Source organism: Lolium rigidum, chromosome 4 (genome assembly GCF_022539505.1).
Source record: "Lolium rigidum isolate FL_2022 chromosome 4, APGP_CSIRO_Lrig_0.1, whole genome shotgun sequence".
Classification (NCBI taxonomy): domain Eukaryota; kingdom Viridiplantae; phylum Streptophyta; class Magnoliopsida; order Poales; family Poaceae; genus Lolium; species Lolium rigidum.
Genome location: NC_061511.1, coordinates 28,608,616 through 28,680,704, shown reverse-complemented (window position 1 = coordinate 28,680,704; position 72,089 = coordinate 28,608,616). Strand labels below are relative to the sequence as shown.

The 72,089-nt window shown below is 43.7% G+C and overlaps 1 protein-coding gene across 1 annotated transcript; it reads right to left on the bottom strand.

Moving 5' to 3' along the window:
- Positions 1 to 41,007: 41,007 nt before the first annotated feature.
- Positions 41,008 to 49,831, bottom strand: LOC124646814 (probable alpha,alpha-trehalose-phosphate synthase [UDP-forming] 2). Its single transcript, XM_047186869.1, has 17 exons — positions 49,297 to 49,831; positions 48,667 to 48,767; positions 48,197 to 48,585; positions 46,303 to 46,417; positions 45,977 to 46,078; positions 45,604 to 45,754; positions 44,707 to 44,795; positions 44,457 to 44,505; positions 44,197 to 44,297; positions 43,868 to 44,055; positions 43,621 to 43,738; positions 42,784 to 42,963; positions 42,569 to 42,691; positions 42,404 to 42,491; positions 42,187 to 42,317; positions 41,880 to 41,987; positions 41,008 to 41,259 (listed from the first exon to the last, which is right to left on the bottom strand). The coding sequence occupies exons 1-17, from the start codon at positions 49,829 to 49,831 to the stop codon at positions 41,008 to 41,010; spliced, it is 2,820 nt and encodes a 939-aa protein (XP_047042825.1).
- Positions 49,832 to 72,089: the final 22,258 nt, after the last annotated feature.

The following is a 72,089-nucleotide window of genomic DNA, read 5'->3' as shown; positions in this document are numbered from 1 at the left end:
ATGGCACTCGGGTGCTAGTGACAAGCATTAAGCATAACAAGTTGCAACAATATCATAAAAGTAACATCTACGGATACTAGGCACCATGCCCTAACAATCTTGTGACTATTACATGATCAATCTGATCCAATCCCTACCATCCCCTTCAGCCTACAGCGGTGGAATTACTCACACATGGATGGGGGAAACATGGCTGGTCGATGGAGAGTCGTCGGTGGTGATGGCGGTGAAGATCCCCTCCAATTCCCCGTCCCGGCGGAGTGCCAGAACGGAGTTTCTGGTCTCGAGGCGGAGTTTCGCGATGGCGGTGGCGTACTGGATGGTCTCTGGAAATATCGACGTACCCCCTGGCGTTTTTAGGTCGAAAGACGTATATAGTCCGAAGGAGAGCGTCGGGGGGCCGCCGAGGCGCCCACACAACAAGGCGGCGCGCCCCTCTCCTGGGCCGCGCCGGCCTAGAGTGTGGGGGCCTCGGGCCCCCACCTATCTTGCCCTTCTGGCTCCGTCAGTATTCTGGGAAAATAGGGCCTTTCGCATAAATTCCGAGGATTTTCCTGAAAGTTGGATTTCTGCACAAAAACGAGACACCAGAGCAATTCTGCTGAAAACAGCGTTAGTCCGCGTTAGTTGCATCCAAAATACACAAATTAGAGGAAAAACAATAGCAAAAGTGTTCGGGAAAGTAGATACATTTTGGACGTATCAGTCTCCTGCTGCCATTTTATGAAATGATCATGCTCATGCTTCCTGGTTGCAAGATAAGAATGCATAGATGGTTTTAGTTCACCTTTGGCCACTGATTAAATAGATGGTTTTAGTTCACATATGACCACTGATTAAATACATGATTAAATGCATAGATGGTTGCATTATATATACAGTATATATATAGTATATATGAACTGTGTTAGTTGAGAAAATGCAGTAGAGCTAATAAAATTCTTGAAGATCTCTCTGAAAAAGAATGAAGTTTGTTTAAATGAAAATTAAAATGAAGCTGCTATACTCTGTTGATGTACATGGTTCAATAACATGAACAATGCAGTAGGTTTTTTAATACAATGCAATAGGTTTTTTAATACAAATGAAAAAATGAACAAGCTAATGATGAAATGATACTGCCTAGTTGATTTTGAATGAAATGCTATCGCCTACTATTGAAGTCATTTTTTTAAGTCATTAGCTACTGCCTTGGCTGCACTAAATATGCTAACAGTTGGTTAAAAAGATGCTCCAGGTTTGTTGTAGTGCTCCAGGTGATTGCTCCAGGTTTTGTTTGATGTATTGTAGATTCTCCAGGTTAATTTGTTGTAGATGCTCCAGGTTAATAATATCTGTTGTATTGATGCTCTAGGTTAATAATGCCTGCTGTATTGATGCTCCAGGTTTTGTTTGATGTATTGTAGATGCTTCAGGTTAATTTGTTGTAGTGCTCCAGGTTAAAAAAAAATAGGAACTATATATGTCCAGCAATATATGTCCAGGTTTTCTGGTTTGTAGTACTAACTGATATGGTGGATATATGGTGGATATGGTGCAATTTTGTATGGTGGATATATGGTGTATATGGTGGATCTTTTTGCAGGGATTTCATTGAGTTGCCCATTTCTCCCGAAGCATTGATTAACTTCCGTTTCGGTTGAGAAATGGGCACTCCTACGTAGAAAAAATAGCAAAGGTCATGCCGAATTTTTTGGTTGACTTTTGTACTAACTTTTTGCCTCTTTTTAATGAAGTGCAAATAAACATGTCGGGCAGCACTTCTAAGCCCAGGAGCCAGAACGAAGAAGCGAGAGAGGCCAACAAGGACTTCTGGGAGGGCTACGAGCGGCCCCGGAAGGCCGCCGCCGAGTCGCCCGGCGATGAGGAAGAGGGCCGGGACGCCGCCTCCGAGGGAGAGGGCCGGGGGGCCGCCGACGACACCGACGAGGGCCGGGACGCCGCCTCCGAGGGAGAGGGCCGGGGGGCGCCGCCAACACCGGCGACGATGACGATACCTGGGACGACGCCGCCGAGCCTGGTGAAGAGACGACCGGTGAAGAGAACGCGGCCAACCGCACGGAAGGTGATAGCGGCGGCAACCCTCAGGAGGGTAAGAAGAAGAGGACGTCGAGGAGGCCAAGGAGGGATCGGAGGCCGCAAGTGCTCGCCAACGTCACCGATGTTGTCACGGTAGTCTCCGAAAGTGGCCTACCGATGGAGCCTTCGTGGGTTGCCAAAGGGTACGGCATGCAACTAGGGTGCATCGTCCGTGAAACCGTGCCGATCCTAACTCAGGACCTCAGAAGCAAGGAGAACGAGGCTATCGCCCAATCCCTCCTCCAGAAGCTTCACCAACGATACACGTTCCCGGAGCCGTTCAATAAGAAGGTGGACTCTTTAGCTCTCATGAAGATGAGCACCGCCTTGAGCAGCTGGAAGAACCGGCTGAAGAGAAAGATCGAGGCCGGTGAAAGCTGGGAGAGGATAAGTAGCAAAGACCCGTCGATCTCCTTAGAAGACTTTAATGCATTCAAGTCTTACTTACAGAGTGACGGTGTTAAAAAATGGACCGCCTGGGGGAAGAAAATGCGGGAGTTGAACTTAGGGACCCACCATTGCAGAAGCGGCGGTTACCGAGGAAAACAGCCCACTTGGGACAAGGAGGATGCCGAGATGGTACGTCTGGGGAAAGAAAACCCCTGGCACAAAATCCAGGATGTACAGGCTAGGAACTTTGTCCGGTCCCGCTACTACTTAGACTGGAAGACGGGGGAATTTATTACGGATCACAAAGACGTGAGGGATTTCGAGAAGTACCTGGTAAGGATAGTTCTATATTATTTCGCTCATCTTATTAGGCAATGAAGCCAAATGGGCTAACCTTAAGTTCCTTTGTCTGAAGGATGAAGAGTTGATGAAGGATACGGCTGGCCCGTCGTCCCAGGGGTCGACGGAACCGTGGGACACGCCTTTCAACAGGGCGACGAACAAATACAAGGAGAGGGAGCTGGACAAGCCACCGACGTCGGGTGGCCGTGTGTCCGGCTTTGGCACACGTATGAAGCTATCCGAGTACTACGGATCGGATGCCAAGACGAGAAAGCTGGAGAGGAGGTCGTTGGCTAAGGATAAATCCGAGGTTCGGGAGCTGAAGAAGAAGGTGGAGTCACTAGAGAAGCTGGTGGCCAAAAAGCCTGTGGAGAACACGGAGATGATGAACAAGTTATTGGACGAGAAGATCCGGCAGATCATCCCCCTGGGTTGATGGAGGGGTTAACTGCTTGGAATGCGGGAGGTCAAGTGGGGCCGATACATGTGCCCAGCATCAGCGGCAGCAACTCAAGCTTCCACGTGTCGCCGACGGTGCCGCTCCACCCGACGTCGGCGTCGGGGCTCCACCAGACGCCGCCGCTCCACCCGACGCCGCAGCTCCAACCGCCGCCACAGCTCCAACTGGTCGCATCGACGCCCCCAACCGCCACCCTTGTATCGACAGTAGCCGAGATCGACGCCATCAAGGAGGTAAACTCATTAGTTACTCCTTCGCGTCATCTTCTTTAACTATATATGCCTTTCGTGACTTCCATCTCACGATGCCCAACATGGCGCCCCTGACTCAGGATGAACAATGCATACTTCTGCAAACGGTGGAGCCCGGCGGCAAGTTGGTGGAAGTTGCTAGCGGCCTTGTCATGGCTTCCCGCGTTATGCACGGCGCTAGATTGGCGGAAGACGTGGCGAAGGTCAAGTTGGTAATTGTAGTGCCGGAGTACCGCTACGCCATCCCCCCTTTCAACCTCCGGGCACAGACGAAGGCGACGTTTTGACCCTTGGGGATTGCACCTCATGGCTTATGAAATGGCCGAAGAACCGGATTCGTGCGGGGGGGGGGTCTTCCGAGTGCTAAGAAAAGCACCGGCGCCACCTCCCCTATCATCCGGCCCAAGATCGCCAGCGCCGACGACACCCTTAAGGAAACGGCGGTCGCCGCCCCCACTACCCTGAAGGAACCGGCGGACGTCGCCGCCACCCGGAAGGAACCGACGATCGCCGCCACCACCACACGCCACAAACAGTTGTTGGGAGCGCTACCGCAACGACCGTCAACTAGACGCATGGTACGCCAAGCGGCGGCATCGCAACCGCCACCACCTAAGGTCCAGGACATGGCGCCACTTGATGGCAACGATGTAGATGATGATGATGACATCGATGCCTACATCAACACTGGCGCCCGCAGCCAAGATATGTACATGCCTCCTATGGATGAACAAGCCTTCCGCACACACGGCGATCAACTTGGTTGTCCCCCTACAGTGACGAAGCAGCGCCTGGTCTTCACGGGTCTTTCTCAAGACACTCCTCCGGAGGCTGGCAATCCAGCTCAAGTCAAGCCTCGCTACCGTTTTCAGCCCTAACACGCTGCGTAAGACGATCATCGGGGAGCCACCCAAATCAACCCCAGCAGCAACCCAAGCAACCCCGGAAGCACCACCAAGCACCGACCCCAAGCAACACCCGAAGAAGCACCACCGTCAGCACCACCAGCACCCCTAGTAGGTCAGGTGAAGAAGGCAAGGAAGAGAGGAGCCAAGAAGGGCGCATCTTCGAGCCAGCCTGCTCCTAAGAGGATCCGGGCCGACGACATGGTACCACCGACACCGGATGGCTTGCCCCGGTGTCATGAAGCTGGTAAACCGATACTATCTAAGGACATGGAACACCTCGCAAGTGGACTAATGCTCCCTTTGCAGCACACTATTCATTATCTAGAGAGCACCCTTCTTAAAGAGAAGGATCCAAATTACCCGGTGTTCTCGGTCAAGGTGCCACAAGACCCGAACTTCGTCCATGAATATCCCGCGGATATCTTCTTCATAGCGTTCGAGGACGTCTTCAATCTGTTTCACTGGAAACGGCTCGACTATAACTTGGTCCGCCTATACGCGATCAATCTTCAGATGAAGATCAACAGAGAGAGACCCCCCACATCGCGGTAGCGGATCCCTACTACATGCGCGATAGCCAGCTCCAGGACGGCTCAAGCACACGGACCAAGGCGGTGCGGTACCTCGAGAGCTTCATGCTCATGAACAAAGAGAAGAACACCATTCTTCCGCTCGTCTTTCCCGAGTAAGTACACATCCGCTCACGGCCGTCGTAACTTATGCTTTCTTATATATTTCTTCCATTGCCGATCCTTTTCCAACATTCCATTTCAATTGCATGTGTTGAGCAGGGACAAATACTGCACACTCATCATCCTTTGCCGAAGTGGTCACTAGCCCAGTATTTCGACTCGTCGAATACGACGACGAAGAAAGACTACAGGAGAATAAGGGGTGTTCTCGATGAGGCTATCCTTGGCTACTCCAAAAATGGAGGCACCTTCGACAAGAAAGGGAAATTTGTCAGGCCGGACACTAAAAAGCTTGGGTTCAAGCACGGGATCGACTTCCCTTGCATCAAGCAGCCAACTGGCAGCATTAAGGAGGCCCTCTATGTCCTCCATCACCTTAAAGGGTTTGTCGAGGATGCAGAGATGATGTCTCTGCCACCTAGCAAGCGAGACCCCATTAAAATGTCGGGGGAGATCAACGATGATGATCTTAGAGAAGACTTCCATCGCCTCCAAGTAAAGCTCTCGGAAATTATGGTACACGATGTATCCAACGCATCGGGGCTCTTACACCAACTCAGAGGGTTGTGTAAGAGGGATATCGAAGAACGCCTACATAGGCAGGGTGATGGAAGGACGTGGACGACGAAGGGCTTGTACAAGCCGTTCCCGGAGCCGCTCAAGAAGAAGTCTCGTTGACCGAGACCGGTGTGCTTAGCATTACTGTGAATCGATGGACAATTTGTACTGTGTTGTAAACTAAACTTGCTTAATTTGCTCGAAACGGTGGTCGTTGTTGTTGGACTTCAATTACTATTGTAGTCGTTGTCGTTGAACTTGATTACTTATGTGATACCGATGCTATATGTCTAGGTTTATTATTATTTCTTTGCTTTAATTCTTGTGAATATGTATGCATGTGAACCCTCTAACTCTTTCCATTGTTATATACTAATATGCCTTGTGTCCATAGAGATGACGTACTACGTCGTGTTCGAGGGGCGGGTTCCAGGAGTGTACGAGGAGTGGGAGGACTGCAAGAAACAGGTGCACAAGTTCAGCGGCAACTACTACAAAGGGTACCCGACTAGACACGAGGCGGTTGCCAAGTGGAGGGCGCACCAAGCGAACAAGAGCAAGATGAAGACCTTCCTTGTGCTCTCGCTCTTGCTCACCATCGTCGCGGCGGTACTCTATTTCATCCTAGTGTAGGCGGCGGCCGGTGTCACTTCGTTTGTATCTAGAGATGATGAGAACTTAATTAATTTGCATGGATTATGAGTTGTATGGAGCTATATGTATAACTCGATCGAGCTCTAAGTAATGTGATGATGATGTGATGATTATATATGTCCATATTATATCTGTCTATATTATATCAGTATATAACCTGTATACGGTGCATAAAACCTGTATAAAACCTGTATAAAACCTGCATAATACACCAGGGAGCACAAAATCGAGTATACATGTAGATTTTTCTGTGGCGCACCAAAACAAAATTCTGTGGCGCACCTATTTCTGTGGCGCAGCTCTACCACATGCGCCACAGAACTACTTATTTCTGTGGCGCACCGGACCTAGTGCGCCACAGAAACCTTAATTCTGTGGCGCACGGCCAGGTGCGCCACAGAAACCTTATTTTTGTGGCGACGTTTCTGTGGCGCACCTCCCGTGCGCCACAGAATCCCATTTTCGTGCGCCACTGATGAGGCTTTTCCTACTAGTGTCTCTTCCTAGTTGGGCCAGCTCACGCCAAGTTGATTCGAGGGACAACGACTAAGAAGCCAAGGAGACTTGTCATAAAAGAAAAGTAGCATAGGTTAACTCGTATTAGGACTCCAAGGCTTGTACCAACTCAGATTACCATGTAACCCTCTACGACCTCCTTTATAAGGTGGCACAGGACATCCCTTAGGGGAGAGACACTAAGAAATACGAACCAACAGATAGCACAAATTGCCTTAGCTTATATGATTAGCCTATGTCAGCGAGTGATCTTGTAATCGATATACAATCAATGATATAATAGAAGCAGGAGTAGGTATTTACGTCCAGAGCAAGGGGTCGAACCTAGGTACATCATGTATTGATCATGTCCCTGGTAGCTAATGCATACATGTTATTTGTAGTTTATTGTGTGGTATTTCATGTCTTGGATCCGCAATGTTTGTGTTGTATCCCTCTGAGGGGTGTAATACTAGTGGAATGGTGTTTCATTGGTGTTATGTTAACGACTTGCATACTACAATATGCAATGGTATACTGGATAACCGCAGTTGGTATCAGAGCAAATGTTTTGATCTCGTGATTAAAACCCTTTAAAGGAGATCTATAATTTGGTAATTTCTAACTTTATATAGGAAGTTTTTAGCTAAATCAAATATTCGTATGACTTGAGATAGGTATTAACTTGAGAATAATTCTGCGACACTTGAGTCAATCTTTCTTACCTATCTTTGACAAGTAAAGTTAGTTATCTTGCTTCATTCCTAAATTACTAGATCACCATTGAAGCTTCAAGATAGTAGGTGATAGTAGATCGCAGTTGTTATACGATACATGATAGTCCACAAAGAGGATACAACCATAACGAAGATATCCTATTGAAAGATGTATACCAAAACAAGTAGAGGTTAAGAGTCATACAAAGTTGTAATATGAGTGATGTTAAATAATAATGATAAGTATATGAGGTAGTATAATCCTATGATGAGTCAGTCATATAAGGTAAGGATGGGCGCTAAGAACATGCACTACGCCAAAAAGGCTTACCAGTGACGGGCATGTTTTTCGCACTGCTGACGGTAGAGCCGAACACCAGTAGTATATTGTCACTGGTAACCTCTTCACATGACGTTTGCCCGTCACTGATACATTGTATCCGTGACGATGATCGCCACATGAAGGCGTCACGGGTATGCGTAAATCTGGCGAGCCCATTCTCACTAGTCAAGTAATCGGTGACGTCAATATAAATTTTTTCCGTTAATAGAAGTTTTACAGTTGACGAGAATTGGTAAAATATGTCCGTCATCGGTTTGTAATCAATGTCGTGTGTTTCTCATTTTTCTTGGTATGTGTACATTTTTAGTGACATGCCGATTATTCAAATATCTGTCATTAGTAAAATTCCAGTGGCATCTCCTCTTAGGCACGGACCGTCACTGGTGAGCATCAAATGACGTTCCAAATTTTTTCCCCGTCACAGGAAAGTTTCCAGTAGTGATTGTTCGTCAATATATGCACGCTTCATTTAGCATGGAAAAACAATAGTATTTGTCGTTTTCATAGAATTTAGCTGGTATACAAACGAATATAGTAGTTCATGCTTACAATTGCAGATCAACTAGTCTATAAATTAGTAAGATAGTTACTACATCAAGCACAATGTATTTTGTCGTGTACAAGACACATGAAGCTCAACAAAAGTACTATAACTTTCTACAAGTTTGCAGATGATCAAGTTAAATGGAATATGCATATAATATATAGTATCATCGTAAAAGGATCCTCATCTTCGCGTGGCTGATATCCCCACATGTGCACCTTCCCGTGTCGTCATTGTTGCAAGGGAAACATGACAAGATCATGCAAAAGATAATTAAGCCTCTGCTTGGAAGATGTAGACAATGTGGAGAAAGAGTAGTTAACTGAACATGGTAAGGATGCATAGGAAAAAATCGTACATGTGTCTTGCAATACATAACATTCAGCACAATAGAACTAAGTAAGGAAGAATATGCATTTTAGGAACTAGAAAATTGTTCAGAATATGAAATGGATAGAAGATAAAAGAAAACATACCTACGAAACAGATCATTAGTGTTGTAATCTCTGAAATAAATGAATTAAATTAGATCATTGTGCACACATGTATTGGCAATACATAAACCACACAAATAGTTAATCTTAAAAAGACAAATATATGAAACCAAATTATTGTATGATATCAGATTGTTGGTGCATAGGTGCATTATTAGTTTATCTAAACAACATCAGTTTGTACTGGTCCTATGTAATATTCCATCATGACTTATGTATATGTTTTCTTTCAAAAAAGCAATCACTGACAAGAGTAAAATTAACTGATTGGGGTAAGATGCATAGCAACAGATACACATGTCTTGTAATAGATAATACTAGCATGGAAGGGCGCGGCGGCACGCCGCGCCGACTATGTAATATGATGGTACTAATAATTTTAAGACCACATTTGAATTGATAAATATTTTATTTTTTAAATAATGTGTTTTAAGATGGTTGGTAATGAAATATGATACGTCATACATTAAAATTATGTGCATAAAACATGAACCTTGAAGATCAAGTAATGGGATACACTGATAGCGGGAGGGCATAGAGAAGAACGGTGAACACGGACAGTACAACACTAGACTTGCTAGTTTTGACAATGCACGGTACATAATGTTCTAACTCCATGCTTTTAGCCACTCCCGTTTTCTCCGTCTGATAATATGTCGAAAATCTTGGTGTTGCATGTGTAAAGAAAATAGGTTTTCTTTGTTGTCCACGCCATAGCCGAGGAAGATGCGATGTCGGTGATCCTCGCAGGCTTGTCTCGGGCAAGAACCATGTCGAGGAGTGATTTGTTGGCAGCATGGACTTGCCGATGAAGCTCTTCTAGGGCTTGATCTAGGCGACGCTGTCAAGCGAGAAGTGGGTCGAGGAGTGATATCTCGTTGGCGTCCAATGTACAGGTGGTACAAAAAGGCACGTCCTCAACATTTAACATTTACTGAACATTTAATATTTCACAGGCACAAAGAGCTTCTAGACAACTTGCAAAGTATGGGTCTGTTTGAATTTGAGCCAAAGCTGGCCATACAAAAAAAAAAAATTTGGCACGGCCATGAAATCTAATTATTCTTTTGGTTGAACGCCGCAGTTTTGACTGACCCAGCTCTCCCTTAGTTAAAGTGTATTTTTTACCCAATTCGTAAGCAAGTCCAGGACAGCCAATTCTGTCGCCAAATAATTGGTAGTGCCAACAGCTGGCAGGGCGACTAACTTTGAAGATGTACACGTAAACATAATGATGAACTGTCCAGTAAAAAAAATAAGCTTACGACTGTTGAACCAACCTCCCTCTAGTTTTTAAACTGGAGAAGTGCTTGAGATCAAATTAGATCAATGCGAAACATGACTATTGATGAAATAAACTTAAACTATATTCTCTGTCTCTACACAAAATGTATAGTCAGAAACACTAAGTAAGATGATGTATGCACTCTATTTTCATTGACATATAACATTTTAAGTGACACAAGTCGGAAGTAATCAGAAGGATATATTAGAGTGAGATGTAACATTTTTATAGACATAAACACAAATAAGAATTGTGGTGCTAACATGTATCCTTTTAGATTCTCCTCAAATGTCTACGACGGCACTGAAAAGATCCTAGAGATTTAGACCCACATGAGTATCTTGTTCTCATAGTATCTAGAGCACTGCAGTTTTGTTGCTCACAATCTATAAGCTTATATATGCCTAGGCAACCGTACACGCTACAGGCAATGTAGAGTTTACAATAGTGAAAAGAAATTTTATTAGTTGAGCCCTAGCGTGACACTCTTACTAAAAATGGAAAGTAGCGTTAAAACAGGAAATAGAGAAACTTTTTACACATTGGTTCAGTGCAGATACACACAATACACGACAGTTGGTAATACACCTTGGAAACTTTTTTATCAATATGTGGTCAAACAATACACATGACAGTGCACATCTTCCACGTATTTGGAGTAATAACAATAAGATCGGGAGCACCATGTGAAAAAAATCTGATTTTGTATTGCTTTATCACATATTGATGTTTATGTATTCTGTTCTTTGCATTTTGTAAAATAAATAAGTTCAAGGATTGGTGATCTTCTTGGCGGAAGATAATAATTTCAAGGGGAAAAGAAATACATATAACATTCTTTATTTGCACTATTTGGCCCAGGGGAACACTAATACAAACTCATACATTAAGTAGTTCATTATCCTTTTACCAATCTTCAATGTCTGAAACTCTGGCCTCAACTATTTAACATGGTAGATAAACCATAAAGACACTTTGTTTGATGAAATACAGCAATACTGTTTTCTAATTTCATCAAGAGCAGTAAACAAAATACAAGATTGAGATGATTACAATTGTCTTCACAGAGAGCATAAACAAAAAACCGAAAGCTAGTCCGCAACAGCAGAAGAAGCACAAGAAGAACAGAGGAGGTACATAGACATGAAATAAGATTTGGGTATCCGAGATCCCATTGAACAATTCAAAATCAAGTTCTTAATCTTCCATCTTCATATAATTAACCAAGCCAAATACGCGACTGTACCTTGACGCCTTAGCCTGAAATTGTATGTCTAACAGAAAAAATTCACTGGTATATAAACAAAGTTCGTCAGATTGATAGTTACAATACCGAGCTACTGAGCCGATTGAACGACTATAACATGACACCTTAGCTTGAAAGACTATGTCTAATATAAAAAAATCAACTGGTTTAGGAACATAAAGTTGGTCCCGTTGCCAGTCACAATACTGAGCTTCTAACAGGGTAAAAATAGCTAAACTAAATCTAACACTGCAGATAGTTAAACAACATAGTTCAGCCAAAATGCAATACCGTGAATGCTTTGATATCACATCTCAGCTAACAAATATTATTTTCTGCAGAAAGGGAAGGTGGAAAATAATGTATATTAACTTATTGTACCATGCCATTTGCCTATCTTGTCAGACATATATGTGCTAATCACAAATACGGAAGGAGCACTTTATGTAAGAATCACTCTATACCTTGGGTTGGACAGCCTGTCCGCGACGCCGTAAGGGACAACAGAAGTCGACGATGATGAGCTTGTTGCCGGTGTTGGGCAGGAAACTGGTGAGGTTATGCTCGGACTTGGATTCCCCTCATGTTTGGCTGCATCCACTTGTCCTCCCAATACTGTCTTGATTTCCCCCTTTCGAGAGGATCAAATCACCATTGATAGCCTACAATAGAACCTAGAACCCCAAATAATCTTTTCTAGGCTTCATAGTTATATGATCAAACGACTTTATGTGCGCAAATTTCTCCACATCAGAGAGAGAGTGTGTGTGGATCAGCAACACCAACCGCGTGTGAGAGAGAGGAGTGAGAAGCAATGCATTTGCTGTAGGGAAGGAGCACATCTGCTTCTGTATGCTGCAGCACTCATATACATCTACATTTTCTACACTCGGCAATTTCATCCATGCCAATCAGGTACAGTTGCAAATATGTCAACCATGGTAATTAAAGGGACATACTTGGCTCCCTTGACAGTGTTTGTTGCACAGCTGCTAGCGACAGACAGTATCGTCCCGAAAAAGGGAATGTTTTCAGTACTTGCAATTTGGACACGGACCCTAGATGATAAGAAAGCTCATCAGTTTACTCTCGACCTGAAGATATACATTAAATTCTGATACATGAGGTAAATAAAACTAAAATACCATCACGATTAAAACGTCCTTGATGATGGCCTATGTTACCAACTGTGCCGTGACCAATATCAGTGGCAAAGCAGCAAACTATCTTCAAGTAGTAACAAAAAAAGAAAATGTGGATGGACTCACAGTCCTATAGCAACGGCTGGAACATCTTCAGGTAGTCAATGTTCAGGTCGTTGTAAACATGTGTTTGTTCCATATATGGTCAGGGACTGCAACAAACAGACACTTACTCCGGATTTTACTACAGAATATGAACTTATTAAAAAAATGCAGTATCATTGTTGCTGGTTTCCAGAGCTTGTCACAAGGAAGGAGGCTTTGTTCATTAATTTGTAAGAAAGGTTACCAGCAATACACAAGAATTTAGTACATAAGAGAGAGAGCAAGGCATAACCGTGCAAAATCTGGAAACAACAAAGAAGTTGCCTTCTTGGCCTGTTGCGTGTGATGCTATTTTTGAAGTATGAGCCCATGGATATTTTGCATTGATACCACCAGCCTCAGCCTCTATATTATCAACAACAACGATGTTGCTTGCGTCTCACTCCCTGGACAGCGTATCAGGAAAAGACAGACGATGCCAGGCGGCAGCAAAGCAAGCAACTGTAGAAAAGCACGCAGCGGCAGCACAGCTAGGTAGGAGGATAGGAAGTAAGCACAGGACCGGATCGAAATTACCTTGTTGCTCGCGACGGGCGACGGCGAAGGCGGCTCTAGACGATGGGGAAGGGCGAATCCAGGCCAAGGTGGCCCGATTTCGGGCGGCAGCGGCTGGATTCCGGGCAGCGGTGGCTAGATTGTGGTCGGCGGCGGCTGGATTCCGGCCGGCGATGTGCGTCACTGCAGCTGGTGGCGTCTCTGCCTCGAACCTCTTGCCTGCGAATAGAAGGAACAGAGATTGGGCGCTCGGGGTTAGGGGAGGAGGGAGCAAACCAGGCCTCATACGTACTCCTCGGTGTCTCCTGCAAGCCTGTGCACGGACGCCACTGGGATCTCGGCTTGCTCCGGCGACCTCCTCCTTGTTCCATCGGGGAAGAGCACCGGGGCGGCCTCCTCCATGTCCCGGCGGCATCACGCCATGAGGTGCAGTAGCCGCACGATGCCGTGCCGAAACAATGGTTCTCGGAGTTGGGAGAGCCGAGTCTTGACGAACCATACCGCCGGCGAGCGGGAGCAGACGGAGGCGGGCTAGCGGCCGAGGAACGCCGGCAGGAGAGGCGGCGCTAGGGTTCCGGCCTTCCAGCACAGCATCGCGACTGGGGAGGTGGCGATTGAAATTATTGGGAAGAGAGGAGAAGTTTCGGGAGAGAGATACGTGTAGGGTCGTGGCCGAGCAAATCAGCACCGCTTTGACCATCCTCGACTGAAGACTCATCAGGGAACGGTGACCCACCACCATCTCAACTACATCGTAGCTACAGCCACACCAGGGAAATACCAAGAAAACACACCACTGAGGATCCATTAACACTTTCAAATTGCTGCAGAACCCCAAAACGTACACAGGAAAGAGGCTGTAAAATCAAAACATCAAACATCACACGTGTTTAGCATTAAGTTAGTCCAAAAGAAAATCAAAAATCTGAGAAAAATCGAAGTGGTTAAGGTTTAATATAGTAGTTATTCAACGTGATATAATTGGATACAGAAGAACATGCTTCTTAGAAACTAAGAGATTGATCAGAATAGAAACTGGAGAGCTGATAAAAGAGAACATACCTACAAAGTGTTGGAGATATGCCCAAGAGGCAATAATAAAGTGGTTATTATAATATCTTTGTGTTTATGATAAATGTTTGCATACCATGCTATAATTGTATTAACCGAAACATTGATACATGTGTGTTATGTAAACAACAAGGAGTCCCTAGTAAGCCTCTTGTATAACTAGCTTGTTGATTAATGGATGATCATGGTTTCGTGATCATGAACATTGGATGTTATTAATAACAAGGTTATGTCATTAATTGAATGATATAATGGACACACACCCAAATAAGCGTATCATAAGATCAAGTCATTAAGTTCAATTTGCTATAAGCTTTCGATACATAGTTGTCTAAGTCCTTCGAGCATGAGATCATGTAAATCACTTACACCGGAAGGGTACTTTGATTACATCAAACGCCATTGCGTAAATGGGTGGTTATAAAGATGGGATTAAGTATTCGGAAAGTGTGAGTTGAGGCATATGGATCAATAGTGGGATTTGTCCATCCTGATGACGGATAGATATACTCTGGGACCTCTCGGTGGAATGTCATCTGATTGGCTTGCAAGCATGTGATTGGATCACAAGAGATGACATACCACGGTACGAGTAAAGAGTACTTGTCGGTAACGAGGTTGAACAAGGTATGGAGATACCGATGATCGAACCTCGGACAAATAAAATATCGCGTGACAAAGGGAATTGACATCGTATGTAAATGGTTCAATCGATCACTAAATTATCGTTGAATATGTGTGAGCCATTATGGATATCCAGATCCCGCTATTGGTTATTGCTCGGAGAGGAGTCTCGACCATGTCTGCATAGTTCACGAACCGTAGGGTGACGCGCTTATGGTTCGATGTCGCATAAGTAGATTCGGAATATGAGATGGATTCCGAAGTTTTTGTTCGGAGTCTCGGATGGGATCCAGGACATCACGAGGAGGTCCGGAATGGTCCGGAGAATAAGATTCATATATGGGAAGTCATTTCCGGGGTTCGGAAAAAGTCCGGTGTTTTGACCGGAGCTTCTAGAAGATTCTAGAGGGTCACCAGTGGGCCCACCACCCCGGGAGAGGCCACATAGGCACCACATGGCATGGTGGGGCCTTCCCACTATGACATGTGGGCCCATGCCGGCCTACCACTAGAGATAAGATCTATCTCTAATTTAAATGGTTTAAAATCTAGAGATAAGATCTATCTCCAAAAATAAAGCGTTTAAACGAAGAGATAAGGGGAAGGCTTGAGGGGGAAGAAAACTCCCCCCCATGCGCCAGCCAAGGAAGAGGTGGGGCCCAGGGGGAACCCTAGGTCGACCCCTCCCCCTATATAAAGAGGGGAGGGGGTGGTCGGCCAAACAACCCTTCCACCAAACCCTGGCCGCCCCCCTCTCTTCCTCCTCCATACGCTGCGCAGGCTTAGGCGAAGCCCTACAGTAATTCTTCTTCACCACCACCACCACCACGCCGTCGTGCTGCTGGGATTCCGTGGATATCTACCACACCTCCGCTGCCCGCAGGAACGGGGAGAGGACGGGTTTCATCGACACCGTACGCGCGACCGAGTACGGAAGTGCTACCGGATTGCAGCACCGGGACGGTCGTCTACACCAACAATGAGATTAATCTCGTAGGCTTTGGAATCTTCGAGGGTTAGTCTCATCTCAATCTCATTGCTCCGATCTTGTAGATTAGATCTTGGCTTTTCCATAGATTAGATCTTGGATTTATTCGTCTTTGCGGTAGGAAATTTTTTGTTTTCTATGCAACGAACCCATCAGTGGTATCAGAGCCGTGTCTATGCATAGATCTGTTGCACGAGTAGAACACAATGGTTTTGTGGGCGTTGATGGTTTTGTTGCTTTAGTTTGTATACTTTGCATCTTGCGGGATGGTGGGATGAAGCGGCCCGGGCTAACTTTACATGACCGCGTCTCATGAGACTTGCTCCACGCTTGACATGCAACTTGTATTGCATAAGTGGCTTTGTGGGTGTCTGTCTCTCCCACCATAGTGAAGATTCCAATTTGCACTTCGTATTGACAACACTAGTATCACCGTTGTGGTTCATGTTCGTAGGTAGATTGGATCTTACTCGAAAAACCCTAAACCACGTAAAATATGCAAACCAAATTAGAGGCGTCTAACTTGTTTTTGCAGGGTTTGGTGATGTGATATGTCCATAATGTGATGATGATTATATTTGATGTATGAGATGTTCATTGTTGTATTATGGCAACCGACAGAGCCTAATGGTTGTCTTTAATTTTTGTTAAAGACCTGCGTGTCTATTCATCATGTAATAGCTTTATTTCAAGTAGTTGTTATAGTAGCTATAAGTGATGGACAACCATGAAGCGGCGCCACTGACCTTGACGCCATGCTGGTGATGATGGAGATCATGTCCGTGCTATGGAGATGGAGATCAAAAGCACAAGAAGAAAGGCCATATCATATCACACATTATGAATTGCATGTGATGTTAATCCTTTATGCATCTTATTTTGCTTAGATCGCAACGGTAGCATTATAAGATGATCACTCTCACTAAATATCAAGATAATAAAGTGTTCATCCTTAGTATGCACCGTTGCTAAGACTTGTCGTTTTGAAGCATCTCGTGATGATCGGGTGTGATAGACTCTACATGTGCATACAACGGGTGCAAGCCAGATGTGCACACGCGGATACTAAGGTTGCCTTGACGAGCCTAGCATGTACAGACATGGTCTCGGAACACGGGATACCGAAAGGTAGAGCATGAGTCATATGAATGATATGATGAACACTTTGAGTGTTCGCCTTTGAAGCTACATCTTTTCTCGTGAAGATCGGACTTGGTGTAGTGGATTTGGTTCGTGTAATCACTAAGACAATGCGAGGGATGTTGTTTTGAGTGGGAGTTCACCTAGTTAATTTAAGAATTAAAATTGAACTCATTTTATCATAAACTTAGTCTAAACTCTTTGCAAATATGTTGTAGATCATGGCACCCCCTCCATCAATTTTAACCAGTTCCTAGAAAAAGAAAAGCTTAAGAGCAATGGTAGCAACTTCACTGACTGGTTCCGTCATGTGAGGATTTTCCTCACTGGTGGAAGCCTGCAATATGTGCTCGATGCACCGCTAGGTCCCCCACCTGCTCCTGTAGTATCCGAGGACGTAAAGAATGTTTACGATACTCGGTACTCCGAAGGTCAGTGTGCCATCCTGTGCAGCCTAGAGGCAGAGCTCCAAAAGCGTTTTGAGCACCACGACCCTTGTGATATGTTGCGTGAGCTCAAAGTTATCTTTGAAACTCATGCAGCCGTGGAGAGCTATGAGGCCTCGAAACAATTCTTTGGCTGTATGATGAAAGAGGGCAGCTCCGTTAGTGAGCACGTGTTCGCTATGTCCGGACACACGAAGAAGCTCAGTGACTTGGGGATTGTGATCCCTAACCAGCTGGGTATTCATCGTGTCCTCCAATCACTGCCACCAAGTTACAAGAACTTCGTGATGTACTACAACATGCAGAACATGAACAAAGAGTTACCTAAACTCTTCTCCATGCTGAAATCTGCTGAAGTAGAGATACGGAAGGAGAACCAAGTGTTGATGGTCAACAAGACCACCAGTTTCAAGAAGCAGGGCAAGCCTAACAAGGGCAACTTCAAGAAGGGCGGCAAGAAAGTTGCTGCGCCTCCTAAGTAGCCTAGGGCTGGCCCTAAGCCTGATACTGTGGGCTATTACTGCAAGGAGAAGGGGTACTGGAAGCGTAATTGCTCCACATCAAGAAGAAAGGTATATTTGATATACATGTTATTGATGTCTATCTTACTGGTTCTCGTAGTAGTACATGGGTATTTGATAATGGTTCGGTTGCTCACATTTGTAACTCGAAACAGGAACTGCAGAATAAGCGAAGCCTGGCGAGGGACGAGGTGACGATGCGCGTTGGAAATGGATCCAAGGCCGATGTGATCGCCGTCGGCACGCTCCCTCTACATCTACCTTCGGGATTAGTTTTAAACCCCAATAATTGTTATTTGGTACCTGCGTTGAGCATGAACATTATATCTGGATCTTGTTTAATGCAAGACGGTTATTCATTTAAGTCAGAGAATAATGGTTGTTCTATTTATATGAATAATGTCTTTTATGGCCATGCACCTGAGATGAATGGTTTATTCTTGTTAAATCTCGATAGTACTGATACACATGTTCATAACATTGATGCTAAGCGAATTAAATTGAATGATAATTCTACTTATATGTGGCACTGTCGTCTTGGTCATATTGGAGTGAAGCGCATGAAGAAACTCCATTCGATGGACTTCTTGAGTCACTTGATAGATGCGAAGCATGTCTAATGGGAAAAATGACTAAGACTCCATTTTCTGGTACAATGGAGCGAGCTACAGACTTATTGGAAATCATACATACCGATGTGTGCGGACCAATGAGTGTAGCATCACGCGATGGTTATCGTTATGTTCTAACCTTCACGGATGATCTGAGTAGATATGGGTATATTTACTTTATGAAACATAAGTCCGAGACTTTCGAGAAGTATTACAAACACAACTTCAGGGCGAAGTTTTCTTTAAGGGGGAAAGGCTATAATATCCTAGGATTCGAGAAGAAACGAGGGGTAGATTTTAGAAAGGGATGTGCATTGCATCGTAAAATCAGGGAAAATTTCACGCTTTATTGAAAAACTGCATCTTTGAGGGGACAAGTTTCTCTCTCGACACCAGATAGGGTTAGGGTTTCGAGAGTGCGATAAACTTGGACCTAACTTAACTTAATGTAGGTTTTTGAGAAGAGAGGGGAACAATCCACCTTTCAACTTAAGTTGCATGATTGAATTCAAACAAGTTAGGTTTGAATTTCAAATTCAAACATCAATTAGGAATATTATAATTCAAATAATGAATAATTCATTAAACAATTATATAACTTGGAAAATAATGAATAGAAAAGAATAGAACATATATTAAAAGTTCATTAGGGAAAACTTGAGCTTTATTGATTAACACACAAGATACATTGTCATTTACAATGTCCATATGAATTATAAATATTACAACACATTACAGAAATTGAATAAATAAAAAAGAAAATAAAAATTACAAATAATGTAGATGGATAAACTACATAAGCAAATTTTCAAGAATTTCTTGATCAACACTTGATTGAAATCCTCTTGAGCATCCATTGATCCCTGCATATTAACACAACAGATAGAAATGCAAATTATGCAAAGTGGCAATGCCACTTGGCAGGTTAGTCAATGAAATAAGAATTATGGGTGGATAATACCAAACTAGCCGAGCTGAACAATGCCAAAGCCCAAGTTCCAACCAGGGAACAACCAAGCAGCTCACAAGGCATGTTGCATGCCCAACAGCACACACAAGCCAGGGGAGTCACCAAAGTGACCAGGTGGTGCTATCGACCATTGAAGCAAGGAGAAGGGGGTATAAAATCTTTTCAGAAGCAAACCCTAGTTGTTCATCGACAGCAACTCCAAAGGGTAAGAACACAAGAACAGCAAGAACACATAGCCAGCAAAACTATCCAGGACAGTTCCACCAAGGACTGTTTGATGTAGAGCAAGCACAAGATGAAGTAAATCATCACAAGTTAGCCAGGAGGAGCAGGGCAAGCTTAAGCCATCCACCAGAAGCAAAACCACTACATCAACACATATTCTAGGAGCTAGAGTGAGGTATACCCAAGAATCATGAGCAAGCACTGTTTTGCTCATAAAAATCAAGCATATGCATAAGCCACACAAGCCATAGGGTGAGCTGCCCTGTTTGTATCATCATTTGGCATCCAGCCATATGGTGCAAGCAAAATAAGGGATAAGCCAGTAGGAATTCATCCAAGGGAACACTGATTAAGTCAACATAATTATAACTGACATAACCAAAGAAATCCAGCATGGATTTGAACCCTATCTAGCCAACCAGACTCACCTAGCACCCTATAGCTAGCTAAACCATCAGATTATGGACATTTAAATGTCCATTTTCATTTCAACATCAAATATACTGGAAGCACTTGAATAACTACCAGTAATATTGCACAGAAGCATAAAGAAATGGTAGGACCAACCATAACTAGAAGGCCAAGCTCTGCTAGGGTCACAACAACTACCTAGCCACACACAAAAGCCAACTAGAGAAGCATATCATCACTCCAAGGAGTTCAAGCATCACAGGAGGTGCCAACACATGTTGGTTTCCATCCAGTTATTGGACATGATGCACATGATCACTACTGCATCAAGTAGATCATGTCTGTTTGTCAGAAATAGGAAGCAAAGCTTCACTGACAAGCACAGGTAATTGAAATAGCTCACACAGATGCAACCAAGTGCATCAAATCAATCAAACAGCCAACAATATTGCTTTCACAAGCAACAGCAACCACCAGTACTTGGTGAGGAGCTAGATATACAAGCAACAACAGCATATAAGATGAATGCATACAAGTGTATAAGCCAACAGGAAGCCCTGATGATCACAGGATCATCCAAAGCCACAAAGATAAGCAGTAATCACTGCAAGCCATACCAGATAAATACACATATATAAATTCACCATTTATAATTGTATCCAGAAGAACACCATCAAGGAATGGAGACAGCTAGCCAACAACCTAGCTCAGTAGAGCTTTACCATGAATCAGAGCTCAAGGAGCAACACATCAGTGGCACTGGCTCTTGCATAAAGCAAGGATTACTTGCAGTAATCAAGCCAGGGGCGGAAAATATGAATACACATGACATACTAGTAGCAGCAGCAGTGGCTGGAGCAGCATGGCAAGCCATGAGCATCACAACATGCTCATGAGCTATTGCACAAGAGCCACATCATCAGTAATAGCATGAACACAAGCATAGGCTAGAGCAGGATATCAACTAGAACAACATGGCATTGCTAGGAGCACCACAGCAGCAGCAGTAACACAGATATGAGCATGACTATAGCAGTAGCAGTAGAACAGCATGGCACAGAGAGGAGCACAGGTACAACAGTAGCAGCTACAACAAAATAGCATGTAGGAGCATGCCAACATTGCAGCAGCAGCCATAGCAAGAGCCTAGACTAGCCAGGAGCATAGCACAACAGTAGAGGAGCTAGTGTTGGTGTACTGCAAAGCTAGCACACCAAGGAGATGGATGCAAGGGCATACAGAGAAAGGGAGGAGGAAGAACATGAAAGGAAGAGAAGGAGGCAAACATACCTGGGAGCAGGAGCTTGTCGACGCAGCCATGGCGGACGCGGCGGCACAGACCAGGCCACGACAGCGCCAAGCCGCAGCCAGGCCAGGCCACGTCGAGCGCCACCGCACCCAGCACAACACCATCAGGCCGCCGAGCAGCCCCAGGGAGGACTGGAGCGTCTGCCGACGCGCATCGCCGACGATGACCGTAACCCTAGAAGCAGAGAGGGTCGAGGACGAGCGAGCAGGGACGCGGGCATCGGATTGACGCGGACATATCGACGCACCGCCACGTGCCGCGTCGATTGCGCCCCATGGTGAGGGCCAGCACCACCGTAGTCAGCCGGAATCGGCTGGCGACGGCGTGGGCGACGCGAGCGTCGCGGGAGTTGTTAGGGTTAGGTTTCAGTCGAGCGAGAGAGGAGGAGAAGAGTGAGGCCGACCGAGCCGGACCAGGTGGGTCTGTTCGACCTAACCCACTGGGTTGCACCGACAGGTGGGCCCAGGGGGCAAAAAGGTCTTTTCACAATTCTTTTAAAAAAACCAGTAACTTTGCTATAATTTAATAAATCATAAATAACTCTAAAAAAATAAAGAAAATATGAAAACCACTTAAAATTTAATTCTCTATCATAATAAAATATAGTTGGAATTTTTGAGATAAATAAAGTTGAGCCATAATTTAATGCAAAGATTAAAGATTTAATAATAATCATAAAAAATAAACTCCATATTTTTAATGATAAAATAAGTCTGTAAATTATCTTGGGCTTAAAAACATCTTGGCAATATTCCAAGATAGTATTTTACTCTTTAGGAGTATTCCTAAATTGTTCTTATTAGCCACGTCCGACATAAAATAATAAAGCACCGGGAAGGGGGGACCAAACCCTAAAAGCTGAAAGCATGCATATTTGAATCTTTAACCATTGCCCTTATCGGACAATGATGCTATCTTTCAGAAACAGAGGACCAGGGTCAGTCCAAACAATCCAACTGCACTACATTGCAGTCGCCAGGCAAGTTCATCGCTTGCTCATGTTACTTTGAGTATTTTTACCAAATTACTTGCAAAGTATTATACTTATCACTCTTGCATAAAAATTAAAGATGCTAATTTCATAACTATCAATATGGCTATGTGGTGGGCAATGGAACCATGGCATGAGTATGGTGGAGGTTCCATTGCAAGGGTTTGTATCCATCTAGGATTAAACAACAAATGTCGTCCAGTGATTCTTGTGTCGTAAGACCCGTGTTAACCATAAGATCTGGAGTGGGACGGAGTAGTCAAGTATGTTTCCTCCTCTCGTACATCAACAGATGCGCTTACCATAGCACTTGTATCTTGCGAGAACAACCGGAGGGGTGGGGAACCTTTAAGTCCCCACGGTAATGCGGTCTATGATGGGTTGCAACGACCGGCGAAGGAATCGGGTCGAGAACCTGATTGTTGTCGAGGTTAGAAGGTATCCAAAGGGGTACGCTGACCAGCGAGGACCCAAGGTCGGAATTGCAACAAAGGGTGGGTGTGCGAGGTCGCGGGGGAATGTAATATTGACTAGGACCTTATACCGGACCTCACACCACGGAAGTGTGAACGGGAAAGCTGTCTGGTTGGCACCAAGGTTAAGATCTCTTATGGGTAAAGCAAAACACCTCTGCAGAGTGTAATGAATCATGACCTGTCACTCCCTGTTCCGGGTTATGGAACTGCGAAGGCTGCCGGAAAGGAACTCCATGAAGTTCTATTAAACCGGTGAAGGCTGACGGACATAGTTCTTCTGAATAAAAGCAACCTTTTGAAGAAATGGTTATAAAAACATGCATTGGTATTAGACTTTTTGGTCTAATGTCGTAGCTAGTGCATTAAACACCTATTTCCTAATATGAACTTGTTGAGTACGCTCGTACTCATACCTCTTATAATCCCCTGCTTAGATTGTCTGAATCACCTTGAGGAAGCCAATGACGGACAAGACGGAGCAGAAGGGATCTGCTACGAGGAACGAGACCTCTCTGGAGGAGTAGAGGGGGTCGACTACCTTATTGTCTACGGAACCGGGGAGGTTCCCGAAGGATAACAAGCTTAGATCACATGAGTAGTAGTAGTAATCGGGCAGTGTGAACGCTATAGTACTTAGCTGCTCGAGTTGAATAATGTTAAGCTTGCTAATACATCTATATTGTAAGTTAAGTTGGGTTCATCTCGAACCCAGGAGTAAACCTCTATGGATCCAGGAGGAGCTTCGAGATGATGTATATATTTGGTTTGTAATAATATGTGAATGAGTTGTGGACCTGCTATGTTCTGGTGTACTACTCTGAGAGATGTAATATTTGCGGATTGATACTTCACACATGTTATGTCAATGACTGGCATACTACAACATGCAGTGGTATGCAGGGTCACCACACCAAACTTTATATTTCGTTCAAAACCACTTGACCAAAGATAAATGATAATGCTCTAAGACCTTTCGATGCTATGAGAAAATCGATACCTACTAGATAAAAACAAAACCAATCTAAAGAGCATGACTAAGAGCAGTATGATAAATTAAAAAGTATAAAAGACTTGATAAACTCCCCCAAGCCTAGGTTGTTGATGTGGATTATTCTTTCTTGGCATCTTTTTCCTCATAATAGGTGCTCCACTGCTTCAGTTTCTAAGGATAGAGCCTCCCATTGTAAAAGGACGTTGGTGGATCGTTGAACTTGGTGGAGGCAGCCTTGACGATCTTCTTGAAGCAATCGTCATACTCACTATTTTGGTTTTCCACATCCCACATGAGGGCTTGGAACCTGTCCAACTGTGTGATGATGTGCACATAGTTTTCCTCCATATCTTTGATCCTTGCCTCATAGGCTTGAACACTCTTCTCCATCTCAATATTCATCAAGTAATGAGCATCAAGGCTGCGCTCAACCACAGTGCCATACCTGAAGATGGTGCCCTCTAGAACGATACATCTCCTATACAACTAATGGTCCTTTCCACTTCGATGCTAATTTTCCTGCAGAGAAATTGAAACGAGATTTGAACAATAATACTTGGTCTCCTACATTAAATTCCTTTCTCTTTATTTTTTATCATACCAAATTTTAAGTTCCTCTTTAACTAGTCTAGCACTTTCATACACTGCATTCTCCATTCATCTAACAAATATAACAAGTTTAATTCTAGGATTCTTTTCTCTCCCACAGTTTTGAAATCAACGTTGAGTTGTTCAACAACCCATCTAGCATTATGTTCTAGTTCTACTAGGAGATGACATGATTTACCATAAACATTTTATAAAGAGACATACCCATAGGATTTTTATAAGCAGTTCTATAAGCCCATAAAGAATCATTGATTTTAGTTGGCCAATCAGACCTAGCTCTATTAACTGTCTTTTCTAAGATGAGTTTGATTTCCCTGTTACTTAGTTCAACTTGACTGCTAGTTTATGGGTGATATGGGGATGCCACCCTAGGATTAACACCATACTTAGCTAAAGTTTTCCCAAAGACCCCATCCATAAAATAGGAATCGCCATTAGGAATTAAAAATCTAGGTACTCCAAACCTGGGAAAGATGGCGTCCTTAAGCATTTTCATTGGTGTAGTATGGTCTGCACTCTTTGTGAGAATTGCTTCCATCCACTTTGTGACATAGTCCACAGCAACCAAAATGTGAGTGTGCTTTGTTGTTGAGGACGGGAATGTTTCCATAAAGTCAAATCCTCATACATCAAATGGTTCAAGAGGCAGTGAATAGTTCATAGGCATTTCATTTCTCTTACCAATGTTTCCCAGTCGTTGACATTTATCACAAGTTTTGACATAGTTAGCACAATCCTTAAATAAAGTAGGTCAATAAAAACCAGATTGCAATACTTTTGCGGCTGTACGGTCTCCTGCGTGGTGTCCTCCATAGGGACTATCATGAAAATCCTTTATAATATTCTGCTACTCAAAATCATGCACACAACGTCTAATAATACCATCTACACTTTTCTTATAAAGAAATAGATCATCCCAGAAATTGTGTCTAAGATCATAGAAGAATTTCTTTCTTTGTTGATAAGTGAAGTAAGATGGTATAATATTTCCAACAATGAAATTAGCATAATCAGCGAACCATGGGAAGCTATTCTAGCACTAGATATATTAATGTTTGCAAGTTGTTCATTAGCAAAGCTATCATTAATAGGAGTGAGATCTACCGGAATGTTTTCATTCTAGATAAATGATTAGCTACCGGATTGTCCTCACCTTTTTTTGTCAACAATGTGTAAGTCAAATTCTTGAAATAAGAGAACCCATCTAATAAGTCTAGGCTGACCATATTTCTTGTTCATAAGGGTATCTAATAGCAAAATGATCAGAGTTTACTATGACTTTAGAGTCTACAATGTAAGGTCTAAACTTATCACATGCAAAGATAACAACTATGAATTTATTTTTAGTAGTAGCATAATTTTTTTGAGCGACATCAAGAGTTTTAGTAGCATAGTATATGACATTTAGTTTCTTATCAACCCTTTGGCCTAAAACATCACATACTCACTAGCATCACACATGATTTCAAATGGCAAATTCTAATTAGGAGGTTGAATTATAGGAGAAATTATCAAAGCATTCTTTAATACATTAAAATATGCTACACAATAATCATTCAAAGAGAATGGAACATCCTTTTGAAACATATTAGTTAGAGCCTTTGATATTTTTGGTAAGTCTTTGATAAATCTTCTATAAAAACCAGCATGTCTAAGGAAACTTCTTATAACTTTAATATCCCACGGGTACGGATGGGCATAAAAAACCGAAACCGAAATAGAAACCGAATACACCGAAACTAAATTAACCGAGACTAATTCCGGTTAATAAATGTGATAAACCAAATTTTAATAGATAAATTCGGTTTTGATCCTCAATTAACCAAAATACCTAGAAAACCAAGATATATACACGGCAGAAAACAGAAGGTATATACACCAGACTACCAGAGAGCATAACCTAATTTCACGTACGAGGCGTTCGGTGTCGTAAGGGCTTGCTAGCTTATGCGATTGCAAGCATGCATGCAAAAGCCCAACAGGCCAGTCGCACGTCTAGCCTTCATGTATGTACTCATCCATGATCCATCTAGTTTACACAAATACTTTCACGTTGGTTTAAGATGGGCATTTACTTGATTAATTGGCACATGGATGTATCACGTACATGGTTGTTTCTAGGAGTAGTAGTGTGTGCATGGTCGTAACTCATATTTCCTGGTCAGCGTTCTGGTCTAGCTTACTGCATGCCACCACACAGAGGCATATCAGCGCTGTTATTTCCTATCAAGCTATAAGTTCAGTCAATTCGGTTAAAACCGAACACCGAACTGAACTATTGGTTAACCGAACTATCGGTGAACTAGAAAACCGATATAATTTTGGTTATCATTTCCTATTACCCGAATTACTAAAAAAACGAAAAACCAAACCGAATTTTTGATTAAAACCGAATGCCCGGGCCTACCTGCGGGTATGGTAGCTCCTCTATGGCTTCTATCTTTGTGCAGTCCACTTCAATGCCTCTTTTCTGAACCCGGTGTCCAAGGACTACATCTTCTGTTACCATAAAATGACACTTTTTCCAATTTAGGACTAAGTATTGGTCCTCACCCTGCTGCAAAACTTTGTTAAAATTGAACATGCAATTATTGAAAGAAGTATCATACACAGAAAAATCATCCATGAACACTTCCATAATTTTCTCAATATGATCAACAAATATAGCATTCATGCATCTTTAAAAAGTAGTAGGAGAATTGAAAAAACAAAATGGCATTCTTCTATAAGCAAAAGTACCAAAGGGACAAGTAAAGTTAGTCTTTTCTTGATCATCTTTGTGCACTGGAATTTGAGAGAAACAAGAATAACCATCTAGATAGCAAAAATGTGAGTGTTTAGATAATCTTTCTAGCATTTGATCAATAAATGGCAAATGATTGTGATCTTTACGAGTAGCTTTCTTTAGCTTTGTAAAATCAATGCACATTCTATAGCCAGTAACAGTACGTTGGACTACAAGTTTATTTTCATTATTTGGAACCACAGTGATTCCACCCTTTTTAGGCACACAATGAACAAGACTTACCCATTTACTATTATCTATGGGATAAATAATACCTACCTCAGTGAGTTTGATTACCTCTTTCCTTACTACTTATTTCATTTTTGCATGAAGACGGCATTGATAATCAACAAAGGGCTTTGCATCTTCTTCCAAGTTAATTGTATGCATGCATAAAGTGGGACTTATACCTTTCAAATCATCGAGTGAACAACCAATAGCTGGCCTATGAGTATGTAGCACTTCAAGTAATTTTGTTTCTTCTTCTTCTGAAAGGTTAGCACTAATAATAATAGGATATATTTTCTTCTCATCAAGGAATGCATATTTCATATCTTCAGGCAAAGGTTTAGTTCAAAATTAGGATCCTCTTTTGGTGGGGTTAATTCTCCTAGATTGTTAGGTGGAATATACAATTGTAGCTGTGGTGGTTGTTGAGCTAATATTTGTTATAATTCTTCTCTTTCTTCATTACTAAATGGATTCTCCTGATTAAGTACATATCGTTCCACCGCGTCTGATGAAGCGACCGCCACAGAAGCAAGAATTTCCACTATATCTTTTGGCAATTTTTCTTTTTATAAATACTTATCAGTAAACTTTGACAAGTTAAATTATAATATTTCACTAGCACATTTAATGAATACTTTCTCTTTTGGTAAACTAATTTCAGCACCCACAATATGTAAGAATGGTCTACCAAATATGATAGGACAAAATGAATCTTGGGAGCAACCAAGTACAATAAATTATGCGGGGTATTTAATCTTTCCTACTAATACTTCAACATCTCTAACCATACTAGAGGAAAAATATAATCTTTATTAGCAAGTTGAATATGTATACATGTCTCTTCCATGTGTATGGGATCAATGTTAAGCTTGATTTCAAGATATAGAGAGTATGATATCACACTTATACTTGCTCCAATATCACAAAGACAATGATAGCATGAAGTTCCAATAGCACATGATATAATTGGTTTACCAACTTTAGTGGTATTACCTTGAATTACCTTTGTGGAATCTTCACATAAATATACATCGGGAGTTTCTTCATTTAGTTCCTTTATGGCCACAATTTGATGCTTAACATCAAATTTTTCATATGGTTCATGACATCTTCTAGCACTCTTGTTTACAATAGTAGTGAGTAAATTTTCCTTCACTCTGCTTGGATATGGAGGAGTTTCAACATATTCTTCCTATTTTGATAGATGATACTTGATTAACATGTTTCACAACTTTAGGAACAACAGAGAATAAATAACAGGCTCAACATATACATCAAATTCTTTTTTAGGAACATTCAAATGGTAAGCAAAAGATTCATCCAAAACACGAGGATTAAGGTCAAACCTGTTGCTTAGCTCTTTAAACAATATAGTAGTAGAGAAGTTATCTACACATGAATATTCATATTCAACATGGGGTTTGTTACCTTTATCAAGATCCCAATCATGAGTATTATTAGCAATACTGTCCAATAAGTCCCTTCCTTCCTTTTGAGTTATGTTAGTAAAACTTCTTTCAGAAGAATTATCCAGTCCTAATGATGTTAGGGTAGCCTCACATAGAAATTGATTAATATAATACTCTCAGGAATACCATGACAAGGATTCTTACGGATGTGTTCATTAAGCCTCTCCAAGCTTGAGCAATACTTTCTTCAACATGAGGCCAAAAACTATAAATATGACAACGATCAACATAAGCTTCTTTAGGAGTATATTATTTGAGATAGAAAGCCTTCCTCATTCCCAATCAAGACGGTATTTATCATCCAGAGATCTAAACCATATGTGAGCATTACCAGAAAAAGATAGATATAACAATTCCTTTTCACTTCATCATAATGAATACCAGATCTTCAATAGTGTTTAAATAAAGAACATAGATCTTCAATAGTGTGTAAATGTCCCATAGCAGTTTGGCTTTTATCCCCTGAAAAAGTTAGTTTCATAGCCCTTTTGGCAATACCAATAGAGATTAACAGACGGCGGAACCGGCACGCGCAGCGAACTACCGGAGAGAAATAGGGGAAGAAGCTAGAGACGTACACCGGCCACAGACGGCGAGAGCTCTTCTCGTCTCCACGATCCGTCGCTATGCTCACCATGTGTGATCCTCCCTCCCTCATCTCACTCACTCGCTCTCTCTCTTCCCGTGACAACGTCTTAGACAGTGGAAGTAACATTGGTAGTAAAATCACACATTTCAAGATATTTTGTGATATTGCATGACAATAAGTGAAGAAAGAGAGAGTAATGTGGTAACTAGCTATGTTATCATAGCATCACACAATCCAAGACAAGGTGAGTCTACAACGTAATAAATGACACAATGTATGAAACCACATACAAGTTACTACCACTATGAAATTTGTAAAATAGAGTAGTAATTTGTACATGTTACTACCCATATTATTTCCCACTATGACTAGTCTCATAGACGAAAAAATGGGGAGGAAAATCAATTGAAAACCCGGCTCCGACGGGAAAAAAAGGCGAACGGGGCACTGACCAAACCGGTCGATCAAATACTCAGCCCGTGCCAAGATTGCGCTGGATTGCCGGATCGGACGGCGCAAAATGTAACCGACGACCAAATGAGAAATCAGCTAGCTGAAATTTAGAAAAGGTGATCATTATGCAGTAATGGAAAGAGGTAGCCCGTTTTGAGAAAAAACTTAATCGCCAACATTTGCGTCCGCAATTTTGGTTGTGTACCGCGTAAGTCGGTAGTTTCGTGCGCAAACGTAAGCCCTGGAGTCATTTATCCCTTGGTTTCTTGCATTTCAAATAAGGATAGGAGGAGAAAAAACCGGAATTTCGGATCCGTGCGAGACGTGCTAAGATAAATCTGCTGCGCATATCATGGATGCAACTTGCGCATTACCGTCGGAGGATCATCAGGTCAGATTTTCCGTGATGGCGGCTTCGAAAAGTGAGGGCCAGTCTGCATGGCCGGACCTGCCGCCGGAACTGCTGGGTGCCGTCCTTCGCCTCCTCCCATCTCTCGCCGACCGCGTCCGCCTCCGCGCCGTATGCCGCCCGTGGCGCTCGGGCGCAACCGGGCTCCCGCCGTCGCACCTCCACCTCCCCTGGCTCGTCTTCGGCGACGGCACCCTCCTAGACGTTGCAAACAACGCCGCGCACCGCGGGAACATCCCCGACGACGCCGTCTGCTACAGCGCCGGCGATAACATGCTCTTCCTCGCGCACGACGACGGCCGGTGCTCACTGGTGGACGCCTTCTCCGGCGCCGCGGCGGCAACCCCTCTCCCAGAGCTAGCCGCACTCCTCCGCGCTCGCAAGGTGAACCCCCGCGATCTGCTTCAGCCAATCACCAAGGTCGCGGTGTCCACGTCCTCGGCAGAGCTGGAAGAACGCTGCCGCCTCATCGCCGTCGTGATCGACAGCGAAAAGGTTATCATCTCGACGTGCCGGCCGGCCGGCGAGACCAACGCGTGCCTGGCGCTGGACGACTACTTCGACTTCTGCATCGCCGACATCAAGTTTTTCCAAGGGCGGATCTACGCTCTGTCCAAGCGCAACGAGACACTCTGCGCCCTCGACCTCAACAAAGGCCGCATCAACGAGCTGCCGGAATCGCCACCCGGCTTCGAGGTCATACGCGGAGGGTCATCCGACAAGATCAAGATGGCTCAGGAGCCTCATCTGCAGCAAGATCCATGGCCGTTTGGCCACATGGTTGCCGGGCGGTATCTAGTCGTGTCCAACGGCAAGCTGCTCATGCTGAGGCGGTGGACTCGCAAACCTCTGTTGAGCTCTAGCTCCCCGTACTCGATATTTCAATTCAGTGATCCCGATGGATACGAAGATAAGCGGACTCGCCGGTTCGAGGTCTTTGAGATGGACCGCAGCTACCGCCCGTGGCACAATGGCCGATGGAGCAAGGTGCAGGACCTTGGCGGCCAGGCGCTCTTCGTGTCCCCGCCATGCTCCAAGAGTGCACCTCCGGCAGGCCATGGAGCGAGGGAAGACTGCATCTACTTCGTGCATCAGATGGGTCCGTGGAAACCAGAAGATCCACTCGGCGACTCCGGCGTGTTCAGCATGCGAGACGGGACGATCTCGCGGCCGTTGCTGCCGGAGCCTGTGGCGCTGTCGGCTTCACTGCCGTGGAGCTACCGGTTTCCTGCGTGGGTTTTCCCGGTTGATTGAACTTTATAATTCAAGTTTGAGCTACATGGCTTCTCATCTCATCTTCAGCTCTACCACAATTTTTTAGTTAACTCTTTGCTAAAACATACTAGTACTGGTCTTGGTCAGTTAAACTTTGTAAAGTTTTTATTAGATTCATTATGAATATACTTTCATATTATATGTACTAGTTGAATGCCCGTGCGTTGCTACGGCTCTAATTTTTCTCTCAATATCTCTACTACTTATAAAGGCACGAAGTGCCGTAGGAAAATTAAATCTAGACCATCCATCTATGTACATCACACGGTTGAGGTTCGTTTGTTCTCCCCCTCCTCCCTCCCAAACTCCCTCACGGTGGGGCTTCATCCTTATGGGGAAAGAAAATAAATGCCTTGAATCATCAGATCACGGCTGCCCCTTATTTCCTAGGCGAATCCCTATAATGCCGCCTCCTCTGTATGCCATGCCACCAAAGATGATCGTCGTCGTCGTGCCCGGATCAAATACTGCCTCCCAGTGCGGCAGTGCCCACAACACAACTCTCCGATGCGCCGCCCAACATAGTTCCTCCAGCGCCTACCACTTGGATCAAATTGCTGTCGAGATACTACCTTACATGTGAGATTTGAGGAGGTCGCATGGAGGAGGTCGGACGACCTCGCGCTACGCTAGATCTAATTAAGGAGGTCTCCTGGAGGTCGTCACACGGAAACAACGGTATCGACTACCGGCTCCATTGTTTTTCTTTGCGCGGGGGGGGGGGGGGGGGCTCCATTGTCATTTATCGTCGCCTGACTCCAGATTGAAATGTTGGTCACATTGGCTTGTTTTGGCGGTCAGACCATCTCTCATTATCTCCCTTTCACCTCTCTCCAAATCTGATGTTTCTGCTTTTGTTTCACGTCAGATTTACTATGGAATCATATAGATATAGAAAATAATTAGGGAATCTCCAATTTTGTTGAATATGCTGATGATGATTTGAATGATTACTCTGTATTCCCCCCAACGCCCCAGGCTCTCTCCGACTGATTACTATGATTACTTTTTCGATCTTTCCAGATTTCTCATACATTTTCAAGGGAAGTAGCAGGCCGTGATGCATTTTCACTTAATTGTAGCATTTTCTTGTCAACAGAATTGATGCAGACAGCCAGTTTGAATGAATCAGCAGAAATTTTATTTTGAATTTTAGAATGCGAGAAGAAGGGCATCGGCAAGCTCATCATATCCTGGAGGGACGCCATAGACGTAGTTGATCTGAGGATTTACAGCATGCTCTACACGTATGTCATTACCCCCCACGGTAAATTGATTTGCCTGCCTGAGCTAATGCGTGCATGCCCCTGTTTTGTGTGTGCGGCTGCTGTTGGTTCTCTGGTCCAGTAAATTAAGGCAAATCTGATTGTGTTAGTTTTGCTCGGTTGAGATAAGTTGTTTGCCCATGCAGGGGATACAATCAGAAAGTTACCATGGGACGAGTGTAGAGAAGCCAATTCACCATGGGAAAGTCAACAATATATAAAACTGAATGATTATTGCTGCCTATGGATATAAATTCACCATGGAAAGTCAACAATATCATGAAGATTCTGTAGCTGCGGATATAAATTGCTGCCTATGGACGAATATTGGAATGCCATTATACATGATAAGTGCAAATAAGCTATATGAGTTTCCAGTTTTCTTGGACCATTTAATTATATTTGACATGTTTAACTTAAAAAAATTCTGACATAAATCGATCAAAGTAATAATTCTGCATGCGCCGCAATTTTTTTTTTTTTGGAGAGATGCTCCATCGGCAATAATCACTTCTGTATAGGAGAGATGCATGGTCTTATTCTCAGGCCTGCTGAATGGAAGAGAAAGAACTAGGGGAAGGTGCAATTCTTCTCTTTGTTTGGTCATCACCTGTCAATAGTGCTCGGAACCAAATTATGTTTTATGCAGGTGGAGGTCAGTATATAAGCTCATCATGATTATGTTGCTGCTGGAAAGAAACAACTTTGGGAGCACAAATGTGTTGTGGAGGCCGTTCAACGGAGATGCAGAGAAAGCAAGAAATGATTGTGGCATGTCAAAGTTACTTTCTCACAAAGGATTGTTTCGTTCTGAAGTTGCATTGTATTCTCATGTTTATTGTTTTCTTATAAATCTTTTGCCTCTGGATTCAAGGATTGTATTCATTATGAAACCACAATTCAACTTTTCATTTCTTTTTGGCACGATTTTCTTATTTGGTTTCTCATGTGCGGCTTTCGCTTGCATGTGTTGGACCGTGGGAGGACTGTCGTGAGAGATTGCAAAGTCATCATGACTATGATCATCGCTGAATAGAAATCTAGAGGGGAAGGGGACAGGCTGTGGGGGATGCACCACATGGAAATACAAAATATTTTTTTTGAAAGGAATACAGTAGGGAAAGCCCTTACAGTGATTTTGTTTTTAAATAATAAAAACCAAATTCACGTCCCTAGAAACTTGAACTAAAAAATATGAGACTACATAATATTAAATGGTTGCATAGACGTGCATGGCACGTGCACACTTACTAGTGCTAATAAAATTGATGTAAAAAATTCACTTGTGTCAAATAGAAAGTCATACTCTCTCCAATTCATATTACTTTTTGCTAATATAGGTATACCTAGAACTATAATCTATCTAGATACATCCATATTAGGGACGATCATAGAAAATAAGCTAATCTAAAAACTCATAAAAGTCTAGCTCATCTAAAAATATATTTCGAAAAATATATAATTGACATCATTTGAATATGAAATAAGCACTCGACTAATTATTTTATATTAAATAATCTACTCCTCGATGGTTCTTAGATAGTGTCGTACAATGTTTGGGATATTTTCTGCTTCCTCTTCATTTTTATGGTACTTGAGCAACTCTACCAGAAAAATCTTCGTAAGCTCGAAAACATCTTGCACACATATGTAGAAGTAACTTCTAATACCAATTACTATAATCAAAATTAAAGATAAATCCTAGAGGTTCTGTCCAATGCCGTATGCACCCGAGCATAAGTTTTTCTAGCATAGCTCTAAAAATACTAAAACAAACTTAGTCATTACAGTCTTTGTATGCCAGTATTGTGAACACGCGGAGAAAATAGATAGGAAAGTTAAAAAGATATTAAAATGTCACCCATCTAATTGAGGACCAAAATAGAAAAGGATTTAATAGCTTAGGAGGAATTCAAAAAAGATAAGAATTAAAAACTCATATGATTAACAATTCTAGAAAATGTTCAGCGGACGATAAGAAAAACTCGGATGTTTAACAACTCTAGAAATTTTGATAGCAGCTGCCTCCAAATTTACAACGTCGGTGAGAACAAAGAAACAAGCCACCAGTATCAGAATATTAAAATAATTTAGAATGACACAGAGTTATATTCATCTAAGATCTAACAAGGCCAAGCATCTAGTAATGACATCTCTAAGCACCAAGAAAGGAATAGATCAAAAGAGACAAAAGGCAAGATCAAACGCTTTTATATGTACCTTCCTATTGAGTTCTCTTGATCTATTGGGTATGCGAAGGTTGTCGCAAGTATACAACAAGGTGATCGAGTGGATGCTCCGAGCGGTTGACGACGTAGGCATGTTCGAAGGAACCATAGCGTTCCACCTCTCCTCTGTCTATGGTGGAACCGGCGAGGTCACTGCACGCCCATGAGGATCCACCCTGGACCCGTCAAGGTTGTGGACTGGTGGCCAAGATCGTGGTTGCACGCCTGTCGAGTTCCCCATGGAATGAAATCGATCGAATATCCCCCGCCGGCATGGACTTATGGAAGAGAATCACTCAAGGATCAGAGGAAAAATATGTTGCAAGTGCTGCTCATCTATAGAAACCGTGATTATTGTGAGGCCTTGGGGAGGCTCGTGTGCACATTTTGAGGTCGCTATCAGAGGGGCAGCGTACGACCATCAAAAATATTTTTTTCCCGATAATAAAGGCAATATATGCATATCAAGAAAATATGAAATTAAGGCAGGGGCTTTGCCCGCGCGGCGTCCCGCGCGTACGCCCACCTCTACGCCACCACCTTCCTCCATGTTTGTTATTTTTTGCAAACAAAAAAGGATAATACGGAAACATCTTGGAAACAGTACCGCCCAATCGCCCTGATCAATGTTATCTTCAAGATCATATCCAAGGCATACGCCTCTAAGCTTGACCCTATTGCTCACAGAATTATCTCTCCGAACCAGACGTCCTTCATTAAGGGCAGGAACATCCTTGACGACCCTCTTGCCCTTCTGGAGATCATCCACGACATCCGAATGAGGAAGCACAGTGGGGTGCTACTCAAGCTGGACTTCGAAAAGGCATATGACAGGGTGAACTGGGACTTTCTGGGGGAAGTCTTACGATGCAAGGGCTTCGATGCTGGATACATCCACAGGATTCTGCAGCTTGTCTCTGGGGGGCAAACTGCTATCTCTATTAACGGTGAGGTGGGACCGTTCTTTAGGAACAAGAGAGGGGTTCGGCAGGGAGATCCCCTCTCTCCTCTGCTCTTCAACTTTATTGGAGAAGCGCTCTCTGGGATCTTATCGGCCGCGGCGTCGGCAGGACATATTCATGGGTTAGTACCACACATTTTGCCAGGAGGTCTCACACACCTGCAATACGCAGACGATACGCTTATCCTCATCCAGGGTTCGGATGAGGATATCGCGAACCTTAAATTCCTCCTGATGTGCTTCGAGGATATGTCGGGTCTCAAAATCAACTACCACAAGAGCGAAGTGTTTGTTCTGGGTCAGAGGGCCAGCGAAAGAAACACCATCGCAGACAAGTTGAACTGCAAGCTGGGCAACTTTCCTTTTATCTACCTAGGACTGCCTATTTCAGACAGAAAGCTAACTTGCGAGCAGTGGCTGTTCTTGGTTAGGAAGCTTGCTGCTAAAATTGAACCCTGGGTGGGTAAACTTCTGTCCTCCGGGGGGAGGCTCATCCTTTCTAACTCCTGCCTTGATAACCTCCCAATTTTTGCGATGGGCCTTTACCTCTTGCATGATGGGATTCATGCGAGGTTTGACTCCCACAGATCCAGGTTCTTTTGGGAAGGGGCAGGCCCGAAGAGAAAATATCACCTGGTGAATTGGCCTTCCCTGTGCCGTCCTAAGGAGGTGGGAGGCTTGGGCTTGCTCAACACCAAAAAGATGAATCTGGCGCTGCTTCTCAAGTGGATTTGGAGACTCTATAAGGAGGAGGACACGATCTGGGCTCGTATCATCCGCGCTAAGTATGGTGATGTCTCGGACCTGTTCTCGGGCTCAGGCCAAGGTGGATCCCCCTTCTGGAGAAGCCTGCACAAAATCAAACACCTGTTCAAAGTAGGAGCGAAGCATGAGGTCCGTAACGGTGCCCGCACCAACTTCTGGAAGGATTGGTGGCTTGGGAGAGGCCCCATCATGGATTCCTTCCCTTCGCTCTTTGCCATCTGCGATAATCCTGACATCTCGGTGGCAAATGCCCTCCATCAGCAGGTCCTTCAGGTCCGCTTCCGCCGGTCCCTTGATCCGGAGGGTTTGCGCCAGTGGGGGGAGTTGCAAGGGATGCTCGCCCCGGTGCTGCTCAGCCCCGGACAAGACTTGGTCTCCTGGCACCTGGATCAATCGGGTTCATACACAGTCAAATCTATGTACGCCCAGCTTTCTCAGGGTACGACTATTGCCCACGCTAAAGACCTGTGGGAAGCGAAGCTTCCGCTCAAGATCAAGATTTTTTCTTGGCAGTTGGCGCTTGACAAACTCCCGTCAGGACAACAGATTCTCACCAGACACGGCCCTTCCAATGGCCTCTGTGCGCTGTGTGGTGCACCGGAAGATGCTAGCCACATTTTCTTTGCTTGTTCCTTGGCCTCGTTCGCGTGGTCGGTCATGCGCCAGCTGCTAGGGTGCAACTGGTGTCCGGCCAATTTTGCCCAGTTTCATGCCATCCTCTCTGGTTTTTCGGGTTACCCCAGGAGGTTACTGTGGGTGCTTTTCTTAGCCCAGTCTTGGGCCCTGTGGAATGTGCGCAACAAGCTTGCGATTGAAAAGAAACTTATATCTAACCCAGCTGACATTATTTACAAAACCATCTTGTTTTTGCAGCTGTGGAGCATAAAGGCCAAGGCAAGAGAAAAGGAGGGGCTAAGTTGGATGGCACGCGAGCTAAGGGAGCTATACGTGCAACTGAAGCCGCCGGCGCTGTGAACAAGTAGGCGGAAGCTCGGGAGGGGTCCAGGGCGCGTCTTCCCGGCGTGTGTTTATCCGACATGTTATGTACCTTGTGGGCACTTTGTTTCCATCTTGAACTATCTTGGTTGGCTAAGCTGTAATGCCCAGCAGTTTGTAATCCTTAACTTGTTACCGTGTGGCTTTATTAAGTTAAAGTCGGGCCTTGCTGCTTCTCTAAAAAAAACATCTTGGAAATACTCTGGGCGCAAAATACTTGCCTAGTTTGTCTCCTTTACAGGTGTAAATTCTTCTTACCTCTTCCTCCATTGCAAAATTAATTCGCTAAACTTATGGCAAAAATAAAAAAATGTAGACCAGATGGACTGATGGACATTGCACTGGCAGTTATCCGACAAACCATCATGATTAGAAGCCCTACAATTTCCAAAGCCTATAACGTGATGCAAATGCTTTCAAGTAGCTGAGAAAATTGAATGTGCAAGAAGGTTAACAATGAGAAGCCCAGCAGTAGCAAAGAAAATTACCTGATGCAAAGAATATAACAATTACAACAAATCCAGAAAAAATATTGAAACGATACAGATGACAACCCCTAAGACTGAAAACTTAAGGCTTATCGCGAAGATATGCCACAGCACATTGTGTGCCTCGAATACTCACACATGATTTCTATTTCGCTTAGCCATCCGTGAAGTACATGTGAGAGTCTGATTTAATTAGGTAGAGGTGGCAGTACCGAATTTGCCAGTAGCTCGTTGAACTCATTGATGATCTAATGGCGTTTGGCATCGATCAGCGACGAACTCCTACATCGTTGCCATTCCGGCAACGAAGCCCCTCATGGCCTCTCCCTCACGCATGATGGCCCGGGCCCCGGACCATGGTCGCGACGTAATTGCGGTCGAAGGGCACGTTCTCCTCGTCCCTCATCACCTGCAGCCCCATTTCCTTTGCTTCCATTTCCCGCGAGTTGGGACACTGATCCTCGGCGGCACCACTCAGGTGAAGCCGTCGCACGCCCTCCGTCCTCGTCCTCCCCATCCCTCGCCAGTTGCAGCACCATCTCCTTCACCTCCATTTGCCATTTGTTGGGGCACCTCAACGACGCCCTAAGGGGTTTCGTCGCTGCACGTCCTCCGTCCTCCATCCTCCTCGTCCATCGCTACCTGCGGACCCATGTCCTTAGCCTCCACAGATGCCCGCTATAGTCCTTCTGCAAGCACGCTGCCACGAATCCCCGGGTTCGGTAGCATCAACATTTTTGCCGAAGCAGATGATGCACATGAGCGCCGCCCAGGTCGGCTTATGCCTGCGCGGAGCAGCGGGTAGTGCCCCATGAGAAGCTCCACGATGGTCACCCCCAGACCCCCGCACGTTGACAGCGCATGGGTCGGTGTTGTGGCGGCACTCCGAATCACTCGAACCGCTCGGGGCTCATGTATGCCGTCGTTCCATCGTACTCGTCACCAACCCTGGTGAGCAGCTTGGCGATTCCAAAGTCAACGATCTTGACCTCGCCGGCATGCCGACGGGAAGGTTGGCTGGCTTGACGTCGCGATGGAAGACGCGTCGGGCGTGGAGGTACGCGAGGCCGGACAGCTCCTGCGACGCCACGTCTGCGAGCGTCGCCTCCGGGAACGCCCCCCACGTCGAGCCATGACGGAGTCAGCGAGCCGCCGTCAGCCAGCTTGAGTAGGAGCGTGACGTCGCCGGAGGCAGCGGCCGAGAGGACGGAGTGGCAGCGTAAGGCATAGGGGGAGTCGGGGAAATAAGCAAGATTGTCGGCGAGAGGTGTTTGAGAATGGAAGACATAACACCAACCATCACCGATCGTGATTGCTTTCCATGTTATTTGCCTGTGCTGATTATAAAGACATCCTTATTTTTGGTACATAATTACATCTCGTGATTCAATTGTTATTTGCTTTCCATGTTTTTGATATGCACGGGAAGGGAAAGGCAACAAATGGGCCAGCGGTTATGATTATTTCAATGTTTAATGGGAGTTTTTGAGGATGATTTGACGGCTGAGATTTCTCCAATGTTTGATGTTAAAGTGATACACCATCCCCAACTTCAATATAATAGTAAAGATTTGATATTGTACACATTGATTTGAGAGCCGTACAAGATCTATATTTTTAATCACTCGGTGGTCAGATCATATACATACTAACACAATGGTACAAATCTTTTCTTCAGCTGTAATGTGGTGAATGTGAGCAAATAAACCAAATAGCGGCTGCAGCATCACAACATATTTTCGATAAAGAGCAACATGGACAAGATCGTAACACATTGTTCAGTTGTTCAACTTGTAAAACAAGAAGGAAAGGTTAATCTGCTACAAACTAAACTCCACTTCCAGTGACTTTTCTTCGGCTGTAATGTGGTGAACGTGAGCAAATAAGCCAAATAGTGACTGCAGAATCACAACATATTTTCGATAAAGAGCAGAAGCACCACATGGACATGGTCATAACACATTGTTCAGTTGTTCAACTTGTAAAACAAAAAAAGGAAAGGTTAATCTGCTCCAAACTAAACTCCACTCCCTGCATACCAACTTGACAGGCCAGACATAAAGGACAGAAGAACATGCCTAAATTGATATTGATGCAAAGATGCATAGACAAATGGGCTTGCAAAGATGCACCCACATGTGTGGTTTTCACTGAATTTGCAAGACAGAAACATGCCAACAAGAGTGGACAGTTAATTAACAAAGCACCATAGAAAGAAATTTTTGATTTGAATAAAACCTACAAAAGAATTATAACTTCGGTAACAGCAATTTAATGGTTTTACAGCATCACGTGCATCGACAAAAACTTGTGCGGTTGTAAATCAGCCGCGAAGTGATGAATATTTTCCAACCTCTTCAACTATATGTACAGTTTTTCCTATTCTGTTTTTGCTTAGCCTAGGATTTTGCACATGTATACGTATTTGAAAGGGGCGCCTCACTGGCCACTCTACAACTGCGAGTCATCATCGTCTACTATGTCCAGGGAAGCCTCAGTATTTGCAAGACCACGGAGCAAGGTGACAACATCACTCGTTCCCTCAAGCTTGTACTTTGCTCGAGAGCATTCCCTGCCAACAGTACACGAGAAGTAGTTCTCAGCCTTGAGGCCGTCGAACATGATGCGCGTGCAATCTTCTTGCCCCGCCTTTGCCTTCGATTCACGTTGAATAAAGTAGGGTAGGGTATAGACGTCTTCATCCTGAAAAGTGTTGCAATACCATTCAACAATTACTTCATAGGCTAATGTGCTAGACCATACAATCTAAGCTTCATATAAAATGCATAAAATCCTAAACTGCTGATCATATATTTCTCGACTTAGGAACATGCCAAACATGTGAAAGAAAATGCATATACATGACGACATCGTTGGAAGTTGATTTCACCTCTAACAATTACATTTTCTAACTATGAATATCCACAATAGTGGTCTCTATGAATATTGAATGCATCACTGGACCTTTGGGTATATTATTGTGACGTGACAATTTTGATTTTATGTTGTTCTGGAAGGATCTGAACTTCCATATATATAACAGAAAGGGAGAAACAGTTTTTTCATCAAGTTGAACCTTTGTCCTCTCTGTTTCAAAAATATTGTGTCTGTTTTCTCATTATCTACTGGGTGATCTCTTCTTTGATGCAGTACATAGAAGAAAAATACGGTGAAAATGATATAATAGGTTTCATGCCTTATAATTTTTTTAAGGACTCCCTTGACCCCAAACATCATTATTCATATTAACTGTTTGTCCTGTCTCGTTTTGTTCAACTAAAGTAACATAAATAACAACACAGTGGAGAAAATTCAGTAATTACCTTTGCAAGGAAGTGACCTAAGCACAAGACAAAGTCGATTGGAGTGGTTATGTTTTTTGACTTTCTTCTGCGACCTAACTCTTTAATGATTTCATTAACAGCATTACCCTGGACAAAAAGATGAATCAGTTTATAGAACGCAGGCACGCAGCCAACAACCAATATGTTCCATCTTCTTTTTAAGTAAAGGATGGATCAGTTCAAAAAATATAGCTAACAACCATTATGTTCCACCTTTCTATCTTATTTTGCTTGCATAACCACTGAAACATTTCTGTATCGATTACAGAACTATAAAAGAGCTGACCTTGGTGACTCCCACAGGGCGCACCTCAATTGAGCGTCTGCCTTGAACAATATCAGCACTTCGATTTGATGATGAATACGACCCCAAGTGTTGTAACATATCCTTTGCCTGGTTTCTTCCAAAATCATCATCTGCGGAACATTTGCATGAAACATAGAAACATAAACCTTTTGGTTTGTGTCGATACTGGTACCATGAATGTAAGTTGAATATTTACCTGAGTATTTATAGTTCCATACAAATGATTTTCCACGCTGTTCTAGGTAAGAATTTGGGGTTCTTCTAGTGAAGTATTCCATAACTTTCTGGAAAATATTAGCATAAGTCAGAAGAGTAAACACGAAATTGCAACAACAGAACACAGTTCACCGTGTACACACACCTTTACACTGTCAGAGCAACCAATTTCAAGATCTTCAGTTGCTGTGGCCATCCATTCTTCAGTGGTTCGCCGTAAAAACATCCCGTTCTCTGCCGCCAACCACATTTTGAACTCTCCGAAGTTCTACATGCAGGAAATGGTTATGTGATTTTCAGCCAGAGATTTGGCTATATATAAATAATGCAAGCAGAAAATGAGAATCATTAAGAGATTACTTCATCGAGAATAATGCTGCCATAACCACTGACAACAATTACAGTCGTATCCTCATCGTCACAAAGGGTTTTCAGAGGTCCCTTAAACTCAGGGTTCAACTTCAGTTTCATGCTTGCGGTTTGGTCAGAAGCCCCTATCTCAAAGGATTGGACCTGTTCAGTCAACGTTTCATGAAAAGCCTGTATAGAAACACAGTTGTTAGCTGCTCTGTGGAGTAAATGTTCCACCAAAGTGCACCAAAAGTTATTAGATGACAGAACACACATAAATCATAATGTGAGGAAAATCATCACAAAAGTGAGAAGGCATCTAAGATCAGTTACATCTTCCTCCTTTATCCACAAGGAAGATATCACTACACGATTTGTAAGATTTTATTTCCTGAAGGAAATTGTATTGTGATTATGTGAATCTAGTTTGACATATTATAACATTTCTTATTGAAATGAAAGAAAATGAGGATGTCCAGCCAAAACAATCTATAAAACTCGGAAGACTTTATTTGCAGTGAGTTGCCCACTATTATCTTGAATAATGTCTAAAAGTGGGGCTTCAGCTTAAGTTTGAACCCAAAAATTAAGTAGGTTGGCTCGCCATGTCTTGATTTTATTCAATAATAACCCCAAGTTGCAAAACCACAAGTTCATTTAAGAGTGAGCGTCAAATACACCAGATGCAAACACAGCTGTACTCTACCTAAATAAGGCATAATGTAATCATCCAATTATTAGTGTTAATTAAAGATGATGGTTTCGTCAGTATCAGAAAATTTTCTGAAAAAACAATGGCGTAAGCAGCAATTTATAATGAGTTACAGAGAAATTCTGCAATCTTACCAATATGAGCAAACGACTTCTGGATTGTGCGTATCGTGAAGTTGTTTCTTCAATTGGGAGCACAACAATAGGTTGTTTTGTATGTACTGGAGCTTTAGTAGCTGTTTTATGTAGCTCGCTGCAGGAAAAGAAATATTATGACTGTTAGATCCCAATATTAGTAACAAAAAATTGTGTATCGTCAAGAAGAAATCCAGTCAGCTGATAAATACTAGTCTTCGAAACTAAATTGGCATGAGCCCCTCACCGGACATAGTCTTCAGCCCAGTTTTGTGCACTGTATGCTGAAACAAGTTTATAATTATGCCTATGCCGTTCCTCTCTATCATGAGCTGGCATAGCCAAAGCAGCTTTTATGGAGTTTGCAACCTCTGCAGTATCCCACGGGTTTACAATAATAGCACCAGCCCCAAGAGACTGTGCTGCTCCAGCAAACTGAAAATAGGATAACAGCAAGGCATGTACCATTGAATACATTTAACAAGAAATGGGGAAATATATAACATGCAAATGTAAACTAACCACATCAGTACCAGGAGGTACCTACAAATATTAGGCAGATTGAAATCTGCTTACCTCGCTCAATATCAGAACACCTTTATTTGATTCTTGACAGGCAACAAATTCATAGCTTACAAGGTTCATACCATCTCTCAATGATGTTACCAGAGCCACATCTGAGCAACACCAAGTAAAAAAAATAAAACATGCTCAGTTACTCACTAGTAGTAGAACATAATAATAAGTGAAAGCACATGTGACAGATTTGAGAAAATAATGACAACAAAGCTGTTGAAGGTTATGCATTTAATTTTGAAAAGGGTTGGGAGAATCACCAGTGACTGCATAAAGAGCGCACAGTTGAGGAAAATCAACAGTTTGGTCCTGTAAGATAAAAACATCCAAAAAAAAATTACTTGTATTTCTCTCTCAAACCGCAATACACAAAATGCTCAAAATTAACATATTTATTGTAGTAGTGGTGATTCAGATGTATTTTGACACAACCATGCATTAGTACTAGTCTAGACTGGTCCCAAATAAAGCAAATATTAAGTTTGTGCATGTAGGGGGAGGGGGACAAACCAGATGGTGAATAGGAGTGGTTCTAATCGTTCCAAATCGACCATTTACACGTGCAACCAATTCGTGCACTTGACTTGCTAGCCTTCGATCTATTCATGGAGTAAATAAAACATTAACAAAGGTGAAACAATCATTAAAACGTAGAAACGATACCTTGTAATAATCTCCTGAAGGTTAATTGTTACACCTAAGAACTACTCCCTCTGGTCGTGTTTAATCGACGCAGACATAGTAAATACATAAGCTGTTCTCTATTCACACTTCGCGTCAATTTTATCTGACCGGAGGGAGTACCTATAGAGACCATCATATCCCTCCAGTGCCTTATATTTTTTGAAACACCAAGGTGGTGTAATTTCACTAAACAATAGTCAATGACCACAATCTCCAGTTGTGGATGCAAAATTCCAGAATATCCGACTATCCAAGCGGTATTAGACTATTCGTCTAAAAATAAGAGAACAGAAATATTTCCATAAGTAGGAAATGAAGTTATAATGCATATCAGACTACTATCTTGAGAATTGAGATTCTTAATCGAAGCAATATTATTTTTATATAATTACCTGTTACTGAATTATAAATATCTCCAATGATTTCTATAAACAATTCTTCCTAAGATTCTAAGAAACCCAATCTTGCAGAAGTTTCTGTTTCGGACATGACACTTCAAGAATTACCAGATCTTGTATTTCATCCGCAAGAAGTGTCAGCAACAAATGTTTGGAGTTACATTACTTCAGTTACTACAAGCTAGATTATTTCTGGAAGCATAACAACACACTGTACCGAGAACAATCGTAAACTCAATCAAGTGAACATTCTGCATGCCAATCATATGAGTTATTTGTGCAAGAGACACCAAAAAATTGTAAACACCAATGAAATGGATCTTACATTCAGGTACGTCACTTCTGGTAGGCACTGCAATCTGCAGTAGAACCACCTTCTCATTCATACCAGTGTTTTCCTCAAGATATTTCTCAAAGGCCAGCACCTTTTGCAGTAATCCTTTAATCATGTCAAAACGGTCAACACCAAGCATTACCTGTCACATTAGCAAGCAACAACCAATCAAAATAAAGGAAATTGTTGATTATCAAGAAGTGTACATGATTCACCAAACAAATTCAAAGAGATAAGGGAAATGTGCTAAATGAACTGAGGTGATACACACACGTTTTGTTGCATTGCAGTGGACTTTTTTACAGATTGTGTTACACAGAGCCTCAAAAACAATAACTTAGAAGTATATGACTTATCTTTGTACCTGTCGACCAGCAAAAATGCTTTTGAAATCAGCTATTTTTGCTTTGACTTCTGGAAGCTCCAAAGTCTCTTTGAATTTACTAGAGTCAATCCCGATTGGAAACTGGGTATTTAAGCAAAGTGAGTATCAAATAATCATTTTCTTGCATGTGCAAACAGATAATTTCAAATGTTCTGAATGTTGATGAGGTTTAGATATCATGATGAAAAAGGTAGTAAGCTTTGAGTGTGAGAGTAGAAAATCAAAATCATTTAATATTGATATTGGAAATCATTTTGAAAGTTTCAGATAAGATACAAATATAAATTAGAAGTTCTCATACATACAGCTTCAACCTTCACAATCCTCCCTTCGACCTCAACACCTTCTAGGTAACTCTCAAGTCCAAGAAGGCTGGTGCAAGCACTCACAAAGTGCCTTGCATAATCATACGTATGAAAACTGAAAAAAAAAGGAATCATCTACGTTATGACCAGCTCAATATTCAAACTGGAAAAGAACATAAGAGACAATATCAACTGGAGGAAAAAAATAATTTAATGCGGACCAATGCACACCTATTGATTCTAAACCACTGCTACATTTAAAAACATGCATTTTTGTAATGGGGGGGCTTATGTGCAAAACGTGGTTATAAGGACGTGTGCTCTCCCAGGTGGAGAGACACGGAGAAATTCCCCAAAAGATTATATTGTATCGGCACTATGGTTTAAATCCTAGCCCACCCTTAGCCATCACCGTTTATATTCATGGTAGCTGTGTTGCATTCATGCCCCTCCCTTGGCTCCCTGCATCATCCTAGAAGCGAAAAATAACAACCCCATTCTTGGGAGGGCATCAACTGCCGGCTTGATGGCAGGAGTAGGAACTCCACTGCCATGTGGCTGGATTTATGTGGAAGCTGGGCTACTAGGAAGGAGCTGATGGTTCCCCAGAACCCAGACAGCACAGGCTGTGTTTCCTCTGCTGCCTTGGGTCGTTATGTATTTGGGCTAATCCAGTGCTGTTCTTGTGGGTGCTGAACTGCTGATGTGCACGCAATCCTTTATGTGAAGACTATGCTAGTGGAGGGAGTGTTGGATGTTGCCAGATTTGAGTTGTAAAGACTTGTCGCAGTTGTAGCAGATACACATGCTTTATGATATGTGCAGCAACGCTCTATTAGAACAGATGGGTACAAAGAAGATGGAGGAAATAAAGAAAGCAAGTGGAAAAACTGCCACTGAGGCAAGCAGCACAGAAGAAGCAGAGTGCTGAGACAGCTGTCCTCATTGGTCACTTAGGGAGAATTGAGGAGCCTACTGCAGGCATGGAAGTATCAGAACTGAAACTGTAGCCAATGCCAAATGAGGTGAAGCTAGAGGGGGGAAAAATTGCCTGAGTTGCTCTAGGATGGCCAGACTAATCCTAGGGACAAAAGGAGAGGAGCACTACTTGCGGATACATGTACTGAACCTGCAAAGAAGAATGGCATAGAATGGAGGATGTGGAACCCCACTAATTCAGGGATAGCGGCATGGTTGATGACCTCTGTTTCTCCAGCTACTGCCAGGATAGTGAATGCAGCGGTGATATGGAAAACATTGAGAATATGTACTTTCGGGAAGGCAATATGATGATAATGGAAAATGTTCATAGCAAGGTAGATGCACTAAAAGAGGGATGAAAACTGTCCAGGAGTATGTCAGCCAGCTGCACTTACTATGACCCATTGATCTGGTGGAGTTGAAATAAGATAGGCATGTCAGCAACACAGGATGGTTACATATTTTGTAAAAGGCCTGAGTTCAAAACTTGAGAACAAGAGAGCTGCTACTGTGCCACCACAGAACCTGCCTACAGTGGAGGATGAAATTTAAGACTCAAGTGGAGATCTGGGTGCGAGCGATAGACAGAAACAACCTTGCAAGATCAGCATATGTTTCTGACAACAGGGATTGCTACAACTGGGCAGAGAACACGTCTGAAATTGGCGCATTGGTATGGGAGGAACTCTGCCTAGTCACCATTGCGGAAACAGTGGGGAAAGTAGCAGAAAAGAAATCCAACATAAAGCATCACAATTCAGAACATCTCGTTGGCTTTAACATAAGCCAAAACTCAAGCTAGGGCTCTTGCATCTACTTATGTAAACAAACCCTCGTATATAATAGATAGTTGATTCAGGAGCCTCCAAACATGTGACATGAAAAGACAAGTTTCAGAGGAGGAAGAACTCACCCGACCAAGTCAGACTTCAGCACTGCCTTCAACAGGTCGATGCGGTTCGGTAGTGCTCGATAAATTTCAGATGAGGGGAACGGCGTGTGAAGGAACCATCCCACCTTCATGTTGATGTCATGCTTCTTCAATAGCGAGGGGAGGAGCATCAAGTGATAGTCATGGCACCATACGATGTCTCCTTTCTGATAGATTTGGCACACCACATCCGCGAACATCTGGTTAGCTTTCTCATAAGCTTTGAGCTGTGACTTGTAGTCTTTTGTCTTGTTGAACCTGTAATCCTGTGGCAGCCCAATGTAATGAAATAGTGGCCACAGAATATTATTACAGTACCCGCTGTAGTATTGGTCCACCAGCTCTTGATCCATGAAGACAGGAAAGCACCTCTGCCACAGTGAGATGAGAACCACGTGAGAATTTACACATAAAAAGATGTTAATGACAATAATGTGCCAGATTTAACCAACCATGGTCGAGGTGAGTTTATCCATGACGATTGTTTGCTCCTCCTTGTCGGGGATGGATACACCAGGCCAGCCGACCCATTTCATTTTCACCCCGGTCACACCTGTGGCATCATAATTCAGAACATCACCTCCAGGACAAAATTGGGTCAGAGAGGAATATAACTGAACACAAATTTGCCAAGGTATGCATTAGAATTGACTGAAGATGGTGGCCTCTGTTTTTTTCTAAATGCAAACAGGCAAAACACCTATGGAGAATGGCAGGCTAGACGAAACTAGATTGGTTTTACTACAGTGTCCAAGGCCTACGGATGTTATCACTCATCTGTATCTGTACCAGCTTGAAATAGATGAAGTGCATAAAGGCATGTAGGTTCCTCTGGCTGTGGTGTCACGAACGAAGCAGAAGCAAATGCCATAGACCAAAGCAAATCTATCGCCCAAGTAGCCTACCTAGTGCAAGTTCACAGCCACGCAAGAATTTCATGAACACTTCCTGACTTGGTATCTGAAACTGTTGCCAGTAATTTACGTGGGCAGTCTAGTTAACCGAAAGTATGTGCTCCGTTGTCATACATCGCATCATGTTGCCAGCAAAAGATGCGGGGAGTCCTCGATCAGGGATTATACCTCGTAGAGCGCTGACGAGGCCACCCGAACTGTCAGCGTAGTCCCAGCCGTCTTCGAGGCGCTTCACCGTCACGGGAAGACGATTTGCGACGATGAGGATCCGACCCTCCGGTCCTAGAAGTTCGGATAGACAGCTGGCTGGGGCAGACGCCGCGGATTCGAGCGGGCGTTGGAGCGCGGTGTCCGGCGCTGCGCCTGCGCCGCTGGGGTCGGTGGTGCCGTCGCCGCGAACCGGGGCGCTCGGGACGAGGCCCGAGGCGGGCTCCTCGAGGTCCTCGTCCTCGCGCTCCGCCGAGTCGGCGTCCGCTGCTGCCGTGGAGGAGGAAGCGGAGGAGGCGGAGGAGGGCAGATAGGGCGCGATGCTGCTCCCCCGCAGTATCCGCTCCAGCAGGAACTTGGTCGTCGCTGCGTCGTCGCCGTAGAGCGGGAAGGGGTCGGTGGGAACGGCGCCATGCCCTCCGCGGTCCCGGAGGAGGCAGCGGCGGTGCGCGGCGCTCGGTCCGCCCACCTCCAGCGGCGGCGCGGCGTGCAGCATTGCGCCGAGCACCTCGCGGGCGACGGCGAGCAGCGGGAGGGAGAGGGAGAGGGGGGAATTGGTGCGTGGTTGTTGTGGGGCCCTTGTGGCCGTTGCGGTTCGGTCGATCGGGTCTTTCTAGAAGATACGGAACGGGATTCGACGGCGCGCTGTATCCGAGACGTCATCGTGGGCCCGGGTCGTCAGCGACAGTGGGAAGGTCGGTTACTGAACTCGTCGTGTGAAGCCAATTCGTTCGTGATCAAACAACTTTTTGTGGCGGACTGTTTTGGTTTTGTGAGTTTTTACGTTCTTCAGCATCCGTTATGAAATGCATGTTTTTGTGTGACTGCGTGTTTTGTGCAACAAATTTTTGCTGTGGCATGCACGAAAAAAATACTAGTCCCTCTAATCCATAATATTTGTCGTGGAATCGCATGTATCACATTTTAGAACCTCAATTCACGCGTTTCAGGGATAAGTATTATGAACTGGAGGGATAATCCATTTTAACTAATAAGACGACGAAATTTGATCGAAAAAATGAAACAGTAAAATCTTGATTATAGTATATGTAACTATCACTAGTAGGAAAACCATTATAGGTAGAAACAACAACTGTGACGCACGAAACTGTCCATGCGCCACAAAATTATTTCTGTGGCGCACCAACATTCATGCGCCACAAAAATTTGACTGTTTCTGTGGCGCACCGTCAGCTCCATGCGCCACGGAATGTCGACTTTCTGTGGCGCACTGTGGCCGGTACGCCACAAAATTTCTATGGGGCCCACGCGGGGTCCAGCACTGCACATGGTCGAAGAGAATACTGTGGCGCATGGTGGCATGTGCGCCACAGAAGTTCAAAATTCTGTGGCGCATGGTGGCATGTGCGCCACAGAAGTTCATATTTCTGTGGCGCATGGTGGCATGTTCGCCACAGAAGTTCATATTTCTGTGGCGCACCAAAAATATCCGCCACAGAATTCTGAAGGATTTTTTCTTCCCACGCAACTCCACACCCCCCTCCCCCCGTGGATCGCCTTTTTTAGCACTGTAAAATAAGAAATAAATAGATAGAAATTTCGAAAAATAAAATCCTTCGAGATTTCCATATAATATGTCATCTAGCATCACTGAAAAATAACAAACATGAATTTCGATTTTTTTGCAAAATTACGTTGGAAAATCATCAAACTGGTTTTCTGGTCGCATACGAACTCGAAAAAAACGCACAATATATCAAAATGATCCCACGAAAATTCTACATCCGAATTCACCCGGGCTTGCACGGTTGGACAATTTTTAGAATCACCAAATTCGAAAAGAGTAAAAAGTTACGACCAGTTAAAGAGTTTTTCCTGCAAAATACATAAAAAAGAAGAAAAAAAATCTGTGGCGCACCAAGTGTCCGTGCGCCACAGAAGTTTGGCCGAAATTTTTTGAATTTTTCCGACGCCAATCTCCTACTCCTCTTCTCCTCCACCACTTCTCCTCTCACTTCTTCTCTCACTTCTCCATCTCCTCACTTCTCCTCCCACCACCACCACCTCCCTTCTCCGGCAACCACCACCACCTTCTCCGTGAGCACCTCCGGCGACCACCACCACCTCCTCCGGCGAGCACCTCCGGCCACCACCACCACCACCTCCGGCCACCACCATCACCACCACCAACACCACCACCACCACCACCACCTCCTCCTCCTTCTCCGGCCACCACCACCACCACCACCACCAACACCACCACCACCACCACCTCCTCCTCCTCCTCCTCCTCCTCCACCACCACCACCAAAAAAAATGGCGAAATGATCTAGATCTAGATCTGGCCGCCACTTTTTTTTGAAATTCGAAAAAAAAAATCTGTGGCGCATATTGGCATGGTGCGCCACAGAAGTTTTAAGAGAATTCTGTGGCGCATATTGGCATGGTGCGCCACAGAAGTTTCAAAAATTCAGTGGCGCACGTACATATGCGCCACAGAATTCTAATACTAGTCGTGTGGTAACTGTGGCGACGGGCTCGTGCGCCACAGTTAGCCATTTTTCCACTAGTGTAGTGTTGTTGGATTCGTATAGAACAAAAATTCTAATGATGCTAATTCTATATGTATTTGGGGTATTTCTTGGTCAAAGAAAAACATGAAAAAGAGGACGCCTTATTTATAAAAATGGAGGTAGCATGAGATAATGTACTCCTATACTCCTTCCGTTTCTGAAATAGTCTACATTATAGCTTTTAAAATTTGTTCTGAAATAATTTGCATTCTAACTTTTATTCAACAACAACACTAAAATACAAAGTGGGTTTCCTCCCTTTATTTGATGTTGTTATTTTTAACGTAGTTTGGTTTGGTTGTTCACATATATCTAAGTAGTACTAATAAATGGAACACTAGTTGTTCTCAGTAGTTCTATAATGTAGTTTAAATCATACTGGAGTGAGTATATCCGTGTGGGGTCAATTTTTCAATAAACCACTATTCAAATTTTCCATCATAAAGAAGGCAAATGAGCCATGAGTAAAAAATTTAGTACGACAGTCAACAAGCACAAAGTATGATGACTAAGGGTGGCAATGGGTCTAATCCGAGCCGAACAGTGTCTTCTCATCTTCATCCCTATTTAACAATTGGAGAGATTTGCTTCTCATCTCCTTCCATGTCAGATTCGGGACCGGGAGGGTTTGAAGGATTTATGCCAATAATAATAATAATAATAATAATAATAAGAGTTATTTCTTATCTATAGCTCTAGGTTTATTAATAAGTTTATCCCTTATGCTATAACTGCGGTGTTCCTTGAATATGAGATTCGTAGAAAAGCTCACTAGCAGGGTGTAGAGAGATAAACAAGAAAGAAATAGTTCCTAGTTATGTCTATGATAAGACTAGCTCATTTTGTTGTGAGATGATCAAACTTTTCTAATCATGAGCATGGCTATGCTAATAACAATGAGGGTGGATCGCTTGGCTGAAGGATTGCACCGAATATACCCAAGTCACTGATATGTTATGAGACATCCTTTTTAGTTAGTAGCAAAAAATGTTTAAGTGTTTGATCATGTAAAAGTCCTTTGATCATGAGTATTATGGTGAATCATATCGGAGGGTACACTTTGATCTTATCCACCCTCACCGGTTAACCATGATCGAGTGTTGGGAAGGTTAAGACTCTCGGGTATATTTGAAGGTGACGAAAATCTAATGATTCAAGAATAGGATTTGTTCCTATTGACAAAGGAGAGATATGAAATGGACCATCTCGGTATTGTGATTTTACGTAACATGCGCAGACACATTATGATAGTGATCACAGAACATCATCAATAAACACCAAACGAGAAAAGGAGCATTGGTACCAGATCAAGGATGGTGGGAATAGTGATCAATAAGTTGATTACATGAATACCAAATTTTTACCTTGGGTTATCAACATATCGTGTAACAAAGGGAATAATATATAACAACACGAAAGGTTCATTAAGGTCCAAACCTCAAGTATACAAAGGAACCGATGTGGATGTCTAGATGCCAACATTGGTTATTGATCTGAAGGTGTTCGAACTAATGATTGCGCTATATCGAACCTGTCGGGTCACACGCTTAAGGTAATATAATTTGTTGTGGGAGTTATATTTATGGTGTGTGGTTGAAAGAAGTTGTTTGGAACAATTCCGGCAGCGTCTGGAATTGTTCCGGAGATTTTATGACTAAGAGAGAGACTTGCGAAGTCACTATGAGCATGTCATAAGTGATTCAAGGTAACGTTGGAAGTTTTCTGGGGTTGCCATATATATTGAATTATTCTCAGAATCATTCCGGTGATATTTCGTATTGGGGAAATCTTGTTCTGGTGGAATCCAGAGTGCCCGGTGGACACGGGAAGAAGAGACAGGGAAAGTTCTGGTGGAAATAAAGGTGAAGGTGGCCGACCAGGACACCATGGCCACAGGGAGCCAGCCAGGGCATCCCAACTGGGCTAGCTGGCCAGGCCCCATGGCGCCAGGCCCCCTTCCCTTGGCCACCCTTCCGAAAGGTGGGCCTTATGATCGGGGGTGACCTGCCCATCCCTTGGCCGGACCGACCTAGGGTGGGCAGCTTCCCCCTCCCCAAATTTGTGACCCCTATCCACCTACAATTAGAGCCCCCCATCCCACCACCTCAAGTGGTGTGCAAATTCCTCTCGAAGTCTCTCATGGCCCTTTGGATGGCCGTATCTCTCTCTCCCTCTCCGCATACGTCATAAGGTTGAAATACTCTCACCGCGAATAGCCTAGCCCTGGACGGCGAAACCCTTGCAGATATCGTCTGATGTGTGGACTACGCCGAAGGAATAGTTTGTTTGATTCTTGGAGCAAGGACGAGATATCCTCGTGGCTTGGAGGTATCATCTAGCTGTGTGGATTTCCCGAATCACCATCTTCATCGAGCTCTTCCGCTTTACTCGATGAGTTGATACCAACCAAATTTCTTTGCTGCAACTACGTAGTATAGATTTTGGGTGTTCGTGGACTACATAGTATATATTTTGGAAATACATACACAATCCCCATCAGTGGCATCGGAGCAGATCTATGTTTAGTTGCTTTATTTCGATCTAGCAAGTATGTAAGTGGTGGTAGTATCATCTTTTGTTGGTTCTCACTAGTATGCATCTTGCCAAACTCCCACTGTATAAACGCGATTTTTTACAATCTTCTGGTGGTTAGCGGCCCTTCTATGTTGCTCCATAGTATGTTCGTTGTTAGGACAACACGCTTCATTGTGCGACTGGATGCCACTCATCTCTTATGATCAATGACTAGTGTGTTTCAATCCCTGGCTCTCAGCAAATTTACACGCTCTTCAGCCCGTTGTAAATTAACAGAAGTGGCGCTGATAAATTAACAGAAGTGGCGCTGATACTTCTGCTATGCCTAAAGAGTGGTGTCATCCATCAAATAACACAATCTTCTTACCATTTCACCCAACATTTCTTTTGAAAAAAAGGATTATGCATCCATGCAAATAAGTTCAAGAGGCAAAGTCATGCCGCAATTTTCATTGCTGGCGACAGATAAATACTAGTAACGTCTTGACATACCCAACATGATTCTTTTTGTTGAGTTACACCGACAGCCAGCACATGGCGACATAATAAAAGAGTTGGACAAAAGAAATAACGGAAGGCTTGGAACAATATCACACAACCACCGAACACGCGCCTTAGTCCTCACCCGACCAGTTGGGATCAAAGAATGAAGGTGACACAGCCCGGATACAGTCTGCACAAACATGAAGAGCACCACATCAGTTTTACTACAATATACCGAGGAATTTATGGTTGCTAGGATAAGGATTTTAAAGCAGAGAACTAGTAACAAACATGTATGTAATTTGACCTAATTTACTATTAACCAGAAGTTAAGACAAAACTTCGGAATAATTATCGGAGTAGATATACTGCTGGGGTAACACATATGACCAGTATCTCAGCCTTTGGTCAAAAGTGTGGCAGGTCGGTTGGTTTGATCAGTGTCATTAGGGGTGATCGGAGATAGCAGCACTGTCAACCCACAATACGCAAACTGGTCACAGGCTCAAACGAAAAATTGAAGCAGTCACCAACTGGTGGTTCTTACTAGGGTAGAAGTCAGGAAATTAAAACAGTAGAAGTAAACTGTATTGTAAGATGGAAACAACTACTGTTTCTGTTAGCAGTTAATCAGATTTATAGGCACCAATGCACCATAGAAATGTATTTCAACTATTAGTGCCACACTGATCCTGGTGAGGCATGTACCCATTCTGACCTCCATCAGCTCATACTAAAGGATTACAGATCTTGAATATGGATGCCATTGTAAAAGGTTATTATATACTCTACTTGGTGAGTAGTTGAAGTTAGAATATAATTGCTAGAAGATGGTTCTATGTTTTCTTTAGAATTAGAGACATATAAGGCATGAAGAACATCAATATTAACTTACAAGCTTTTGGCCTTGGGATCTTCTTGAAACTGATATGCTCAGAAAGTACGCTACTTCTATTCAAGATCTTCACAATTTGATTGACCTTATCCTTGACCCTTAGTCGCTCTTCACATTCAATGCTGACTTCCTTAAGATGCACACATGCAAATGATTCCTCTATTTTAACATGTTTTCTTTCGCCTCGGGCTGCACATAGGAACCTCTAAAGGACACAAGGCATTTTAGCAAGATCAACAAAATAAACATGCTTCATTCATCAGTAGTACAGTGGTCTCATAAATCCAGAAAATCTACCTCATCACTACGAAGCTGAAGAGTGAGCTTTTCAAGAGCTGGCGAGTGCTGAAGAATGCGAACTAGTGCATGTAGGTCAATAGCCCTACACCACATGTCGAGCAAAAGAGTCTTTAATCTGCCAAATGTGGGGTAAGACTCCAGATCCCTTTTGTAGATATACTGGACAAATTGCAGAAGTATAAGTAAATTATAAACTCAAGTTTTCCAGCATATGAAATGAAATAACTGAGGTTGGTAGAAACTTTTGGTATTTTTTTAATTCACTTATAAAAGGGAAAATACAGAACTACACCTTAAGCCTGTAGATTATTCATTTTTTCTAATCAAGCACCCATATAATTAAATATAATGATCCAAGGGTTCATTTCAACAAAAATAAATAGTTGAAGGCTCACATCAAGAAATCAACAGAGGCTCATGCAGTGGGAAATACTCGTAACCCATTATGCCATTTTACGTTTTTCTGTATCTTAAGCGTTGATATATTGACAATAGAGGCTAAAGATTTTGAGAAGAATCACTCAGTCTAGCATTCCTAACTTGTATGGTGTAACAAAGTGCAAGATTATAATCCACATAGTACAAACAATTTGTCACAATCATCAGAAACGAAATAAACTGTATATCAACAATCTGTGACACTGAAAACACAAAAAATGAGATAATGAAAGAAAAAAGCAAGTTGTTTAAGGATGTGTTGACACATGTCTAACTAAATAGCAGATGGCAATTACTAAACAGCAAGAGAAGGTATAGTGCAAGTGGAATCATACCACTTTAGGTTGATCTCTCAATTCCAAATTGACAGCATTGGACAAACTATTCAGAAGCACACTCTGATAACCACCAACAGGATAACCACGACAGCCTTCACAGGTCTGGTCAGCACAACCTCCACACTTATCCTCGCACCCAGTGGAGAGATCGATGGACGCTGTTTCTAGTAGTGGCATGCCTTCAAGCAAAGGAGTCTTGCCTTGACAATCAAGCAGTTGCAGTGAAACAAGACGAGGTGCAGATATACAGACACGGTAATCCGCGGGGAAGTTGCATTCAGATATGCACAGACGCTTGAGCGACGGAAATGACATCTTGCGGACCCAGAAGCCGGCTTCCTGCATCTTCAGATCCTCCAACACAGGGCAGCTTGAGAAATCCAGAACGTCAGGGTCCACAAAGAAATGCTGAACATCCAGTTTCACCAGGTGCTGGGAGATGAAAGGCAGAGCGAGCTGCGTTTCACCGCCCACATGGTCGCCGACGACCCTGAGCACCTGAACCTCGCAGGACAGGGCGTACTGGATCCAGGAATCGAAGTACGGGTTTGGATCAGGCTCATCGGGCTCACCAGCGTAATCATGCCTGGTCAGATGTGACTCGATCTCGCAGATGACGAGAGGCGCGTCGCCGCGGAGGGCGATGACATGGTTGACAAACTTGTCGTAATCCACGGCGCTCGCGAACCGCCTGGGGTGGACGAGGCGCAGGACGGGCATGCGCTTCCAGAGGTGCCGCCATCGGCAGGCCAGCCCGGATGTCTGCATGGCCTCGTCCACCGGCAGCGAGGCGAGCACCTGGTGGAGGAGCTCGTCGGGGAGTTGGCTGATGCGGTCCACGGCGATACTCGCCGCGGCCTTCTTCTTGGGCATTCCGTCGATCTTGTTGCGGGCGCCACGGCAGGTCCTGCGCGAGGGGTGGAAATGGGTAAAGATCAAGAGAGAAGATCGAGGAGATCGATCGGTGAAATCTAGGATCAACTCGCTCACCTCGATTCGATGGCCGGTTGCTCCTCCTTAACCCCGGCCGGCGGTAGTGGCAGCGGCAGCGAGACTGCTTGACGACTCGGCTCGCCCGTAAAACATCCAATCGCAAGGCGAAGCTCGACGTTAAGATCAATCTGAGACCCGACTTCTCCGGCGCCGGCCACCGCTACGTCGAATTTCACGTCGTTGGCGTCTTCGCCTGAATCATCTGGCAGGGCGTTGAGGTCTAGATGGACTCTCATGGCTGGGAAGGAGATGGCGTGCTGTTAATTTGGCGATGATTATGGGAGCTACTAATTATGCAGGGTGGCTGTTCAGTTCTCCTGAAATTTGAAGTTCGCGCGCGGCCTCAGTTTTCGTTTTCCCGCTTTTCTAAGTGGCGCCAGACTGCTTGGTCTGTTTTTGGCGCTAAGTTTTTCCTTTTTTGTTTAATAATCTGCGTTGGGTTATGTTCATTTTCGAGCCATTTATGTATTTCTCTAAGTCAATTTATTTTTAACAAGTTCGATCATTTCGAGTACCAAGGAAAACGGAGCAGGTTACCGCTTAGACTAGTCACAATCAGAAGTATCATACTATAGTATCATGCATATGATACTAGTGTATGATATTATTTTTATAATGCATAATATCATGTAATAGTATCATATGTTACATGTATTTAATGATTCGTAGAATCTCAATACAAAGGTGTGTACAAGATTTATTTGACATTAATTTTTTCTAGTTCTACGTGCTATGATATGATATCTACTTATGATATCACTATTATCTCTTTCATCATTAATTAATGTGACACATCAATCTTTTCATACATGTAGTGTAGCTATGATACTCCTACAGTGAGTAGTCTTAAACCTCCAAGGCAATAACTTCTCAATGCATGAGAGGATCTTAGGCAGGTTGTTGTGAACTATGTTGTCCTTTCCATTACTGTACCGAATGCTAATTTCAAATTCGTCTTTTGGCTTTTGAAACTACTATTAGCCACCATTATACTGTTGTTGCAAAAGAAATGTGTGGAAATTAGAGATGCCAATTTTTGGCAAACAAAGGACGTGATTACACTTAGGTCGACCTAGGTTTAGCTTAAGGGCATCTCTAATGGGGTGACGCATATCGGACGTTGAAAAGTGGTCGCGTGCGTCCGTTCGTGTCGCTCCGTGGACATAAAAATGGTCTTTTTTACCGTGTGTCCGTTTGCGTCTGAGTGTGTTCCAAGCGGAGCAACCCATTTTTTTCCAACAATATTTTTCATTCACCAAGTAAAAATCATAATATACTACAAACTAAAGGAGAAACAAGCCCTATGCTACTTGCTGCCCGACGGTCTGGCCCCGTCATTGTGTCCCTCCTCCTCTACTTCTCCGTCGCCCGCCGTGCGGCTACTAGAGCTCAGTGAGCCGCCGCGTCCTCTAACAGGCGCTGCCACAGCGCCTCGTTCGCGGCATCCTCGGCCTTGTTGAGCTTCTCGAAGGAGTGGACTAACGCCCTCTGATCCGTCGCCCTCTCCTCCGGGGTAGGATCATCGGGGCATCAGAGGACTAATCGATGTCGGAGGAGTCGTCCTCTGTGGAGGCCGCCTCCCTGCGGCGTTCCATCTCGGCGTCGAACGTCGCATGGGTCGCCCGCTCCTCCTCTGCTTCCTGCTACGCATCAGCAATGAACTCGCATCCACGATCGCGTCGAGGACGTTGTCCGTGCTTTTGTCGTCCCGCAACTCCTCGTCGGAGCTCTCGGCCGGGGGAGGTGGAGTCGCAGTAGCCTGGTCGCGCCCGACCCTGCTCATGGCAAAGGCAGAGGGCTGTGTGGAGGCGACGCTGCGGTGGAGGTTGTGCGGCGGCTAAGGTTTTATGTGGGAGGAGATGATATGCGTGCGCCCCTATTTATATACATCAGAGGCAGGCGAGGGGCACGGCGTGTGTGGCATCACCATTACTTTATTCGCAGATGTGGGTGGCGGCCACTCGGCAGGCGAGGCATCGCCATTAACGTGACGCGGACTGTTGAAGCTAGTACTAGCGCGGCTGAGAAGATGCATCGAGCCTTGGTCACTGCCAGGCGGGCCCGATGAAACGTCCACCAGCCGCGAGCGGACACTCGGCACGTCCGCGTAGCGTCCGCGCACTAGTAGGAAAAGCCTCGTTAGTAGCGCACCAAAATAGTATTCTGTGGTGCATGGGCGGTGCGCCACAGAAACTTCGCCACAAAAATAAGGTTTCTGTGGCGCACTGGCCCGTGCGCCACAGAATTAAGGTATTCTGTCGCGCACTAAGGACAGTGCGCCACTGAATTTTGTTTTGCTGCGCCACATAACAATGTTATACATGTTTTATACACAGTATACAAGTTATATACAGATATAATATAGACATATATAATATGGACATATATAATCATCACATCATCATCAGATTACTTAGAGCCCGATCGAGTTATACATATAGCTCCATACAACTCATAATCCATGCAAGTTAATTAAGTTCATCATCTCTAGATACAAATGAAGTGACACCGGCCGCCGCCTACACTAGGATGAAATAGAGTACCGCCGCGACGATGGTGAGCAAGAGCGAGAGCACAAGGAAGGTCTTCATCTTCATCTTTCTCTTGTTCGACTGGTGCTTCCTCCACTTGGCAACCGCCTCGTGTCTAGTCGGGTACCCTTTGTAGCAGTTGCCGCTGAACTTGTGCACCTGTTTCTTGCAGTCCTCCCACTCCTCGTACACTTCTGGAACCCGCCCCTCGAACATGACGTAGTACATCATCTCTATGGACACAAGGCATATTAGTATATAATGCAATGGAAAGAGTTAGAGGGTTCACATGCATACATATTCACAAGAATTAAAGCAAGGAAATAATAATAAACCTAAAAGACATATAGCATCGGTATCACATAAGTAATCAAGTTCAACGACAACGACTACAATAGTAATTGAAGTCCAAAAACAATGACCGTTTCGAGCAAATTAAGAAAGTTTAGTTTACAACACAGTACACATTGTCCATCGATTCAAAGTAATGCTAGACACACCGGCCTCGGTCAACGAGACGTCTTCTTGAGCGACTCCGGGAACGGTTTGCAAAAGCCCTTCGTCGTCCACGTCCTTCCATCACCCTGCCTATGTAGGCGTTCTTCAATATCCCTCTTACACAACCCTCTGAGTTGGTGTAAGAGCCCCGATCCGTTGGATACATCTTGTACGATAATTTCCGATAGCTTTACTTGGATGCGATGGAAGTCTTCTCTAAGATCATCATCGTTGATCTCCCCCGACATTTTACTGTGGTCTCGCTTACTAGGTGGCAGACACATCATCTATGCATCCTCGACAAACCCTTTAAGGTGATGGAGGACATAGAAGGCCTCCTTAATGCTGCCAGCTAGCTGCTTGATGCAAGGGAAGTTGATCACGTGCTTGAACCCGAGCTTTTTAGTGTCCGGCCTGACAAATATCCCTTCTTGTCGAAGGCGCCTCCATTTTTGGAGTAGCCAAGGATAGCCTCATCGAGAACACCCCTTATTCTCTTGTAGTATTTCTTCATCGTCGTATTCGACGAGTCGAAATACTGGGCTAGTGACCACTTCGGGCAAAGGATGACGAGTGTGCGGTATTTGTCCCTGCTCAACACATGAAATTGAAATGGAATGTTGGAAAGGATCGGCAATGGAAGAAATATAAAAGAAAGCATAAGTTACGACGGCCATGAGCGGATGTGTACTTACTCGGGAAAGACAGGCAGAAGAATGGTGTTCTTCTCTTTGTTCATGAGCATGAAGCTCTCGAGGTACCGCACCGCCTTGGTCCTTGTGCTTGAGCCGTCTTGGAGCTGGCTATCGCGCATGTAGTAGGGATCCGCTACCGCGTTGTGGGGGGTATCTCTCTGTTGATCTTCATCTGAAGATTGATCGCGTATAGGCAGACCAAGTTATAGTCGAGCCGTTTCTAGTGAAACAGATTGAAGACGTCCTCGAACGCTATGAAGAAGATATCCGTGGGGTCTTCATGGACGAAGTTCGGGTCTTGTGGCACCTTGACCGAGAACACCGGGTAATTTGGATCCTTGTCTTTAAGAAGGATGCCCTCTAGATAATGAATAGTGTGCTGCAAAGGGAGCATTGGTCCACTTGCGAGGTGTTCCATGTCCTTAGGCAGTATCGGTTTACCAGCTTCATGACACCGGGGCAAGCCATCCGGTGTCGGTGGTAACATGTCGTCGGCCCGGATCCTCTTAGGAGCAGGATGGCTCGAAGATGCGCCCTTCTTGGCTCCTCTCTTCCTTGCCTTCTTCACCTGACCTGCTGGGGGTGCTTCGGGTGCTGGTGGTGCTGATGGTGGTGCTTCGGGTGCTGCTGGGGTTGCTTTGGGTGCTGGTGGTGCTTCTGGGGTTGCTTGGGGTGCTGCTGGGGTTGATTTGGGTGGCTCCCCGACGATCGTCTTACGCAGCGTGTTAGGGCTGAAAACGGTAGCAGGCTTGACTTGAGCTGGATTGCCAGACTCCGGAGGAGTGTCTTGAGAAAAACCCGTGAAGGTCAGGCACTGCTTCGTGACTGTAGTGGGACAACCAAGTTGATCGCCGTGAGTGTGGAAGGCTTCTTCATCCATAGGAGGCATGTACATATCTTGGCTGCAGGCGCCAGTGTTGATGTAGGCATCGATGTCATCATCATCATCTCCATCGTTGCCATCAAGTGGCGCCATGTCCTGGACCTTAGGTGGTGGCGGTTGAGACGCCGCCGCTTGGCGTACCTTGCGTCTGGTCGACGGTCGTTGCGGTAGCGCTCCCGACAGCTGTTGGTGGCGTGTGGTGGTGGCGGCGATCGCCGGTTCCTTCTGGGTGGCGGCGGCGGTTGCCGGTTCCTTCCGGGTGGCGGCGGCAACCGCCGGTTCCTTCAGGGTAGTGGGGGCGGCGACCGCCGTTTCCTTAAGGGTGTCATCGGCGCGGGCGATCTTGGGCCGGATGATAGGGGAGGTGGCGCCGGTGTTGTTCCTAGCACTCGGAAGACCCCCCAGACGAATCCGGTTCTTCAGCCATGTCATAAGCCATGAGGTGCAATCCCCAAGGTCCAAAACGTCGCCCTCGTCTATGCCCGGAGGTTGGTAGGGGGGATGACGTAGCGATATGATACGTCTCCAACGTATCTATAATTTCTTATGTTACATGCTAGTTTTATGACAATACCAACATGTTTTAGTCATACTTTATAATGTTTTTATGCATTTTCCGGAACTAACCTATTAACAAGATGCCGAAGCGCCAGTTCCTGTTTTCTGCTGTTTTTGGTTTCAGAAATCCTACACAGGAAATATTCTCGGAATTGGACAAAACAAAAGCCCATGGTCTTATTTTCCACGGAGCCTTCCAGAACACCGAAGAGGAGACGAAGAAGGGCCACGAGGCGGCCACCCCATAGGGCGGCGCGGCCCCACCCCTGGCCGCACCGCCATATGATGTGGGCCCTCGGGCACCCCCTTACGCTGCCCCTTCGCCTATTTATTCCCTCCGTCGCGAAAACCCTAGTACCGAGAGCCACGATACGGAAAAAGTTCCAGAGACGCCGCCGCCGTCAATCCCATCTCGGGGGATTCAGGAGATCGCCTCCGGCACCCTGCCGGAGAGGGGAATCATCACCGGAGGGCTCTACATCACCATGCCCGCCTCCGGACTGATGTGTGAGTGATGTCTACGGGTGCTTCTATTCTTGTAGACAGTGTTGGGCCTCCAATAGCAGAGGTTTGTAGAACAGCAGCAAGTTTCCATTAAGTGGATTACCCAAGGTTTATCGAACTCAGGGAGGAAGAGGTCAAAGATATCCCTCTCAAGCAACCCTGCAACCACAAAGCAAGAAGTCTCTTGTGTCCCCAACACACCAAATACACTTGTCAGATGTATAGGTGCACTAGTTCGGCGAAGAGATAGTAAAACACAGGTGGTATAGATGGTGGTAATATTGCAGAAAGTAAAGATGCAGTAAAACAGTAAACAAGCGGCACCAGAAAATAGCTTGCTGGCGTAGGAAGCAATTCTTTGTGGTGGAAACAAGGCCTAGGGATCATACTTTCACTAGTGGACACTCTCAACATTGATCACATAATAAATAAGTTATCTTTCCTTTGTGCTACATATACTCTTGTTTGATAATGAACACCACTAATTGTGTAGGATTACACGAACCCTCAATGCCGGAGTTAACAAGCTCCACAACATTCGATATTCATATTTAAGTAACCTTAGAGCATAATAGATCTTTGCAAAATAAACCAAGTACTAACATAGCATGCACACTGTCACCATCACACTACGAAGGAGGCATATATCACATCAATACTATCATAATGACAATTAACTCCACAATCTACAAGAGATTATGATCATAATCTACGAAAAGAACTACACGATGCACACACTATCACCATTACACCATGCAGGAGGAATAGACTACTTTAATAACATCACATGAGTAGCACATAGATAAATAGTGATACAAAACACATTGCAATCATAAAGGGATATAAATAAGCACTTCACTATGCCATTCATAACAGTGAATAAGTATTCTGTGAAATATAGCCTAAGAGACCCACACGGTGCACACACTGTCACCTTTACACACGTGGGACAAGGAGTCTCCGGAGATCACATAAGTAAAACCCACTTGACTAGCATAATGACATCTAGATTACAAGCATCATCATATGAATCTCAATCATGTAAGGCAACTCATGAGATTATTGTATTGAAGTACATAGGAGAGAGATGAACCACATAGCTATCGGTACAGCCCCGAGCCTCGATGGAGAACTACTCCCTCCTCATGGGAGCAGCAGCGGTGATGAAGATGGCGATGGAGATGGCAGCGGTGTCGATGGAGAAGCCTTCCGGGGGCACTTCCCCGTCCCGGCGGCGTGCCGGAACAGAGACTCCTGTCCCCCAGATCTTGGCTTCGCGATGGCGGCGGCTCTGGAACTTTTCTCATACCGTGGCTTATTCGTATCGTGTTTTGGGTCAGGGACCTTTATATAGGCGAAGAGGCGGAGTCGGAGGGCTGACGAGGCGACGACACACTAGGGGGGCGTGGGCCCAGCCCTGGCCGCGCCGCCCTATCATCTAGGCCCACCAGGGCTCCCCTCTGGTGGCTCTCGGGTGTTCTGGAAGCTTCGTGGAAAAATAGGATGCTGGGCATTGATTTCGTCCGATTCCGAGAATATTTCCTTACTAGGATTTCCGGAACCAAAAACAGCAGAAAACGAGAACCGGCCCTTCGGCATCTCGTCAATAGGTTAGTTCCGGAAAACGCATAAATATGACATAAAGTATGCATAAAACATGTAGATATCATCAATAAAGTAGCATGGAACATAAGAAATTATAGATACGTTGGAGACGTATCAAGCATCCCCAAGCTTAGTTCTGCTCGTCCCGAGCAGGTAAAACGATAACAAAGATAATTTCTGAAGTGACATGCCGTCATAAACTTGATCATATTGTAAACATATGTAATGAATGCAGCGATCAAAACAATGGTAATGACATGAGTAAACAACTGAATCATAAAGCAAAGACTTTTCATGAATAGTACTTTCAAGACAAGCATCAATAAGTCTTGCATAAGAGTTAACTCATAAAGCAATAATTCAAAGTAAAAGGTATCGAAGCAACACAAAGGAAGATTAAGTTTCAGCGGTTGCTTTCAACTTGTAACATGTATATCTCATGGATAATTGTCAACATAGAGTAATATAACAAATGCAATAAGCAAGTATGTAAGAATCAATGCACAGTTCACACAAGTGTTTGCTTCTTGGGATGGAGAGAAATAGGTGAACTCGACTCAACATAAAGGTAAAAGAATGGTCCTTCAAAGAGGAAAGCATCGATTGCTATATTTGTGCTAGAGCTTTGGTTTTGAAAACATAAAGAGAGCATAAAAGTAAAATTTTGAGAGGTGTTTGTTGTTGTCAACGAATGGTAGTGGGCACTCTAACCCCCTTGCCGTACAAACCTTCAAAGAGCGGCTCCCATTTTATTTTATTTTTGGGTGGCACTCCTTCCAACCTTTCTTTCACAAACCATGGCTAACCGAATCCTCGGGTGCCCGCCAACAATCTCATACCATGAAGGAGTGCCTTTTTATTTTAGTTTTATTATGATGACACTCCTCCCCACCTTTGCTTTCTCAAGCCATGGCTAACCGAATCCTTCGGTGCCGTCGAACAATCACATACCATGGAGGAGTGTCTATTTTTGTTAATTAATTTGGGACTGGGAATCCCATTGCCAACTCTTTTTGCAAAATTATTGGATAAGCTGGATGAAGCCACTAGTCCATTGGTGAAAGTTGCCCAACAAGATTGAAAGATAAACACCACATACTTCCTCATGAGCTATAAAACATTGACACAAATAAGAGGTAATAACTTTTGAATTGTTCAAAGATAGCACTCAAGCAATTTACTTTGGAATGGCGGAGAAATACCATGTAGTAGGTAGGTATGGTGGACACAAATGGCATAGTGGTTGGCTGAAGGATTTTGGATGCATGAGAAGTATTCCCTCTCGATACAAGGTTTAGGCTAGCAAGGTTATTTGAAACAAACACAAGGATGAACCGGTGCAGCAAAACTCACATAAAAGACATATTGTAAACATTATAAGACTCTACACCGTCTTCCTTGTTGTTCAAAACTCAATACTAGAAATTATCTAGACCTTAGAGAGACCAAATATGCAAACCAAATTTTAGCAAGCTCTATGTATTTCTTCATTAATGAGTGCAAAGTATATGATGCAAGAGCTTAAACATGAGCACAACAATTGCCAAGTATCACATTATCCAAGACATTTTACCAATTACTACATGTAGCATTTTCTCGTTTCCAACCATATAACAATTAACGAAGCAGTTTCAACCTTCGCCATGAACATTAAAAGCTAAGAACACATGTGTTCATATGAACCAGCGGAGCGTGTCTCTCTCCCACACAAGGATGAACTTATTCAAACAAAAATAAAAATAAACAGACGCTCCAAGTAAAGTACATAAGATGTGAAAGAATAAAAACATAGTTTCACTAGAAGAAACCTGATAAGTTGTCGATGAAGAAGGGGATGCCTTGGGCATCCCCAAGCTTAGATGCTTGAGTCTTCTTAAAATATGCAGGGATGAACCACCGGGGCATCCCCAAGCTTAGACCTTTCACTCTTCTCGATCACATTATATCACCCTCTTCTATTGACCCTTGAAAACTTCCTTCACACAAACTTCAAGCAAACTCATGAGAGGGTTAGTGCTTAACCACAAATTCACATATTCAGAGGTGACACAATCATTCTTAACACTTCTGGACATTGCACAAAGCTTCTGAAAATTAATGGAACAAAGAAACTCATTCAACATAGCAAAAGCGGCAATGCGAAATAAAAGACAGAATCTGTCAAAAACAGAACAGTCCGTAAAGATGCTTCTTGACTGGGCACTTAACTTGCTCAAATGGAAAAACTCAAAACTAATGAAAGTTGCGTACATATCTGAGGATCACGCTCGTAATTTTTCAGATTTGTTCGATTTTTTTACAGAGACTTATGCCAGAATTCGTGACAGACAGCAATGCTGTTTCTGTGCAGCGATCCCAAATATAACATCAACTTTAACATAGAAACTTTACTTGGCACAAAAACATGATAAGGAGAGGTTGCTACAGTAGTAAACAACTTCCAAGACTCAACAAAACAAAAATTTCTGTAGTAAAATAAACACATGGGTTATCTCCCAAGAAGTTCTTTCTTTATAGCCATTAAGATGGGCTCAGCAGTTTTAATGATGCACTCGCAAGAAATAGTATTTGAAGCAAAAAGAGAGCATCAAGAGGCAAATTCAAAACAAATTTAAGTCTAACATGCTTCCTATGCATAGGAGTCTTGTAAATAAACAAGTTCATGAAGAGCAAAGTAACAAGCATAGGAAGATAGAACAAGTGTAGCTTCAAAAATTTCAGCACATAGAGAGGCATTTTAGTAACATGAAAATTTCTACAACCATATTTTCCTCTCTCATAATAACTTTCAGTAGCATCATGAGCAAACTCAAAAATATAACTATCACATAAAGCATTCTTATCATGAGTCTCATGCATAAAATTATTACTACTCCCAACATAAGCATAGTCATTCTTATTAATTGTAGTGGGAGCAAATTCAACAAGGTAACTATCATTATTATTCTCATCAAGTGTAGGAGGCATAGTATAATCACAATAAAATTTACTCTCCATAGTAGGTGGCACCAAAAGACCACTATCATTATAATCATCATAAATAGGAGGCATATCATAATCAAGATAAACTTTCTCCTCAATACCCGGAGGGCTAAAGAGATCATTTTCATCAAAACCGACCTCCCCAAGCTTAGAATTTTCCATAGCATTAGCAACAATGGTGTTCAAAGCATTCATATTAATAACATTCCCATTAGCATGCATATAAATTTCCATGGGTTTTTTAATTCTCTCTTCAAACACATCATGTCCTAATTCAAGATAAAGTTCATAAAGATCTCTCATATTTTTGTTGTTTTCCATTATGCCTAACTAGTGTAAACAAGAAACAAAAAGATGCAATTGCAGGATCTAAAGGAAATAGCTTCGAGTACATACAATGGCACCGGAAAATAGCTTAGTAGCCGAGATCCGGAGTGTGAGTACCTTTTACCTTTCCTCCCCGGCAACGGCGCCAGAAAATAGCTTGATGTCTACGGGTGCTTCTATTCTTGTAGACAGTGTTGGGCCTCCAAGAGCGAGAGGTTTGTAGAACGAGCAACAAGTTTCCCTTAAGTGGATTACCCAAGGTTTATCGAACTCGGGGAGGAAGAGGTCAAAGATATCCCTCTCAAGCAACCCCGCAACCACAAAGCAAGAAGTCTCTTGTGTCCCCAACACACCAAATAGACTTGTCGGATGTATAGGTGCACTAGTTCGGCGAAGAGATAGTAAAACACAGGTGGTATAGATGGTGGTAATATTGCGGAAAGTAAAGATGCGAGTAAAACAGTAAACAAGCGGCGCCAGAAAATAGCTTGCTGGCGTAGGAAGCAATTCTTTGTGGTGGAAACAAGGCCTATGGATCATACTTTCACTAGTGGACACTCTCAACATTGATCACATAATAAATAAGTTCTCTTTCCTTTGTGCTACATATACTCTTGTTTGATAATGAACACCACTAATTGTGTAGGATTACACGAACCCTCAATGCCGGAGTTAACAAGCTCCACAACATTCGATATTCATATTTAAGTAACCTTAGAGCATAATAGATCTTTGCAAAATAAACCAAGTACTAACATAGCATGCACACTCGTCACCATCACACTACGAAGGAGGCATAGATCACATCAATACTATCATAATGACAATTAACTCCACAATCTACAAGAGATTATGATCATAATCTACGACAAGAACTACACGATGCACACACTCGTCACCATTACACCATGCAGGAGGAATAGACTACTTTAATAACATCACATGAGTAGCACATAGATAAATAGTGATACAAAACACATTGCAATCATAAAGGGATATAAATAAGCACTTCACTATGCCATTCATAACAGGTGAATAAGTATTACGTGAAATATAGCCTAAGAGACCCACACGGTGCACACACTTGTCACCTTTACACACGTGGGACAAGGAGTCTCCGGAGATCACATAAGTAAAACCCACTTGACTAGCATAATGACATCTAGATTACAAGCATCATCATATGAATCTCAATCATGTAAGGCAGCTCATGAGATTATTGTATTGAAGTACATAGGAGAGAGATGAACCACATAGCTACCGAGTACAGCCCCGAGCCTCGATGGAGAACTACTCCCTCCTCATGGGAGCAGCAGCGGTGATGAAGATGGCGATGGAGATGGCAGCGGTGTCGATGGAGAAGCCTTCCGGGGGCACTTCCCCGTCCGGCGGCGTGCCGGAACGAGACTCCTCGTCCCCCAGATCTTGGCTTCGCGATGGCGGCGGCTCTGGAACTTTTCTCGTACCGTGGCTTATTTGTATCGTGTTTTAGGTCAGGGACCTTTATATAGGCGAAGAGGCGGAGTCGGAGGGCTGACGAGGCGACGACACACTAGGGGGGCGCGGGCCCAGCCCTGGCCGCGCCGCCCTATCATCTGGGCCCACCGTGGCTCCCCTCCGGTGGCTCTCGGGTGTTCGGAAGCTTCGTGGAAAAATAGGATGTTGGGCATTGATTTCGTCCGATTCCGAGAATATTTCCTTACTAGGATTTCGGAACCAAAAACAGCAGAAAACAGAACCGGCCCTTCGGCATCTCGTCAATAGGTTAGTTCCGGAAAACGCATAAATATGACATAAAGTATGCATAAAACATGTAGATATCATCAATAAAGTAGCATGGAACATAAGAAATTATAGATACGTTGGAGACGTATCAGTGAGTAGTTCATCCTTGGACTACGGGTCCATAGCAGTAGCTATCATGTTTAGATCTTGTGAGCTGCCTATCATGATCAGGATCATCTATTTGTAATGCTACGTGTTGTGTTTGTTGGGATCCGATGAATATTGAATACTATGTCAAGTTGATTATTGATCTATCATATATGTGCTATTTATGTTCTTGATCTATCATATATGTGCTATTTGTAATGCTACGTGTTGTGTTTGTTGGGATCCGATGAATATTGAATACTATGTCAAGTTGATTATTGATCTATCATATATGTGCTATTTATGTTCTTGCATGCTCTGTGTTGCTAGTAGAGGCTCTGGCCAAGTTGATACTTGTGACTCCAAGAGGGAGTATTTATGCTCGATAGTGGGTTCATGCCTCCATTGAATGCAGGACGATGTGACGAAAGTTCTAAGGTTGTGGATGTGCTGTTGCCACTAGGGATAAAACATCGATGCTTTGTCTAAGGATATTTGTGTTGATTACATTACGCACCATACTTAATGCAATTGTCTGTTGTTTGCAACTTAATACTGGAAGGGGTGCGGATGCTAACCTGAAGGCGGACTTTTTAGGCATAGATGCATGCTGGATGGCGGTCTATGTTCTTTGTCGTAATGCCCTAAGTAAATCTCATAGTAGTCATCATGATATGTATATGAATCTCTATTATGTCAATTGCCCAACTGTAATTTGTTCACCCAACATGCTATTTATCTTATTGGAGAGACACCACTAGTGAACTGTGGACCCCGGTCCTTTTCTTTTACATCTGAAATACAATCTACTGCAATCACTGTTCTCTGTTGTTTTCTACAAGCAAACATCATTCTCCACACCTTACGTTTAATCCTTTGTTTTCAGCAAGCCGGTGAGATTGACAACCTCACTGTTAAGTTGGGGCAAAGTATTTTGATTGTGTTGTGCAGGTTCCACGTTGGCGCCGGAATCCTTGGTGTTGCGCCGCACTACACTCCTCCACCAACAACCTTCATGTGGCCTTCATCTCCTACTGATTCGATAAACCTTGGTTTCTTACTGAGGGAAAACTTGTTGTTGTACTCATCATACCTTCCTCTTGGGGTTCCCAACGGACGTGTGCTTTACCGTCACAAGGAAGCTGTTTCTACACGCCACAAGCAGCTCTTTTTCTGGCGCCGTTGCCGGGGAGATCAAGACATGCTGCAAGGGGAGTCTCTCACATCCAATCTCTTTACTTTGTTTATTGTCTTGCTTTACTTTATTTTATTTTTCTGTCTTGTTTGCTTTCTCTATATCAAAAACACAAAAAAATTAGTTACTTGCATTTACTTTATCAGTTTACTTTTGTTTATTTCATCATGCTTCACCCTAAGTTCACTTTGAAAGATATATCAGTAGGAAGTGGGTCTATCATTGGAAGAGAAAATATAGAAGAATTTTTCACTCATGTTAGTAAGGCTGAAGATTTTGAAGATAGATCCTTGGTAGAACTTGCTCCTGATTATGAAACTGCTGCTGCCTGTTTAGTGCGCATGTTGGAAGCTATATTTGTTAATCTTAATCCTATAATGCAACATATGTTTCTTACACTCTGTGATATGGAAGAAGGAGAGAAGAAAGGATTTGTTTTAGAAACCCTTCTTAAAGAATTTGGTGATGTAGCTAGAGAAGCTAGGAAAGTCTTTATTAGACATAAGATGCTCGGCTTTTATACCAATTTTGCAAGTACCATTGAAAGGATGGAAAAAGATAGGCTTAAGTACATTAATGAAGCCAATT

What these genes read in the sequence shown, in the direction of transcription:
- LOC124646814 (XM_047186869.1), bottom strand. Translation starts at nt 49,831, where the DNA reads ATGCTGCACGCCGCGCCGCCGCTGGAGGTGGGCGGACCGAGCGCCGCG. An exon ending in CTGAAGTCTGACTTGGTCGG is followed by an intron (nt 46,418 to 48,196) that starts GTGAGTTCTTCC and finishes TTTTTTTTTCAG; the next exon opens with TTTTCATACGTATGATTATG. An exon ending in TAGGTCACTTCCTTGCAAAG is followed by an intron (nt 41,260 to 41,879) that starts GTAATTACTGAA and finishes AACACTTTTCAG; the next exon opens with GATGAAGACGTCTATACCCT.